At 41.0% G+C, this 72,089-nt stretch overlaps 1 protein-coding gene, 1 pseudogene and 6 gene segments (V, D, J or C); 3 read left to right on the plus strand and 5 right to left on the minus strand.

Annotated features, from left to right (window-relative positions):
• The first annotated feature begins 6,650 nt into the window (after positions 1 to 6,650).
• LOC116336012 lies at positions 6,651 to 9,123 on the plus strand. The segment is given in 3 exon segments: positions 6,651 to 6,700; positions 7,900 to 8,045; positions 8,670 to 9,123. Coding segments are annotated over 3 exon segments (522 nt in total).
• On the plus strand, positions 7,630 to 40,974 carry LOC120435641. The segment is given in 2 exon segments: positions 7,630 to 7,682; positions 40,604 to 40,974. A coding segment is annotated over 1 exon segment (285 nt).
• Positions 11,127 to 11,620, minus strand: LOC116336013. The segment is given in 2 exon segments: positions 11,127 to 11,458; positions 11,566 to 11,620. Coding segments are annotated over 2 exon segments (369 nt in total).
• LOC116336014 lies at positions 14,007 to 14,810 on the minus strand. The segment is given in 2 exon segments: positions 14,007 to 14,651; positions 14,759 to 14,810. Coding segments are annotated over 2 exon segments (375 nt in total).
• On the minus strand, positions 20,938 to 22,215 carry LOC120435635. The segment is given in 3 exon segments: positions 20,938 to 21,151; positions 21,753 to 22,056; positions 22,164 to 22,215. Coding segments are annotated over 3 exon segments (417 nt in total).
• A 2,250-nt stretch (positions 40,975 to 43,224) lies between the features above and the next one.
• On the minus strand, positions 43,225 to 43,801 carry LOC116336016 (annotated as a pseudogene).
• Positions 43,802 to 55,691: 11,890 nt separating this feature from the next.
• On the plus strand, positions 55,692 to 66,394 carry LOC120435561. Its single transcript, XM_039605342.1, has 6 exons — positions 55,692 to 55,799; positions 61,121 to 61,285; positions 64,107 to 64,442; positions 64,551 to 64,620; positions 65,157 to 65,331; positions 65,696 to 66,394. The coding sequence occupies exons 1-6, from the start codon at positions 55,692 to 55,694 to the stop codon at positions 65,697 to 65,699; spliced, it is 858 nt and encodes a 285-aa protein (XP_039461276.1). The 3' UTR covers positions 65,700 to 66,394.
• A 56-nt stretch (positions 66,395 to 66,450) lies between these two features.
• LOC120435728 lies at positions 66,451 to 66,982 on the minus strand. The segment is given in 2 exon segments: positions 66,451 to 66,823; positions 66,931 to 66,982. Coding segments are annotated over 2 exon segments (375 nt in total).
• Positions 66,983 to 72,089: the final 5,107 nt, after the last annotated feature.

Below are 72,089 nucleotides of genomic sequence, written 5' to 3' on the forward strand. Positions count from 1 at the left end.
GGACTAGAAAGAGAGAGCAGATTTCTCCTGTTTTGGCTTCCCTTCATTGGCTTCCTGTTAAATCCAGAATTGAATTCAAAATCCTGCTCCTCACATACAAGGTCTTAAATAATCAGGCCCCATCTTATCTTAATGACCTTGTAGTACCACCCATTAGAGCACTTCGCTCTCACTCTGCAGGCCTACTTGTTGTTCCTAGAGTATTTAAAAGTAGAATGGGAGGGAGAGCCTTCAGTTTTCAGGCCCCTCTTCTGTGGAACCAGCTTCCAGTTTGGATTCGGGAGACAGACACTATCTCTACTTTCAAGATTAGGCTTCAAACTTTCCTTTTTGCTAAAGCATATAGTTAGGGCTGGACCAGGTGACCCTGAATCCTCCCTTAGTTATGCTGCAATAGACGTAGGCTGCCGGGATTCCCATGATGCATTGAGTTTTCCTTTCCAGTCACCTTTCTCACTCACTATGTGCTAATAGACCCTCTGCATCGAATCATATCTGTTATTAATCTCTGTCTCTCTTCCACAGCATGTCTTTATCCTGTTTTCCTTCTTTCACCCCAACCGGTCGCAGCAGATGGCCCCGCCCCTCCCTGAGCCTGGTTCTGCCGGAGGTTTCTTCCTGTTAAAAGGGAGTTTTTCCTTCCCACTGTCGCCAAAGTGCTTGCTCATAGGGGGTCATATGATTGTTGGGTTTTTCTCTGTATTTATTATTGTGCTATCTACTGTACAATATAAAGCGCCTTGAGGCGACTTTTGTTGTGATTTGGCGCTATATAAATAAAATTGAATTGAATTGAATTGAATTGAAATTGAAAAAAAAAAAAAAAAAAAAAAAAAAAAAAGCACTCGGATAACACCAGCTATGGTTCGTACCTGCTGTGCGGTCGGTTGTAATGTTAGATCGCACGACCGGCAAGGAAATAAGCTTGAAAATGGTTTATCTTTTCATTCTTTCCCCACCTGGAAGCAACATGAGGCAGCTCATGTATCAGATGTTAGCAAAAGAAAGCGTCTAGTCTGGATAGCAGCTGTGAGACGAGCTGATATTCAGTTCTCTTCCATCTCCAAATAAACGTTGGTGTGCTCCAGACATTTTTCATTCTGGTAAGTTCTAAATATGTTCATATTGTTTTTCTTGTGACATTACCAATAAGTTTGATGTGTCACATGGCCCTCTTCCTATTGAAAAAACAAAAGATGGCCAACTTCTAAATGGCCACCATGGTCACCACCCATCTTGAGGAGTTTGCCCCCTCACATATACTAATGTGCCACAAACAGGACTTTAATATCACCAACCATTCCCATGTTATTACGGTGTATCCATATAAATGGCCCACCCTCTACTTTATCATAAATGTAACAAAGTGTTTAGAAAGTTAGCACATATATGTAATTTTTCATTTTCTTTTATGTATCCATCTATAGAACGCTGCATGTTATATTCTAAATCTGCCTGTTCTCTTTCAGAAACCCGCCTGCAGAAAATGAACCTAAAGTATGTGATGCAAGGATGTAATCACTTTCAAGATGGAGAAAGCATAAAGTTTGACTTTAAGTGACAATTATGGACACCTAATATGATAAGGAGATTCTGCAGGTCATTAATCAATGTATAAAACTAAAATAAAATGCATTTTTAGTGACACAGGACTCAAACACGGAAGCATGATGTATAATTAGAATTATTTATAATAAATATGAATAAATCATTGGAATTTCTTTAACCATAAAGAATAACTAAATCCTTCAGGACAATGTCACATCAGTGCACTGAACTCACTATGTTATCAATCTAATAGAGCTTCCACATGTTCTCACTTTAATTTCCCCCGCATGAATGAATTTATGCAGCACTAATTCGAATGTTTGGGGGAAAACCAAACGCATTTTACTCGCAGTACTCGAGCTGACTTACCTTTGTTTGAATGACGACATACTCACAAATCTTGTACCCAGTCTTTGGTGAATTAGATGTGTCCTTCCAGAGATTTATAATTGCAAAACTGGTTCACCTTGTACGCGCTGACTCCACAGACAAGGTACAAAAATATATCAAGCTACGTCAACAGCGGTAGGTCTTCAGGGTTTCTACTCCATGGCAGTATTTCATACGGGTCCACATTTCCAATGCACGCTATTTTCTGCAAGTACCGTCTCTTTGCATCCAGGTGCAATATGGCTCTGTACCATCCTTTTTCTTTTAAACTGCTTTTAAGCATGTTTCTAGCAACCGTCCTTCCAACACAGTGTGTTTGTTGTGATTCGTGTCCCAGAAAGATGGCCCCGCCATCCCACAATACATTGCGGCGTGACGTTAACTCCAAAGCCTTATAACTGTAGCTGTTGTGTGAAACTCTTCAGATCAAATTTAGAATAGGACTGCACAGGATGTGTTGATCTCTGGGATTGGTAAAGGTAATTTTGGAATAAAGTGATACTTGGATACTTGGAAACATCTCAGCTTGATCTCTACCAGGACTAAAAGAATTGCAGAGACCAGCGTTGTGTCAACAGAGCACTTATCCACAGACTGAAAACAAATTTCAGTTGGTCTGTGAGATTACTTTAATCTCACAGCTCCTACTACATCAGCAGCTCTTTTTGGTGGCGCTGTCACTTGGTGTTCGCTCTCTCTGCGGTAGAGCTGTTCCCCGGCAGACCCCAAGCAGCTGGGGAAAGAGGGCGGCTGGGTGACGGTGAGGAGGAAGCATAGTCCTAAACAGAAGCCCCAGGTACACCACCAACCTGTTCATGTGTCTAACTGTTTTTTCCCCACTCGGCGACACACCGCCGGGGTCAAACTCTGGTAATTGGTGATTCTGTTCTCAGACATGTGAAGCTAGAGACACCGGCAACCATAGTCAATTGTCTTCCAGGGGCCAGAGCAGGCGACATTGAAGGAAATTTAAAACTGCTGGCTAAGGGTAAACGTAAATACAGTAAGATCATAATTCACGTCGGCAGTAATGACACCCGGTTACGCCAATCGGAGGTCACTAAAATCAATATTGAATCGATGTGTAACTTTGCCAAAACAATGTCGGACTCTGTAGTTTTCTCTGGTCCCTCCCAATCAGACCAGGAGTGACATGTTTAGCCGCATGTTCTCCTTAAATTGCTGGCTGTCTGAGTGGTGTCCCAGAAACGATGTGGGCTTCATAGATAGTTGGCAAACCTTCTGGAGGAAACCTGGTCTTGTTAGGAGAGACGGCATCCATCCCACTTTGGATGGAGCAGCTCTCATTTCTAGAAATATGGACAAATTTATTAAACCCCCAAAATATGACTATCCAGAGTTGGGACCAGGAAGCAGAGTTGCAGTCTTACACGCCTCTCTGCAGCTTCTCTCCTCCTGCTACCCCCAAAACCCATCTCCATTGAGACTGTGTCAGCTCCCAAAAGACAAAAAAACAAACCAAAAACCAGCAACAGACAACTTAAACATAAAAATCACAAAGAAAAAAAACAATACAGTATCCACATCTGAACCAAAGAGTAAAACAGTGAAATGTGGATTATTAAATATTAGGTCTCTCTCCTCCAAGTCTCTGTTAGTACATGACTTAATAATTGATCAACAAATCGATTTACTCTGCCTTACAGAAACCTGGTTACAGCAGGACGATTATGTTAGTTTAAATGAATCAACACCCCCGAGTCATACTAACTACTAGAAACCTCCAAGCACAGGCCGAGGGGGCGGTGTGGCAGCAATTTTTCACACTAGCCTACCTGAACGCTACTCCAACAGAGGTCGATTATCTTGTTAATAACTTTGTCTCCTCACTACGTATGACTCTGGATACTGTAGCTCCTGTCATGGTCTGGGTGTGTGGCTTTAAAATTCCGCTGAAGGTCTGGACCTCCCTGGTATCCACCCATGGGCAGGGCCTCCCTCACCTGGAGCTGATTGAGGCAATTAGATTGGAGATTTAAGCTGTTTGCTGACAGTGCTTCCTTTCCAGTTTGTCAACAACCCTATGTTGGTAACCAGGCCTCATGCGTCATGTCTGTGATTCTCAAGTACAGCTGACACACACCACCAAACCCACCCGGACCGCACCACCTCTCCTTCAATGCTTCCATCTCCCACCTGCACAGTAAGATGAAGATTTTCATAGCTTCCACCCTCTCCAGAACTCCTCATTGGCTACCGCTTTAACACTGCTCTCCTCTCTTCCAGTGCGTACCTAATCACCAGCCAGCTGCTGTTGCTTTCTTGGACCTATCCCCTGCTTTATCCCTCTCTCCTGGCCAAGACCCCCATGCCCCATGTGTCAAGCCTGAAGTCAAGTGCCATTGTAGACATCATCCTTGTGATAGTTAATAAAACTTTGTTAAACCCTTTCCTCAGCCTCCGCTTTGGGTTCTCTGGACGTGGGTTTGATTTTGGTACTCAGCCTCCGGCCGTTCTGTAACAGCTCCTGTGAAATATAAGGCCTCAAATCAGAAGTACTTGACTCTGGTATAATTCTCAAACACGTAGCCTAAAGCAGATAACTCGTAAGCTGGAGAGGAAATGGCGTGTCACAAATTTGGAAGATCATGATTTAGCCTGGAGAAATAGTTTGTTGCTTTATAAGAAAGCCCTCCGCAAAGCCAGAGCATCTTACTATTCATCACTGATTGAAGAAAATAAGAACAACCCCAGGTTTCTCTTCAGCACTGTAGCCAGGCTGACAAACAGTCAGAGCTCTACTGAGCCAACAATCCCTTTAACGTTAACTAGTAATGACTTCATGAACTTCTTCACAAATAAAAATTTTAACCATTAGAGAAAAAATTACTCAGAATCATCTCACAGATGTAATATTATCTACAGCTACTTTCAGTACCATAGATATTCATTTAGAGCCTTTTTTTTTCGCAATTGATCTGAGTTAACTTCAATAATTACTTCCTCCAAACCATCAACGTGTCTTTTAGACCCCATTCCTACAAAACTGCTCAAAGAAGTCCTGCCATTAATTAATTCTTCAATCTTAAATATGATCAACCTATCTCTAATAATCGGCTATGTACCACAGGCCTTCAAGCTGGCTGTAGTTAAACCTTTACTTAAAAAAAAAAAAAACATCTTTAGACCAACAGTCTTAGCTATTTATAGGCCAATCTCTAACCTTCCTTTCATATAAAATATATATTGATATTTGATTATTTTTGCTTATATAAGTTCTTCTTCTATCCTGGAGTTTCTGCATTGCTGTCACAGTTATGAGTGCAGGACTCACTCTGAATGAAAAATCAAAAGGTGGTTTATTTACACAGGTGTCACCAGGTGAGATATATACATATATACAGTGCCGGGGAGAGAAAACGGGGTCATGGGCAGCCAGGGGAAGGTCCGAGGGAGGGAAGGTCCAAACTCACACTTATCCACTCAGGGTCCATAGGGAAAGAAAAAGGCCCAAAGTCCAGGGAATCTATACACAAATAGAGAATGATGTTAGTGAGGAGCACTAGGAGAACACAAGGAAATCACAAGGCGAGCTGGATTACAATGACGGAAGTAGCACAATGATCCAGCGCGGAATCAGACCTTAAGTAGTGTGGGAGCAGTCAATGATGATGGATGGCAAGTGAGTAATTATCCGTGACAGGTGAGAAGGCTGCACAGGTGAACATTGAGTTGGGGACAAGAGTCTGTCTCGCCCTAGCAGCACCTGTCCCTCTCCTCCTTTTCAGTTCACCTCAACATAAGCTCCTCATATTCTGTGATATGATTTACTCTGAGGTGTTTGAAAGGTTAGTAGTGTTGCCACATCACCTCACTGTCTTGCCACATGTATCGCAAACCACGTCTTGGCTGTTTGTGGAGGTAAAATACGTCCACACATGACTCTGTTTACGCTGAGCAATCATTGTGAGTGCGCACGCACTGCGACACATGACTATGAAAGTCGGAAGAGGAAGTAGTTTCTTGCAAGTTAGACATCCAAATGATATAGTTTCTTTTTCCTGTTAATGATAAACTATCAATTTTCCCCAAATTACTAAAATATCAATATTTTAATATGTGAATCTATTCGAGAACATAAATAACTGGTATCAGAGGAATGGATATTTCAATATTGATCCGCACACCACTAGTGAAAATTGCACAGTCTGACCTTTCTTTCAGAACGTTTCTGGGAGGTCTGCTCCTGGAAAGTCTTGAATGTTTTCCACTCAGAAACACAACTTCTGATATTTTACTTGTTAGATTATGTTAACAAACACCGCAATGGTCCAGATCATCAGACAACCCAAACTTCTGTGTTTATTGAGCTGCTCACACTTGCTGGTGATACAAAATGCATTTGAATAAAAGCATTTGGCAGCTACTTACTTTCTCAATTCCTTTAGAAGCAGTAATTGTATACATAATGTTCAACAAACTGATGCATTTTGGTTTAATTTGTGTTAAGAAATAATGACAAAATGTCACTGTTTGCTTACAGTATTTTTCAGGCTATAAGGCGCACTTAAAATCCTTTAATTTTCTCAAAAATCGACAGTGCGCCTTATAATCCGGTGCACCTTATGTATGAATTCTGGTTGTGCTTATTTACACGGCGCTCAAAAATGTTTTACTACGACTTTGTTAAGCTATGAAGCCGCATTGCTTGATGGATTGTCGGAGCAATATGGCTACTGTAGTTAGGAGCCATGTGGAGTAATCTGGTTCCAAACTCCGTCAAACGAACACTGCGGCATCAGTGAGAGTTTAAACTGTCTAGATTCTTTCATCTTCAATAAAATGGTCAAAATTGCTGCTTTACCCGGTGTAAGAATTAATTTTAACATCCAGGCCTCCATGAAAACAAGATTTATCAAATTTAACGGAGTTAGAAGTTAGCAGGAAGTTAGCAGGAAGTTAGCTCACCAGTTTCCACCTAAACATGATATAGCATGTTCTGACTGAGAGATGTCTGAAAAATTCAAACGTACAGCTCTGCTATCACTTCCAACATAAATGAAGACAGAAAACTAAACAGCAGTGACGTTTGTAGGGTTACTGAAGTTGGGCTAGCTGGTATATAATGATGTGCTATGTGATCACTAGCAACACAGCTATGTTAGCATAACATAAACACAGTGAAGCTGGAGGATGAATGCTAACTTTTTTCCACTCGATAAAAGTTAACACGAGGATTCCTGAAGGTTAGGGACAAATACAATTGCATGGCAGGATGCTGTAAATGGACCAAACTTCAGAACAACTGAGATAATCCATCCACAATATGAGGTTAGTCATTAATATACTGCAACAACATGGGAATAGAGCAGCTGTGAGAGAATTCAACATTAATGAGTCAATGGTACAGAAGTGGAGGAAGCAAGAAGAATGAGGTGAGTAAAGTTTGACTTATCTGACTGTTTTGTTTCGCTTAATGCGCCTTATAATCCGGTGCACCTTATGGTCCAAAAAATAGGGTAATTCAATATCTAATTTAAGACCAGTTTATTTTTTATGTACTGATACATGAAAATTTGCAACTACAAGACATAATACTTTTTTTGTTGTGACTGTCTGTGCATGAAGTGTGTTGGACAAACAGTGAATTATTTTGTTGAGTTTGTTTGTTTCAGAGTCAGAGAGCCGTGTCTCTCTACAGTCAGAGGTTTTTGTACGGCGCCTCAATGAGTTTGTATCACAGTGGTACACGTTTGGTGGAGGAACCAGACTGGATGTTGGAAGTAAGTTAAAAATAAAGCTGATTTATTCATTTTTTTCTTTTAATTTTTATTCCTTAATTGAAAATGTTCAATGTTAATGTTTAGCTTTCTTATTAATACTTTTGCTCCTAAACACAAAGTCATATTTGGAAATGTATATGTGAAAGGTTATTACAGTGAATAATTGAGAGTGGGGTAGTTCACAGTATGAATGATTATTTCTAGTTTCCATGTAAAGTTTTATTTTGAGGGCTTGTAGGTTTAGTTCAGTCACACAGTCAGAGAGCCGTGTCTCTCTACAGTCAGAGGTTTTTGTACGGCGGCTCAATGAGTTTGTATCACTGTGGTGGACTTTTGGTGGAGGAACCAGACTGGAATTTGGAAGTAAGTTAATTAAACTGCTTTTATTATGAAATTTGATAAAGATGGATCTGAAAATTAGTCTTAGAGAGCTTGAAAGATTAATTTTAAATTTTTTATGACAATTTTAATATTTGTTATTCTGCTGTTATATGATGGAAGATCACTCAGAGCAGATGGTTTTTTTGTCTACATTTCTGTCACAGAGAAAGGAAATTTTTATCTGGAACCAATATTAAACTTAATTATCCATCGATTAGTTTCTAAACTTTCCAAATAATAACTCTTATTTGAAAAGGGGATTAGAACATGTGTAAAATCCAAAGTGTTCTTGTGTCTGATGAGCTTTTGAATCCAAAACGCTTAATGATTGATATCTAATCGTCTATGATTCAGACTTTACATGATTTTAAAGAAAAACTTGTTTCCACATCTGCTTCTTTTATTTCCAGTGTAGTTTGAACATATTTCAGGTCAAACTGTGTGATGATTCTCTCTGTGCTGATATGCATGAGAGGTTTCTTAAAGGGAAGTGAAACAATGTGTGAGTTACTGACTGGTGGAGCAGAAAAAACACCTGACAGAAACTTCTTAAAGGAGACAAACAACTTGTGGTTCCTGTCCTCTAATCTGATTGGTGTTTCCTAGATGACACCCGTCCCACCCTGACAGTGTTGTCCCCCTCCGTTAAGGAGCTGGAGAATGGGAAGGCCACATTAACATGTCTGGCCAACAAGGGCTTCCCCTCAGACTGGACTCTGTCCTGGAAGGTGGATGGAAGAAGCAGCAGTGACGGGGAGGAGAGCAGGAGCCCTGGTGTGCTGCAGAGTGACGGCCTGTATAGTTGGAGCAGCACCCTGAAGCTCTCTACATACCAGTGGATGAAGGTGGGCTCTGTGACCTGTGAGGCCACCCAGGGCTCCCAGACTCTGGTCTCAGAGATACTGAGCAGAGATCAGTGTTCACATTTGTGACCTGACTCACTGAGACTCTGCTGCTGCCCTCAGTCTGTTCTCTCTCTGTCTCTGTTTCACTCTGATTTCAAATGTCATGTTTTACTGCTTGTAGTATTGCTAATGATTTAAAAAAATAACAATAAAAAAAAATCTTCAAATGGTGATTTTCATATGTTTCAATTTAACTGTTGTTCTGTCTGATAACCATCCTGAGGTTTCAGTAAGGATGTTTCCACAGATCAGCACATCTGTCTCTGACACACATTTATGACACTCACATGTGCTGCATCACTTCACATTAAATTCTTGTTAATTCAGTTACTTATAAAAAGTGACAAATAACAGAAAACAATGAATTGCATCCACCAGCTTTACCCAGGTATGGGTAGTTTCTTTGTTGTAGTTTCCATCATGTATGACTGTGATGGTTTCCTCTGTTGGGTTTAACAGAAACAGTAAACGATCATGACGCGTTTCTGTAACCTGTATTTGACTAATGATGACACACTTCTCAGTTTTCTTCAGTCAAATCAAGACTTTAGAAAAGATGAAACTAAACAGGAGACCTAAACAGACTCTCACTAACTCACAGAGTCACCAGTGAGTGGCTCTGAAAGGCCTGGACAGCCACTGATCAACACTGGCCTCTTAACAGCTGTGAGCAGAGAGGCAGGACACATATGCAAACACACAGAGTCAGTCAGCTGCAGCTGTTTACAGCTCAGTGCTGAGAGCATTAAAATATATATTTACATTATTTACAATTTGATGTTTTGATTAGAATAACCAATGAGCTCAAGGATTTAGATAAGAGATAAAGATAAAGTGGACTAATTCATCTAATTGTATTTTTATGTGATTGACCTTTGACCTTTGAGTTTATACATTTATTTTAAACAATGTCAAACCTGAAGTCAGTGTTTGTGTTTTTATCTTTAGTACTGAAACCTTCTGTTGCCATGGTTCAGCAGTGATGCCTGTCTGTTGCCATAGTTACTGAGCTCAGAGTGGAAATGAAAGATCAGCAGAGTTGAAACTTCTTCTACTGAAATCCACAGCTGGCAGTCCTTCTCTGAGCAGTGGTTGGAGCTGCAGCAGGTGAAGGTCATGCTCGTGTCTGACCAACAAGGTCTTCTCCTCAGACTGGAGTCTGTCCTGGAAGATCATCGTAGCATCAATGCTAACTTCTAAAGTGTTTCTGTTTGAGTGCAGCTGTTGGTCAGTTCACTCTGACCATCTACTGATGGTGAGAGTGAAGTCAGTCTCACACTGATTCCCACTGAAATGATCAGAAACTCCAGACTGTTGGTTTGATACATGAGGAGATTAATATATTAATAATAAAAAAACTACTTCCACTGTAACCTCGTGTGGTCTAAGTCATCACTAAAGACTAAAGCTAACCCTAACTCTTTATCTTAACTCTAACACTTTATCAGAATCTGTGATTTTTAGCAGTCAGTGAACAAAAAGAATAAACACAAATGACAAACATCAAAATATAATCCTGAGACCACCAAACATCAGCTCACATCTATAAATCATTTATATAAAAGTTATGAACAGAATTGGTGAAAAGCTTCAGCCTATCAGGAATGAGTCTGCAGTAATGTGAGGAAAACTCTGAACAGCCCATCAACAGCCCTGATAGTTCATACTTCCAGCTTCTTCCCCACAGGACACTCCAGGAGACACAGTCAAATATCTGCAAGTCCACTGAACTGAACTGCTGGGCAAACTCTCCATTCACCCTCGAGTGTCTTCAACAGTGTAAAGAGCTGATCCTGTGATCCACAAACAGGACAAAGCACCTGTTCTTCCTCATGGATCCAAACTTTGACTAACAGGCAGTCTCTTGTTGTGAGAACCCTGCTGTAGATGTTTCTGGAGAGACTGAAGAGTGTGACCACCTTAAAAGATCCTGTGTCTGTATTTATTTGTCTTTATATTTTATTTAAGGAGAAATATGACTGATTCTAAGAAATTCTGTCATTGAAGTCAAACTTACTAATGAACAGATGTTAGTAGTTTAATTTTAATGTGTGTGTGTGTGTGTGTGTGTGTCCTCAGTGAACTGTATCAGTCTCTGCAGTATCTTCCAGCTGCAGCAGTCACTTCAGTTTCTATTCAGTCTGACTGAGGGAGGTTTTTGTACGACTGTTTTTCACTGTGTCAACACAAGCTGACTGTTGATAACATGATAACTCTGACAGTAATAAACTGCTGCATCTTCAGCCTGGACTCCACTGATGGTCAAAATGAAATCAGAGTCTGATCCACTGCCCGCAAAACGATCTGGAATCCCTGATTCTAGAGTGTCAGCAGCATAAATGAGCAGTTTAGGGGGATCTCCATCTTTCTGTTGGTACCAGGCTAACAAGCCATAAACATCCTCACTGACTTTACACTCGATGTTCACAGTTCCTCCCACAGCAGAGCTCACTGCTCCAGGCTGAGTCACTGTGATCTGTCCTCTGGACTCTGAGGATACAGAGACAAAAACATAAAGCAGCTTCATGGTTTTGTGGGCTTCATTTCAGAGGGACAGATGTTGATAGAGGAGAGGAGTTTGATTCTCTGGACTTTACCTGTGAAGCAGCAGCAGAGGAGAGTCCAGATGAGGACGCAGATCAAAGTCATGTTTTTGATGAGGAGGATTTCTGTGGCTTCTGTTGTGATGAAGGACAGCTGTCAGTCATCCAGTGTTCAACTCTCAGGACTATAAACTCTCCCAGAGCACTGGAGCATGGTGCTGCTGATGCAAAGTGACTCTCTATGGAAATGAACTGACTGACTCTGGACTACTGGAGTTCGTTATTATCAGGATATCCTAAAAACTGCCTGAAAAGTTGATTCAAAATTAAAGATGCGAACTGATAAGAATTTAGTGATTCAAATTCCATTATTGACAAATAATTGACTGATCATTACTCCTTAGATATTTCCTTCAATTGAGAAAAATATGTTAAAGTGCATTATTATTATTATTGTACAGCACTTTAGATTTTCTCCACTTTGCAAGTTCAGATTGTGTTACACTCTTACATGTTTATCTAATAGTGTGTGTGTGTGTGTGTGTGTGTGTGTGTGTGTGTGTGTGTGTGTGTGTGTCCTCAGTGAACTGCATCAGTCTCTGCAGCTCAGACTCTAGAGCAGTGTAGACGTGATGAGTCTTCTGCTCTGGATAACTGTGTTTGTCATGTAATTGATTGCACTTTTAGATTTCCCCCCTGAGGAATTGCCACCTTAACGTCATCAGGGGGTTTGTGTGCCCTAAAAACAGAAAATTAAAACAACAAAAAGTAAAATAAAATATTGCTAATCAGATTCTAACTACTAAAAACATGATATTTACCTGAGTTGGATGGCCAATTTTAAAAATATTCAAACCCAACAATAGCACTTCTCACTACTGCCAATATTACCAAAACTAAAAAGGGTAGGCCAAGTTATTAAAAAAAACAATTCACCATGTCTTTTCCTACAATTCTCAAATTAATTTGTAGAACTCAACAGATTTCGTCTTGTTTTAAGCTTATTTGTTTTGTAAGGAACTCAACTCTGTTTGCAGCTGTACAGCTCAACTCTCCTTTCTCCTCAATTCACTCTACAACATCAGTCTCCTGTTTCCCTTTCCAAAAACTCTTACAGATTTATCCATATCCAAGTTATTTGTTATGGATTTTTTTCACGTGGGCCAAGATCAGCAAATTCCTCTTTCTATTATGTAACAAAAGTAAATAATCTTTACTAAAATCACTGTGATTACATCATTGTATGAAACGAGGAAACTGTTGAGTGCAGAGATGAAAACTGGGCGGGGCTTTGTCTTGGGTCTTACTGACACAGATCCTCGAGTCGGCTCTGTGCAGCACACAGGCTCACAGTGGTGCTTGTGGGATTGAGAAAGAAACACTCTACCAGACTGAAACTGTAAGAAGAACAATGGCCTAGTCCCCCACTGACTGTACAAATATAGATGTATTTTTCAGTTGTTAATAATCTCACAAGTCAGTGTTACTCCCATCAGCCACCACGTGGACAAGTTGTTTGTTCAGATGATTTATTCCAAGTTTCCCAACAGGATTGCTCAGCATCGTCATCGTGAGAACTAATTTAAATGAAGGCAATTACATGTAGAAACATCACAGCAAAACCCGCGGTGCACCTGTGCTTTACTTGCTTTGTGTCGCTAAAAAACAAGTCTATTCTCAACATTACTTCTGCTCCACCAAGTTTCACAAAAAAGTCCTTCAATTAAAGGGAAATTAAATATATATATATATATATATATTTCTAACAAATACAATGAAGAACATTAAAATAATTCACTATCAGTTACAGTCATTATAATTTTGACAACAGAAATTAGCTGGTTACATTTGCTCTGCCCTGCCTACTGAAAAACCTGACACGGGTTATTTACATACTAACAGTGATTAGATGTTTAGCTGGGGGGAGGGTGAGTGGGTGTTCTCTGCCGAGTGCTGTGTGAGCCTGCGCACGGAAACAGGACACAGAGTTAAAGAGCGAACGAGATGTGAAACCTATCATCTCATTTGTGCCTTTTTCAGGGAAATTTACTGTAGTAACTCTTGTCGATATTCAATTTGCGGGCAATCTATTATTTTCTTTCTCAACTTCTAAAAGCTTGGCTTAAAGGGGTGTGGCCCCCTCTTGCCCCAGCGTACAGCCGGCCCTGCTCCTAAACCTGGTGGCAAGGCTTCCCAGGAGAGTTGAAGCTGTTATAGTTGCAGAGGGTGGGCTGACATCATAGTAAACCCTCTGGATTAAGAAGGGGATTTCACTCAAGGTCATATATGTGTGAAGGCAGATGAGCAATGATCACTGACAAGCCTGACAAAACACAGACACACTTTTTCATCTCCTGTAAAATAACAAGAGTCATAATATAGTCAAGTCACCATGAAGTGAAGAGTCTGTAAAACAAAGTCTGTAATCTTATTCATTCTTACACTAAATATATATTTATTTTTTGGCCAGGTACACAAACTCAGTCTTATCACTTAACTACTAAAGCAACTTTAGACATGAATATCAGCTTAAAGTTAGTGACTTATTAAAATGACAGTTTCTTTCCACATTTCAAACAATACTGTCTAGTTTTAGATGTTATTAAGCTCTTGTTTGCAATAGTTAGAGAACCTGCTGCTAATGGGACAATCCAGTAATTATGTTGGAAATACTGTTTCACTATAGCTTGTGTGTGTGTGTGTGTGTGTCTGTGTGTCCTCAGTGAACTGTATCAGTCTCTGCAGTATCTTCCAGCTGCAGCAGTCAGTTCAGTTTCTGTTCAGTCTGACTGAGGGAGGTTTTTGTACGACTGTTTTTCACTGTGTGAACACATGCTGACTGTTGATGACATGATAACTCTGACAGTAATAAACTGCTGCATCTTCAGCCTGGACTCCAGTGATGGTCAGAGTGAAGTCAGAGTTTGATCCACTGCCTGTAAAACGAGCTGGAATCCCTGATTGTCGATTGCTAGCACGATAAATGAGCAGTTTAGTAACTCCTCCATCTTTCTGTTGGTACCAGTGTAAATAGCTGGAGCCATAAACATCCTGACTGGTCCTACACTTGATGCTCACAGTTCCTCCCACAGCAGAGCTCACTGCTCCAGGCTGAGTCACTGTGATCTGTCCTCTGGACTCTGAGGATACAGAGACAAAAACATAAAGCAGCTTCATGGTTTTGTGGGCTTCATTTCAGAGGGACAGATGTTGATAGAGGAGAGGAGTTTGATTCTCTGGACTTTACCTGTGAAGCAGCAGCAGAGGAGAGTCCAGATGAGGACGCAGATCAAAGTCATGTTTTTGATGAGGAGGATTTCTGTGGCTTCTGTTGTGATGAAGGACAGCTGTCAGTCATCCAGTGTTCAACTCTCAGGACTATAAACTCTCCCAGAGCACTGGAGCATGGTGCTGCTGATGCAAAGTGCCTCTCTATGGAAATGATCTGAATGTATGAGAGAGTTGATTGATCTGATGAACCATTTGTTATCAGTTTATCACAGTTATGTTTGGGAATATTTCAAGCTTTTTCTTTTCTTTTTTTTTTTGGTTTCATTTTTTTTGGTAGGGGTATCTTAACCCAAATAATCACCTTTCTACCATAAGAAAGAACTTGAAGAAGCAGCTGCAATTATAAATGTAATTAAATTAAATTTAAAATGTGCTTTTATATTCTTTGGACAACTACAGGGAGACTTCACTTCCATGTCATAAATACTGTGTTTTTCCAGTTTGTGTTGTATCGAGTATTATGCTAACCCACAGTGAGGTAGTTTATTTTATTTAAGACATGACAGTAAAGCTTAGGAAAAATCATTGTGTGATTCTCATTATAGCTTTAACACTTATTGCTTTAACAGCAGGATGGTCTAGGGTTCATCCAGGCTGGGGACTTTCTTTGTGGAGGTTGCAGGTTCCTCCGGTGTTTCTGTGGGCTCTCTCCGGCTTCCTTCCACATCCAAAGACATGCAGATACTGTGGTTAGGTTAACTGGTGACTCTAATTTGATCAAACGTGTAAATGTGAGTATGAATGGTTGTCCATCTCGTTATCTTTCCTGGGTGTATCCTGTCTCTTTTCCAACACGTTCTCACTCCCTAAGCGTAACATTTTACGCTAGGTGACAAATCGTCAACATATTACGTTTTCAGGCACCCAACGCGTTCCTACGTGACGACATCGGAAAACTGCGGACACATGACAACCGTTTGGACTCAATCTACACATCTTCGCTTGTTCTCTTAAAATCGCTTGGGAAAACACTATTTCACGTCATTAAAGTGTTGGTTAAGGTTAGGGATAAGGTTATGGTTAGGCTTCGGGATAAGGTTAGGTTTAGGGCTGCAATACAGGGCTGGAACCCGCCGCGTACCATAACAACGTGGAAGGTCACCTTTCGCGTTCCTGAGGAACGCCGCGGGACGTGACAAAACGTCGGGATGTTACGCCTCGGGAGTGAGAACTGGCTCCTCTTTTCCCAATCAGGGCTGAGAGAGGCTCCAGTGTCCTCTTCACTTAGTCCTGAATCTGCATGGACCCACATTCTCCTGGTCCTAAATAATTCTGATATTTTAATGGAACAGAGCAGAACTTAACTAAACTTGGTGCAACAGGGAGAATGTCAGGATAAGACACATTACTTGACTCATGAAGTCAACTTTTGCATGAACTGAAACGTGAGAAAACTGATAATTAAAAGTCAAAGGCATTTTGAAGCAGCTCAAACTATAAACATTAATGTGATTCAGAGCACTGATAGAAATCTCTATATCATAATTGTGTCATAATCCATCAATATTTCAAAGTGTATGCTCTCCTGCTCCCTTTAGGTCACTGCAATCCACTTTTTCAAAAAACTCATTAGTTGCTGGGTGTTTTCAAATTAAAAGCCTTCTAGCATCTCACTGGTCAGAAACACTTTATTTCTAGAGGTTTTCCTTGTGAAACAGTTGTAGGAACTAAAAAATATTCAGTTCAGTCCAATTCAATCTTATTTATGTAACATCAACTCACAACAGTCAGTACTTTAAAGTTAATTAATTTTTTTTTTTTTTTTTTTTTTTTTTTACATGAATACAGAACAATGCCAAAAATCAGAGAGCCCCCTATGACCAAGTATTTTTCAGGATGATTTTTGATGATGATACTAATAGCATGAGAAGTGAAATCATTTAAAATTCAAAATATTTCCTGCATTTCCAACGTCAGCTGTAAAAGTAATTCTGTGAATATGTTCATCCTTATCAATCATAACTATTCAAACACAGTAAAGTCCTCAGTTTTAAATCACTACATTATTTTTCACAAGCAATGGTGATTGCAGAGTTCACACTAAATATTTGAACATATTATTCTAAATGAAGAATGAAAGCCTCAATGTGCTCATTTTAGTGACATTTTTTATGACTTGTTATTTATTCCATTCCTAAATGTGACACTGCAGATACTAAAGGTATGGATGGAAGTTTTTATGCTACTTTATTCTTAAAGCAGAAATATTTCAGCAATATAATTTTGTTTGTGTGTGTGTGTGTGTGTGTGTGTGTGTGTGTGTGTGTCCTCAGTGAACTGTATCAGTCTCTGCAGTATCTTCCAGCTGCAGCAGTCAGTTCAGTTTCTGTTCAGTCTGACTGAGGGAGGTTTTTGTACGACTGTTTTTCATTGTGTGAACGAATACTGACTGTTAGCATAGAATTCACCCAGACAGTAATAAACTGCTGCATCTTCAGCCTGGACTCCACTGATGGTCAGAGTGAAGTCAGAGTTTGATCCACTGCCTGTAAAACGAGCTGGAATCCCTGATGCTCGAGTGCTAGCATACTTAATGAGTAGTTTAGGAACTCCTCCATCTTTTTGTTGGTACCAGGCTAAATAGTTTCCACCATTTACCCTCTGACTGGTCCTACACTTGATGCTCACAGATCCTCCCACAGCAGAGCTCACTGCTCCAGGCTGAGTCACTGTGATCTGTCCTCTGGACTCTGAGGATACAGAGACAAAAACATAAAGCAGCTTCATGGTTTTGTGGGCTTCATTTCAGAGGGACAGATGTTGATAGAGGAGAGGAGTTTGATTCTCTGGACTTTACCTGTGAAGCAGCAGCAGAGGAGAGTCCAGATGAGGACGCAGATCAAAGTCATGTTTTTGATGAGGAGGATTTCTGTGGCTTCTGTTGTGATGAAGGACAGCTGTCAGTCATCCAGTGTTCAACTCTCAGGACTATAAACTCTCCCAGAGCACTGGAGCATGGTGCTGCTGATGCAAAGTGCCTCTCTATGGAAATCATCTGACTCACTGTCACATTTTATGATGATGTTTTTCTTTGTATTTCATGTTTATGATTTTGTGCATGAGAAACACAAATATTAAGTTCATGCCAAATTGTTGATCTCTAAGATTTCTGATGTTGATTATCTCTTCATCTGTATATTAGTTTATTTTATATTAGGTGGAGGTAATTATGGTGAAAAAAGCTGAGGTACAAACTTAATGTCCAACCATTTTCTCGTATTCTGTAACAACTCTCAATCTTGATATTGTTGGTCAGATAAAAATGTTAGGGACATAATAGCATATAGATCTGTCTCTCCTGTTGCTGTTTTCCATTTTTTTCTGTTATGTTATTTTTGCAAATTTGTTAATTTTATTCTTATCAGACAGTAAACATTCATTCTATAAATAGATTCTGATTCCATTGGTCAGCTCTCTGACAGCACTTCCATTCTGCACATCTCTCGATCCTTCCTCAGGTTTGTTTGTACAGCAGGATGCTCTTCCTTAATGTAGCAATAATATGAAGGACAGCTGTCTTCAGCATAACATACTGTTTCCCTCTCAGTGATTCCTGATTGATTAAATATTTCATGGCATCTTGTAGAAGAACATAAATTTGATTTCCACCAGTGAAAAAGGTGAAACGCTATAAACAGAGAAAACATTTTAGACACATTTCTAACAAAGATGATTTTAATTGCATGTCTTTTAGAACTGAAGAAGCTTCTTAGATGAGAGGTGAAACATATTCAAGAAACTCAAAGCAGTCCAGTTTCTTTCTTTTCAAGCTCCTTACACTACCATGATCTGGATGACTGAAGATCTGCAGATGAATGATCTGACTCACACAGAGACTTGGATCAATGTGATGATTTCTATCATTGGATCAATCACTTCATGATAATATTGACTAACAGTGTCCAATTAGACGTATTTGGTTTGAAATTCTCCCTTTCTGAATGTCTGTTTTTTAAACTTTTTAAATTTCCTACAACATTATTGTTGCAATACCGTTTTAAAGCTCTTTAAAGACGTTTTCCACAACAAGAACATTTTCCACTTTATAGTTTTATAAAATGACAGAGAAAACAGAAGAAAATTATTTTCAACAAACTGGATAAAATCAATATTGTATCATTATTAAATCACCACTTTGCAATTTGCTTGACAGCCAAGTAAAAGTTTATATTATATTTAATATTATATTTATATTAAACACGGTCATTATTAAGCACCTCGAAAAACCCAACGCTTTTCTTTCCAAGCTCCTTAGACTACGATGACCCATGGGGCTAGGTTGCACAATGAGCTCACCCGAAACTCTGGCTGATTGTGACCCACACCCAGTTTCACACCTTGGCTCATGTGATTAGGTAGAGGATCGTCAGGGGGTCCTTTTGTCCCTCTTTGGGGGGATACTCCCACGGGGTTTTTAATCTGGGACTCTCCACCTTTTGACCCTAGAACTGAAGAAGCTTCTCGGATGAGAGGTGAAACGTCTTCAAGCAACCTAAAGAAGTCCAGAGGCTTTTCTTTCCAAGCTCCTTAGACTTGTGAGACGTCATCAAAAGTGTAAATATTACAGCAGATGTTACTGTATCAAAGTTACTGAGGCTGAAAAAGTACGTAGATTTTTTCCTCGCCCAATTTATTTTGGGATTTTATTGCATATACCCATATTCAAAATATGCTTCACTAGACAATAAACTCCAGAAAACCAGTGATTAACATTTGAACATCATCTGTGCAAAGACTGATGCTGCTGAAGTGAAACAAGGAAATGTTAAAGTGGGTTTTATAAATTCATAGTCAGGCATTTTGCGACATGGCGCATTTTGGTACCATGTGTGAGTTGAAATTTCTTAATTATTGAACAGCAGAAATGATCTAACTTTATTTAGATGCCTAAAGACGCTTGTTTCGAGAATATTTTCAAGTGAGCTACAGAGAAATGGCATGCATTTCCTATTGATTATCAAGCGTGGGAGATATTTGTGACCTTCTTTTGCAGCTGGTTCAGTGAATTTTGATCAGAGCGTGACAAATCTGTGAGAAATGGTTTATATGAGCTTTTAGCTGAGATTCAGAGGTTTCAGTGGATACCACACATGCTGGTATGTACATAGCCGCCCTCGTGTTACATCTAATGAAACAGAATCACCCCCCTTTGCCCCCAGTACCAGTGGCGTTGGGGCTCAAGAGGTAAATGCACCCTCATACGCTGATGGAGAGACTTGCCTCTCATTTTAAACTTCCAGACCAAAGCTTAAACTGAAACTGAAACTACTTACTGAAAGCGTCAACAGGGTTTCGTTAAAGGACAAATGTAGGATGGTGTTGAGCTCTGCTTCACCTCAGGGCTGTGTTCTGTTACCACTTATTTCATTATTATGGTGGAGGTGTGGTCTTTGGCTCTGCTGCAAGGGAGGGGTGGTGCAGCAAGCTCGAAAGCAGTGCCAGGGAGGTTGGCAAGGCAGCTGCATTCCATCTGGTAATCACACTCTCACCTTTTTTCAGTGATACCGGGACCTGAGGTGAACGGTGGAGACAACTGCAAAGCTGTCTGGCCAGAGTCAGAACAGAAAAAAAAACTGTGTGTGGTGTAATGATAGCTGTTTAAACCTAACTGATTTAAGGCAGCTGTAACACTGAGAATGAAGTCAGTGTTATTTATGGATTGGATGTCCACATTGTGCAGTGTTACAAATATTTTGGCACAATCTTTGAACGTCAGCTCAAGTTCAATGTGAACAGAGTCCATCGTTAAACAGGGTCAACAGAGAATAAATAATTGTCAAGGCTGAAGTCCTTTAGTGTTAAGCACATGGATGTGGACCCAAACGCAGATTCAAACACAGGAAATTGGGATTAAGTTCCCTCACAAGCTTTATTATGCAACACAATAGTAAACAATGGAACTGAAGAAGAATGCTTAACGTGAAGGTTTTGGCAGGTGGAGTGGAGGTTGCTCTGGTGGGAGCGATGTTGGGTGAGTCGGATGGATGAGTGTAGTGAGCACAACAGGATTAACCCAGTGATCCAGAACAGCTAAAGGCAGGAGAGCAGACAGGTGATGAAACGTGAGCCTGAGAACATGAAGCAGCATGAGCATGACCAGCGTAAAGGTAGGTATGCAAACTGCTGATAATGTGACTGATGGATCTGAGATGCTACTGAGAGCACAAGGAGAACAAGGAAAGTTAAACACAGCACAAGACATAAAGGCGGCCTGTTGCTAACATGTGGTTAGCAGATGGACCAGCAAAGAAGCGATGTCGACACTGGTCTTAAATACTGCCGGATGTCCTAGATCACAATCAGGTGAGCATGGCAGGTGTGCTGACGAGGGCTCCGCCCCATGATGTCTCTGAAAGCACAGAGAAATTACAGTCAACTCATCCTCTATGGAAATGATCTGACTTTAGCTGTTTATCAATAGATCAAATGGTATCATTGGAATTTATCGTCATCAAGACGTCTTTGATTTTACATCCATCAGGTCCGAATAAGCCCAAATAGCAAAGAATTAAAATTAAAAATTCATTCAATGAAAGAGTATGGGTCTTAGGTTAGAAGGGCAAAATTAGTTGCCGCTAACTCTGATTGTGTGATGATGACTTTTTTTAAAATTGTACTGGAGGTATTTGAAATGTGTGTGAAGCAGAGTAGGTGAGGTGAAAGGGCATGAAGTGGATTACTTGTCAGACTTTCTCTAAGCTTGTTTTTAGTAAATTGGACAAGAATACAAACTCATAATGAGATCTAAAGGTGAAGTTTTTTGTAGTGTGTGTGTGTGTGTGTGTGTGTGTGTGTGTGTGTGTGTGTGTGTGTGTGTGTGTGTGTGTGTGTCCTCAGTGAACTGTATCAGTCTCTGCAGTATCTTCCAGCTGCAGCAGTCAGTTCAGTTTCTGTTCAGTCTGACTGAGGGAGGTTTTTGTACGACTGTTTTTCACTGTGTGAACACCCACTGACTGTTGATGACATGAAAACTCTGACAGTAATAAACTGCTGCATCTTCAGCCTGGACTCCACTGATGGTCAGAGTGAAGTCAGAGTTTGATCCACTGCCTGTAAAACGAGCTGGAATCCCTGATTGTCGATAGCTAGCAAGGTAAATGAGCAATTTCGGAACTCCTCCATCTTTCTGTTGGTACCAGGCTAAACGGTTAGAGCTATAAACATCCTGACTGGTCCTACACTTGATGTTCACAGATCCTCCCACAGCAGAGCTCACTGCTCCAGGCTGAGTCACTGTGATCTGTCCTCTGGACTCTGAGGATACAGAGACAAAAACATAAAGCAGCTTCATGGTTTTGTGGGCTTCATTTCAGAGGGACAGATGTTGATAGAGGAGAGGAGTTTGATTCTCTGGACTTTACCTGTGAAGCAGCAGCAGAGGAGAGTCCAGATGAGGACGCAGATCAAAGTCATGTTTTTGATGAGGAGGATTTCTGTGGCTTCTGTTGTGATGAAGGACAGCTGTCAGTCATCCAGTGTTCAACTCTCAGGACTATAAACTCTCCCAGAGCACTGGAGCATGGTGCTGCTGATGCAAAGTGCCTCTCTATGGAAATGATCTGACTGACACACACATTGAATGACTTTGTGTGTTTGTTTGTTTTATGATGTTGTTTTTCTTTGTATTTCATGTTTATGATTGTGTGCATGAGAAACACAAATCAGCAGTTAATGTCAAATTGCTGATCACTGAGCATTCTGATGCTGATCAGTCTCTTCATCTGTATATTAGTTTATATTATATTAGGTGGAGGTAATTATGGTGAACAAAGCTGAGGTACAATCTTAATGTCCAATGATTTTCTCATTTTCTTTAACAACTCTCGATCTTGATATTTTTGGTCAAATAAAAATGTGAGGAACATAATAGCATATAGAGTTGTCTCTCTCATTATTGTTTTCTTTTATTATTTTCATATGGTAAACCTTCATTCTATAAATAGATTCTGAATCCATCGGTCAGCTCTCTGACAGCACTTCCATTCAGCACATCTCTAGATCGTTCCTCAGGTTCATTTGTACAGCGGGATGCTCTTCCTTACTGCAGCGAAATCATGAAGGACAGCTGTCTTCAACATAACATCATATTTTCCCCTCAGTGATTCCTGATTAAATAAATAATTCATGGCATCTTCATAAAGAACACATGTTTGATTTCCACCAGTGAAAAAAGTGAAACAGTTTAAGCAGAAAAAAACATTTTAGACACATTTTTAACAAAGACGATTTTAATTGTGTGTCTTTTAGAACTGAAGAAGCATCTCGGATGAGAGGTGAAACATCTTCAAGAAACTTAAAGAAGTCCAGTTTGTTTATTTCTAAGCTCCTTACACGACCATGATCTGGATGACTGAGGACCTGCACACTGTTTGTCTGAGTTTCTCCATCATTGTGGTGAACCTGGCTGCAAGCTGAAGCAACGTTTCCACAGAGTCTCACCCTGAACAAGGAGCCCCAGGGTGGCCAGCAGTAGAGTCAGTGACTCTTCACTTTTACTAAGTGAAGATATTTTAAAACACACCAGAAGATTTATTTTGAATTCATGTTTGTGAAACTCCATCTGCTGAAGAAAATCATAAGTTTTGACTGAAGTCTTCACACCTCCACAATGTTCTGTCAACTTCTGTTTACAAGGTCAAACTGAAACAATTATTCTTGTTGCATTTGTTCAATGATTTTATTTACTGTTCAGAGAGTGTGTGATCTCTGATGATTTAGTAGTTTACAATAATAACAGTATTCCTATAATAACATAATAATTATGTGAATATGTAAGGTTTAATATAGATCCAAATGTGTGTCATCTTTTTATTATTATTATTTTTATTATTTTCCCTATTTCCACCGTAAACTCAGGGACCACAACTGCTACACCAGTTTGTCCGGCTGTGTTCTTTGAGGCATCTGTATATATTTGAACAGGGTTATAATATTGGTCAATGTACACCTGTACTGTATGAGAGTTTAAAATAAATGCCTTATCCTCATTCTTCTTGTCTAACAACTTTAAGTCTACTGTGGCATCAGGACTTATCCATGGAGGTATTGCTGGTAACGGTACTCTTTGACTAATGTTTAACTGATCCAGTTTAAATTCTGTTGCTCTTCTTCCCACAATCCATCCAAAGCTCTTCGTTTCCCTCCTTTCTTTCTCCCAGCAAGGTTTGAGTACTTCATGTGTTGGGTGATCCTGTCCGTGTGTCATGTTTAGGCTGTGTGCAGGCAGGATGAGGACCCAAACGCAAACTCACGGGAAAACAGGACTGAAATCAAAATACAGCTTTATTGCTGACGGAAGTTAAGGCGATACAAAATAATATGAAACTAAACTGGGAAGTCATAAAGGAACTAACTCATGAGGAAACACATGGAGGGGGCACACAGTCATGAGGGAGAACGCGACACAGAACTGAGGGAGACGCGGACATAAATACACAGAGGTTTAACGAGGGAAGTGGGAGCACATGAGGAACACAGCTGACACATATAATCGTAACGAGACAGGGCAGGAGCGAACACAATATGACGCATACTGACGAGAGACTGTCAAAGTAAAACAGGAAATACACAGAGGTTCAGACAGGAGGAGAAAGAGCACGGGGAGAGCACAGACATAACGGGCTGGGGAAAACATGGAATAAAACACAAGGAGGGGAAACAAGGGCTCACAGATACACAGAGGGGCACACAGGGGGTAACCAAAAAAGGAACATCTTAACAGAACAACCTAGGAACCAAGGCATGAATAAAGAACAAAGTACAAAACACACAAAAACTAAGAATGCTGGGCCAACATGGCCCAGGATCATGACACCGTGGCCCCGATTTGCCCAATAATTCAGTTTGAGCTGTTCTCTTCTCATTCCTAATGGCATCTCTCCCATCTCGACCTGTAAAGCTGCTGTTGGAGTTGTTTTAAATGCACATGTGCAAAGTCTTAATGTCTGATACTGGTCTAACTTTACCAGAGTTGTGTCTGCTGCTGAGTTATATGCTACACATCCATAATCCAATATCTGACCAACCCAGTGTATATGGCCCTCAAAGACGTCCTATCTACTCCCCAGTCACTCTCAACTAAACACCTCATTATATTCAATACTTTTTTACCTTTATCCACCACTTTCTGAATGTGTGCAGCCCATGTTACCCTTTCATCAAACCACAATCCAAGAAACTTAAATTTACTCACCCTTTCTAATTCTTGACCGTACAACTTAAGCTTGACATGCTTACCAACTCTTTTCCTTGTAAAGAACATTATCTTGGTCTTATCAACTGAAAATTTAAAACCCCACTTATATCAGAATCAGAATCAGAATCAGAATCAGAATGGTGTTTATTGGCCAAGTATATGTGCAGACAAATACAAGGAATTTGGTTCCGGTAGATGGTGGCTCTCAAGCACAGCAATGTAAATCTCACACACACACACACACACACACACACACGTCTATATATACATTACACATGCATACACATACATACACAAAGCTGTGTAAACCAACTATAAATAACTAAACTTATGTACATAAAATACAGAAATGAAATGAGGTGGAATGAATACTACAGAATGTACATAAGGGGCAGTTGCAGTCTGGCAGTGGGGAGCAGTGTGACAGGTCAATAGGAGGGAGATGGCGAGGGGAAAGAAACTGTTCCTGTGTCGGGTGGTCTTGGTCTGCAGGCTCCTGTACCGTCTGCCAGAGGGCAGCAGGTCAAAAAGTCTGTGTCCAGGGTGTGAGGGGTCTGTGATGATTTTCCCTGCCCGTTTCCTGGTTCTTGAGAGGTACAGATCCTGGATGGAGGGCAGGGGGGCACCGATGATCCTTTCTGCTGCCCGTACAGTCCGCTGCAGTCTGCTCCTGTCCTGTTTAGTGGCTGCACCATACCAGACTGTGATGGAGGAGCACAGGACAGACCCAATGACTGCAGTGTAGAACTGGATCAGCAGCTCCTGTGGAAGACTGTACTTCCCCAGTTGTCTCAGGAAGTACATCCTCTGCTGGGTCTTTTTGAGGATGGAGTTGATGTTGGTCACCCACTTCAGGTCCTGGGAGATGGTGGTACCCAGGAACTTGAAGATCTTCACAGTCGACACAGGGCTGTCTGACATGATGAGGGGGGCAGAGTTGGGGATGTCTCCTGAAGTCCACTGTCATCTCTACAGTTTTAAGAGTGTTCAGCTCCAGATTGTACTGACTGCACCAGAGTACCAGCCGCTCAACTTCCTGCCGGTATGCAGACTCATCACCATCCTGGATGAGGCCAATGATGGTGGTGTCATCTGCAAACTTTAGGAGTTTAACAGCCGAGTTCTTGGAGGTTCAGTCATTAGTGTAGAGGGAGAACAGTAGTGGTGAGAGGACACATCCTTGAGGGGCACCAGTACTGAGGGACCGAGTTTCAGAGGTGATCTCCCCCAGCCTCACTTGTTGCTTTCTGTCTGTCAGGAAGCTGGTGATCCACTGACAGGTAGCTGGAGACACGCTGAGCTGGGAGAGTTTGGAAGAGAGAAGTTCAGGCACGATGGTGTTAAAAGCCGAACTAAAGTCCACAAACAGGATCCTGGCATAAGTTCCCGGGCGGTCGAGGTGTTGCAGGATGTAATGCAGCCCCATATTCACTGCATCATCCACCGACCTGTTTGCCCGGTAGGCAAACTGCAGAGGGTCCAGCTGGTGGCCTGTAATGTCCTTCAGATGGGCTAACACCAGTCGTTCGAAGGATTTCATGACCACAGACGTCAAGGCGATAGGTCTGTAGTCATTCAGTCCTGTGATGGTGGGTTTCTTGGGAACAGGGATGATGGTGGAGCGTTTGAAGCAGGAGGGAACTTCACACAGCTCCAGGGATCTGTTGAAGATGCGAGTGAAGATGGGAGCCAGCTGTTCAGCACAGGTCTTGAGGCAGGAGGGTGAAACACCGTCTGGTCCGGGGGCTTTCCTGGGCTTCTGTTTCTGAAATAGTCGGCTCACATCCTCAGTGTGTATTCTGAGTTTCAGGGAGGAGGAAAGGGGGGTGGGAGGTGTGATGGAGGTCGTTGAGTCTGGATTGGAGAGGGTGAGGGTGGTCGTTGAGTCTGAAATGGGAAGGGTGGTGGTGGTCATTGAGTCTGGATTGGGGAGGGTGGGGGTGGTCGTTGAGACTGGATTGGAGAGGGTGAGGGTGAAGGGGGGAGAGGTGGAAGGTGTGTTGGGGGTCAGTGTCTGAAGCGGTGTCTCTGGGGAGGGGAGGGTGAGGCGTGGGAGTCTGTCCGTCTCAAACCTGCAGTAGAATGTATTTAGCTCGTTGGCCAGGTCTTTGTTTGCTTCAACAGTGGGTGGGGGGCGTCTGTAGCTGGTGATTATGACCACTCTTCAACTCTTCCAATTGTTCCCTGCAGTTTCTTTACAATATGCTCTATATTTTTCCCTCTCTTCCATATTGCTCCATCATCAGCAAAAAGCAAACATCCCACCCCTCCCTCTATATCATTAAACACAACATTTATCATCAAAGAAAATAACAAAAGCTCACTATGCTCCCTTGAGGTGTACCGTTTTCTCCTGAGAGCTTCTCAGAGTAAACCTTCCCAATCCTCACGTGTATTTGTCTTCCATTTAAGAAATCCATTATCCATCTGTACATCCGCCCCCTGATGCCCAATGTACTGATTTTAATTAGTAGGCCTTCTCTCCACATCATATCGTAAGCTTTTTCTATGTCAAAAAACACTGCAACTACACTGTCTTTATTTATTTGTGCTTTCCTGAGTTCATGTTCCAAACACAATACTGGATCCATTGTATTTCTCCCTCTTCTGAACCTACTTTGATGTTTAGATAAATAATCTTTACTTTCTACATGGTATGTTAATCTTTTATTTATCATTCGTTCCATTACTTTGCAGATATTCGATGTTAAAGCTATAGGCCTATAATTTCCTGGGTTTGTGTCATCCCTCCCTGGTTTACGTATGGGCACCACCACAGCCTCCTTCCAGCTTTGCGGCAGTTTCCCACCCTCCCAAACTCTGTTATACATTGTTAGGGTTCAATGTTGAGAGAAGAATCCATAAATAACCACAGATCCAGTCCGGTGTGCAATAAGACAGTATTTTAATAAACACATGTGTGAGTCCGACCGCTGTGCAGATTTCAGCGTCGAACTGAACTTACAATCATGAGACAAGGTTTTATATGGGTACAATAACAAAGCCCCCCTCTTTTACAAAAATAGACAATAGTACAGCTTACGTCAATCCAAACCACAAACTGTTCCATGAACTTTAGCATAGTCTAAAACAGAACATCTTCTTCGGGTCAACGCCAGGTGCTTCCCCTCAGCTCGTCTTCGCTGTCGCTTCCCTCTGGTGCACTTCCTCTAAGTACGTCGGCACACTTCTGCATTTCTGCCCTACCAAAATAGATCTACCATGGTGTGTATGTGTGTGTGCGTACACGTGCGAGGGCGCGTGCATGCTGTGTACTGCGTACGTGTCTGGATGTGTATGTCTCGCCCTTAAATGCTCTCACATCAGCCCGTTACACTTCTGACCTTTCACCAGAACAGAGGCTCATCCCTCCCTATAATAACCTTACTGGAACTATATATTTAATCTACTGAATAAACACCCTACTCTTTGGGTTGCGCCGCTCTGCTTTCGGTTTCACTTCTGCAAAACATGCTCTGCAGACGCATTTCCTATCAGCCTGCAGTCAGCTTCTCCCCCACTGAAGACTATGTGTAAGAATATAAAAACATTCGAAAACCTTTAAATTTTAGAACAACCTGTAATAAACATGTTAATATTTGATTATGATAACCCCTGTAATACAAATTATAACCTAATGCCAGCACTTCAATAAATGCTTGGATGAAATGATAATTAATGCAATGATAAAGATGATGGTTATGAACAGTAACCCTAAAATAATTCCTATAATTCTACACTTCCCTCTCTTGACCTCTTGACCACAAGAGGTCACCATACTGTGCGTGGTGTCACTCCTCGACCCACTCGGTCACCTCTAGATCCATTAATGGCATCATGGGCCCCCGAAACCACCATTCCCAGGTCTACTGCCTTCGCTCTGACCCTCTCTAGCCGTCCCCTGACTCAGCAAACCAGACAACAACCTCCCGTCATCTAGGTGGTCCAGTAATAAAACGCCAGCTCCCACTTGAGAACACTCATGCTTGAGGTTAATCACACCAAAGTATCAGTGAGCCTAAAGTTGATCAGGGGCAGGAGAGAATAAGAGTGCGAGCAGAGCTCAATCAGCACTCCTCCCTCACCCCTGAACCCAATCATACCCGGTGAGAGACCCCTTACACGTGTGAATCTCTAGTGGTCTGTCCCTTTTCTGGGTCCTTCTCTTGTGGAAATCTTCTCCTGTAAAGGATAGAAAACACTTTCTCCCTACTACGGCTCTCCTACCTTATGTCCCTCAATTGTTCTCTTTATTCAAACCTGATTCAAGCTAATATTACTCAAAACATGAACCTAATTTTGTATTTGGTTTTTGACTTTTATTTTTATATCTCATTCAACCGTACTCAGCATTTGTAAAACTCTCCAAGCACTGCCTTTAAGAGAATCGAAGGAAGCACGTCTCTGCATGTGCTTCCTCTTTGCTCCTTATCTGATCATCAACATCCTGTACACAAACTGTCACTGCTGCAAAGGCCTACCTCTCATCTAAAGTCACCTTTCACAAGAAAAATCCTAAACACTTATTCTACTAAAGGATCAAAGAAAAAACAACCACTTTCATCATTACGTGTAAACACATAGTTAATTGCTCCTAACTAAATTTTAGTTGTATTTTAGAACTCCCATTTCCTGTGTGATAACCTGTTTGAATCTATCATTTTATTTCATTTTGCTACTCTTAATGTAATGACTCCTTCTAACTTAAACTTTATCAGACTTAACCAACATATATAAGCTTTCTCCCTTTGCTTCTGTTTTGCTTCAACAAGTATTTGTTATCCTGTAACTGCTTTTTATATAAGAGGACTAAGTTAGAGCTGCATGTGTTATCTCAATATTTTATATGTCACTCAGTTTAGTTACAAGCAAAACTCCTATTCAGTTCCTCTTTCTGTCATTTGTTATTGGGCCAACTCAAATTCAGTTAAAAGCTAAAGGAATTTCAGGCCCTAGGCCTCACCTATGTTTAAACCATATGTGTTTGTAAGCGTGAATGCTGTTTATCCTTCTGTTGCTCCAAGTCCCCTACAATATATCGACTGAGACATAACGCTCATCGAAGCTTATGACCTTTAAATGGACCGAACATCAACTCTGTTAATGAGCACGATTGCAATGTGTAAGAAAAAATCATTTCTACATATATAATCTCCAATATTATTCATTTGAGTCAGCGAGACTTTTAACATCCTCATAAAAAGCTCTCCTCTACCCTAGAAATAAATCTATTTACTCTCTGTTTCTAAAGCCTACATTCTAACAACATTCTAACATTATGTCACTGTGACATCTTATCCTAAAAATCAAAAAGAAATCCCACATTTTCTACTCATCAAATGTTCACTATTTTCCCCAAAGCATATCCTTTATTCCCACAGTTTCCCCTTTAAGTTTGGTGTACCACTTCTTATGAACACCGCAATTTATCCTCTAAAAAGAATTCAGTTCATTTTACTCCTTTCTTTAGATTTAACAATCTCTGCCCCAGTTTTACCATATCTAAATTATCAAACAACCCCAATCATTATAAAATCCTAGTAAAACCCCTTTCAAATTAAACAAATTAAATCTTAAATCTTAAACCCCTCTCTTTTTTGACACATCTCATGTGGCAAAAAACTCAACATGCTTCACCCAAGCTTAACAAATCAAAAGGAAAAAAGGTTAGTCATTTCATTTCTCAGAACAGCTCAGCCATCCTCCTCTCCGGTATTTTGCTCCAGCCCTGAAAACCTGTGTTTAAGGAACAAAATCAATTAAATTATTATGTCAAATCTCCTCAAAATCGTTGCTCCATGGAAAGTCTGGATCCTTGGAACTTCCTGGAAACAAAACCTGTACTTTACATTTCATACTCTCCCTTTATGATCCAGTCTGTGTCATGACAAAAACAAACTTAAACCAAACAGTTATTAATCATGAGTTACCTCAGTTAATGGTAACTTGAATCTCATCAAACAATGTTTCCCTTTTAGCATTTGGCATTCTATAATGTAATAACATGGTCTAACCCAAATCAACAAAGCAGAAATTCACTCAAAGGAACATCAGCATCCCCAGATTTAAGTCTCCCACTTGTCCTTTCATTTATTTCCCCCCTTGGTCCCATCACTCGCATTCACTCACATGCATTCACACATGATATTTTTTGCTGATACTGCAGCCTTCTGCGCACGTCATCAGATGCTCCACATCAGCAAAATGAGCTCAATCATTTGTTTTATTTCGTTTTCCTTTTTAGGAAAATAGTTCACTATACTTTTGACTGGATTGACTCGCTGCAATCATTTTTAGACAGAGACTTGCCGCCACTCAGTCTCTGATTGTAATCAATTATAATTCTGTAAAGCCCACCTGATTTTCGTACTTGGTAATTTTGTCAGCGCCGTCCGTTCACTCTCTTCCAGGCCTGCTTAGAACAAAAATGAAAAAAGAGAGCTGATTATTAGCTCATCAAAGTACCAAACAAAATCACCTGACAGGTTTTTTCCCGAGTGCACTTACTACTACAAAAGATTTTTTTTGGGGCCCCTCTCAGACATATCCATGTCTTAATCAAACACCCTCTCTGGAAATAAAACAACAGCCTCAAAAATCTGAAACAATCTTAAATTTCACCCATTCAACACACCGAAAACCTCGTCAAAAGATCAAGGACCGTTTGCACAATGTCTCCCTTCCTCACTTTACCATGTGTTCATTCAGCACAAGATAAAAACCAATTTCAACAACGTATCCTCCATAAATTATAAATTTCCCGTCCAAATCTGCCCCTCTGAACAGACCTGACCACCGTAATCAAATATCCTGATACTTTACCATTATGTTTCTCCAAATACTCTTCAACAGCCACTGCTCTCTCTTGAACTGAACTGAAAGCCTCCGACACACACGCACACAGGAAGTGTCTCTGCTCCAGCTAATTTGCATAAACCCACAGCTCAACAGCCAACTTAACAAGAGGAATACATGTTTAAACCTTATCACATTATTGAGTTATTTTCATTTTCTTTCTATACTAATCACTTACTTTGATCAATCAGTGCAAGAGCACTCCTAAGTAATCACTTCTCTTTTGTTTTGTTTTTTTTTCCATAACTCACTCCCTTGTCTTACAGCTTCGTTTGAGTTATTCCACAACAACTCTATTTTATCCAAGTGTGTTTTAAGTGTATTTTCTTCAACATTCACACCATTTTAACCCTCATGCAATTAGCAGGCTGATTTAATTACATATGTTTGTGTTCTTAGCCAAGTTTTAATCACTATCTATGCATTAATCTTCATGAGCTTATCTCTGTAAGGTTAGTGCATTTTCTGTTTGTATGTGTGATTTTTATAAATGTTTCTTTTGCAGTGTTTCAAACTCCTTTGACAGGGTGTGTATTTTCTCTCTGGTTCATCACTGGTCATTGTTAATGACATTTCCCCTGCGTCTGTGCCCAGTGGCCTTACCTGTTAAATCCGTCTCCTCCAGTGACTCCAAGGTCACTCCGGGACTTAGGTTCAAGCAATCGTGACTGCGCCTTGCCTTAGGTTGTCCCAGGGTTTCGAGGTGGGATCTTACCCGTCATGGGCTGTCCAGCCTTCCATGCCCGCCTACTACAGTGGCCAACTGGGCAAGGGTGTTATCAGGCCTAGGGAACACACTGGTTCTGGAAATTAAAGGAGTGTAAACTGCTTTCTTTATTAAACTTTCAACAATAATTTCACATGTAACAGTTTGTGTACGTGCGTTTTCAATTCATTAATGTAATTGTTAGTTCATGTATTTATTTCTCTCGGTCTGTCTCTTTTCTAAAACCTGTAATTAATATAATTTTATTACTTTATTACTTTTTCTTAAAACATGCATTCGCTTCATCTTCTTAGAATTTAACTCTGTCTATTTCTCTGGGTGCTCCCCTGACATCATCAGTCACACACACACACCTTCCTCTCACACACACTTTTAAATAGAGCTCTTCCAAACATCAGGACAACTAACACTTCTCCACGCACAGGACCATTCTTTAGGTCAGTTTTATAGCATCAGTCACCCAATAATCTCTTAACTGGGTTTCCCAAGTATATATACTTATGTATTTTCAATCGGAAAAAATAAACTCAACCTGTCATAACATCTCTCATGGATTTCTTGAATTAAAAGCACTTTCAAACTTTAGCACATCCTACTTTTCATCACACAAGAAATATATTTCACACTCCTTTATTCCATACACACGTTTAAAGGTTCTAACCTCTTTAGTCATTCAGTAATCGTCTCACACACTGCCTTTTCTTTCAAACTCCCCCTTTTCACTTACTCAGACAAATCACCCAGTCACTCAAATCAAATACTGACAGCATTCACACAGTTAAAATCACACAAAATACGCTTTCATACGAGTATTTTGGACATGCCTTCCATGATCAGAAAGAGCAAGTCAAAAAAAAAAAAAGAAAAAGAAAACTGAAACCTCTCATCGTCTCACAGCTTCTCCCCACACACACATAACTGAAAATAAAACACACCAACATTTATGGCTCACGAAATATACATCTATCCATATTCAGTCATTTACTATACATCCACACTAATATATTCAAACTGTATTTACACTCTCATAATAAGCAAAACCAACCTCTTATATACAGGCATTTAGCAAAAAGCTCTCAGTCCTCTCGAAATTGAAACCACCCTCTCTGCGGCGTCACTGCTGCTCATTTGCATTTACACACCATCATTGCACATCCGGCTGTGCATCACTGACACAGAGACTGATCCTACTCATAGATCTCATATTTTATATTACAGACGTCTTTAATTACAACTGCACAGATTTTAGGCCTCTTAAATCCTATAAATTTCGACAAATTTATCCATAACGGTCCGACCGATAAAGTCCCTGACTTTTTTGCGACCAATTTTAGCCAGTATTCCGTCCCTGACGGTGGCCCGATTGCTAATACCCTAACCAAATTTATCGTAGCCAAAAAAGCGCAAATAGGGGATTCGATCGATCCCCTAGCAATTTCGGAGTTTCCCAACCTCTCCCCCGTTGTCGACGGTACTATCCCTACTGTCCTAGTAGGTCTAAGGTCAGCGTCCTGCCTTAGCGCAAGCGTTACCAAGGAGAAAAATGCGCTTCTTAAGGGTCCCAGACTCCTCGTCCTCAAGTAATTTTAGAATAATTTGAAACAACAATCTACACCCAAAACAGGATTAAGATTAAGGACAACCCTCAACAGTTTTGGAGATTCCCGAGTCCTCCTCGAATGTTGCCCGAAACTATCCCTAGTCATCGCTAGGTGAAGGATAGATTTCTCTATCCAGCAGGGAGCGTCACCTCCGAGAAAGTTCTTAAGGATTGCATAACCAATGGGACTTGAACCCACACACTGACCAAATTCCCTATCATTCTAAGAGTTCACTTAGCAGCTCCAACTGCTTTAATTCTCTTTTCATTCCTTTATTCTCATTACTCAGTACTGTCACTTATACTTCATTATCATTACTTCAACCGGTAAACTTCATCAAAATTTCGCCAAAATTAAAAAACAGACATTTACCAGTAATTCCAGTGACCAGGCTTTTAATTTGACATGCCCAATGTGACACCTTTTGGAAATATATTTCAACAGGCAGTGTCTTACCTTTAAATGCCCCGGGGAATGCCTGCTCACTTTCACCACTGATTACCGTCTGCCCGTCCAATTACCACGGACCCCGGATCTCTCCATCTACCCCTCTACCTCTCTCTCACCGGAACGAGCCCCCAAATGTTAGGGTTCAATGTTGAGAGAAGAATCCATAAATAACCACAGATCCAGTCCGGTGTGCAATCAGACAGTATTTTAATAAACACATGTGTGAGTCCGACCGCTGTGCAGATTTCAGCGTCGAACTGAACTTACAATCATGAGACAAGGTTTTATATGGGTACAATAACAAAGCCCCCCTCTTTTACAAAAATAGACAATAGTACAGCTTACGTCAATCCAAACCACAAACTGTTCCATGAACTTTAGCATAGTCTAAAACAGAACATCTTCTTCGGGTCAACGCCAGGTGCTTCCCCTCAGCTCGTCTTCGCTGTCGCTTCCCTCTGGTGCACTTCCTCTAAGTACGTCGGCACACTTCTGCATTTCTGCCCTACCAAAATAGATCTACCATGGTGTGTGTGTGTGTGTGCGTGCGTGCGAAGGGCGTGCATGCTGTGTACTGCGTGACGTGTCTGGATGTGTATGTCTCGCCCTTAAATGCTCTCACATCAGCCCGTTACACTTCTGACCTTTCACCAGAACAGAGGCTCATCCCTCCCTATAATAACCTTACTGGAACTATATATTTAATCTACTGAATAAACACCCTACTCTTTGGGTTGCGCTCGCTCTGCTTTCAGTTTCACTTCTGCAAAAACATGCTCTGCAGACGCATTTCCTATCAGCCTGCAGTCAGCTTCTCCCCCACTGAAGACTATGTGTAAGAATATAAAAACATTCGAAAACCTTTAAATTTTAGAACAACCTGTAATAAACATGTTAATATTTGATTATGATAACCCCTGTAATACAAATTATAACCTAATGCCAGCACTTCAATAAATGCTTGGATGAAATGATAATTAATGCAATGATAAAGATGATGGTTATGAACAGTAACCCTAAAATAATTCCTATAATTCTACAACATCTCTAACAAAAGATCTTTGGCTGACTCACTGAGCTGGTTCAACATGATATAGTATACCTGATCTTTTCCTGATGCTGATAATTTAGATTTCCGGAGTACTCAATGTAGTTCTGTCTTTGTAAAAGAAATATTTAATGAATCATCTGTATCCTCTACCAGTTCCAATAAGTCTCTGTTCTCTGTAATTGTCTGTCACAGTCTGAGGAGGCAGACCGTGCGGTGGTGTGTGTGTGGACCCAGGTGCGAACACACGAGAGTAGGCTGGAGAAAACTTAACTGAAAGCGAGCCTTTATTGTGGCTGGTGACAAGAAGTGCGAACAAGGCAGAAACGCAGTGATAAACTAAACTATAACTGAACTGGGAAAATGATACTAGGAAAAGCTATGAAGACACGGGAAACCATAACTACAGATACAGAGACTGGCTGTGACAACATGGAGGGTGGAAACACAGACGACGCGACACAGACTGCATGAAACACAGAGACTAAATACACAAGAGGGATGATCAGGGGAAGTGGCCACACATGGGAGCACAGCTGACACACATGAACCCAACGACAAGACAGGAGAAGTGAAACTAAATACACTGACATTGAATATAGACTTTCAAAGTAAAAACAGGAAACATGGAGATTAGACATGACATGAACTTAACATAACTGCATAGACAAGAAACGTAGACGCAGAAACCAGGGAGACTGAGTGCAGGGGGAGATGACATAAGGGAACAAAACTAAATTGCAATCTAGAAATAAACAAGGTAAACTAAGCTAAGACACAAAAGATACATAAACTCAAACACTGGGTCGCTCGACCCAGGACCATGACATTGTCATTTCTCTTCCTCGTCGCCCTTCCTCACTAACATTGCCTGAACTGGATTCTAACAAAAGTTTTTGCCAACACATTTGCCTTTTCCTCATCTTTTACTGCGGTTACCTCTCCATCCCTCAAGATTGGATAACCATACTCCCTTTTCATACCATTCATCTTTCTAATCATTGACCAGATGTTCTGTATGTTTGTCTCCCTCCCCACTGAATTACAAAAACCCCTCCAGAAGTCCCTCTTTGCGTTCTTTTTACCTGAGCTTGCAATCTTTTATTTTATATTCAATGAAATTCTGAAAACTGTGATTCTTCTTTAATGTCTTAAAAGACTTATTTCGATGTTTAATCACTTTATCACACTCCTTCGTCCACCAAGGTACAATCTTCTTTTCCCCTCTACCTTCTTTCCTCTTTATCACCCTGCTTGCTGCCTCTAAAACTGCCTTACAAATAGAATAATTTAACTAATCCACCCCCACATTCATATCAATCCTTTGCATTTCTTGATCACTAACTATTCTAAATGTATCCCAATCAGCATCACTAAAACACCACTTCTTCACCCCTCTTATTTCCTGTTTCTCTATACTCAACTCAATCTCTGTTATTATAGGATAATGGTCACTGCCTGCAGTTGTCTCTTTCAGTACCTGCCATGAACAAATACCTGCCAATGAGTCTGACACTAATGTGAGGTCAACTGCTGATTCTGGCCCTGTTCTAACATTCACTCTTGTGCCACTTCCATCATTTAAACACACATAATTCTTTATCTCCATCAATTCCTCAATCACTGCTCCATTCTGATCATTACCATTACCCCATAATGTGCTGTGTGCATTAAAGTCCCAACACCAAATTACATTTCCCCTTAAATATCTATCAAGTTCATCCACTGATATCAGTTTATTATCTGGATCACTCTGATGCTGCCATTTCCTCCCCAGACTTCAAGTATAATATATTCTAACTGTGTTCCTAAAGTTACAACTCTAGAGTGGATCCCTTGTTTCACAAATGTTGCACATCCTCCTCCATTACCCTCCTTTCTATCTCTGCGGACACTAATATAACCTTTAATAACAAAATCTAAAGTAGGTTTGAGCCAGGTCTCCTGAATACAGATGATGTCTGGTTTCTTTTTGCATTGTTTGATGAATCCTTTAAATTCTTGTCCATTTGCAATCAAACTTCTGGCGTTCCACTGTAAAATAATCGGATTATACTCTCCCCTGGTCCTCCTGCTTTCCCCTCCTCTCCAAGTCTTTTATTGATATGTTCCCAAGATATATCTTTAATGCCAAAGAACCTCTCTGCTCCTTTCACAATTATTTTAATTTTCTCTGTTTTGTGTTACACTTGATCTGTGCAATTTATGACATAGGCAATAAACTAAATCATCTTCTCTGCTGTCAGTCCTGTATGAGCTTCTTGTGTTTGTACTAATTCTGACGCTGATGGTTGAACCTTTCCTGTCTCGTCCTTTGCCTTCTCTACCCTTTTGACAGCCTCAGCGTAACTTATGTTGTGAGCTACTTTGACTTGCTCGACCTCCATAGCCTTCTTCCTTACTTCACACCCCCCATAACTCACCCTGTCCTGCCCCCCACAGCTGCATTTATCTTGTACACTATCCCCACATTTGTCATATCGGTGGTTCCCTCCACACTTGGGGTACCTCTGTTTCCCTTTGCAAACTGCAGCAATGTGTCCGTATCTTTGGCATTTATAGCACCTGAGGGGCAGTGGCACGTATGGTCTAACAGGAAAGCTCATGCAACCTATTTTAACTCTCTCTGGCAGGACTGCCTCCTGAAATTCCAATAATACTGACAAACTATTCACCCTCTCCCCATTAATTGTTTTTAACAGTCTTTTTACTTTGCTGACCTCACCACCATTAATACATCACTTGAGATTCTCCGGGTCCTCTTCTACAGGGATACCTGTAATCACTCCCCGTGTCACTTTATTTTCTCCTAAGATCTTTTTGCATCCTACAGTCTTCTTACAAATGCTTTCAGCATTGAACACTTTATTTTTTTGTTCTTCTGTCTTAACCCCTATTAGTAAGTTTCCATCTCTGAGAATTTTAGCCAGCTGAACTTCTCCAAACTTCTTTTCAGTTCTCTAGACAACGCTATCGGGCTTAGCTGCACATCCTCATCTTCCTTCCTGAACTTTAGAATTATTTTGAATTCCTCCCTCACCGTTTTCCTCCAGACAACCCTGGATCCCTCTTCCGAACTGTTCTCCTCCAAGCTCCGTTTAGTAGTCTGTGTCCCAAACAAACTTGCCTCCTCTCTCCTGCTTCTCCCTCTTCCTGATCTTCCCTCGCCAGCAACCAGGGTCCATTCACCAAAATCCATATCATCATCCTCATCCAACTGAGACGCCATTCCAGCCAGTCACATACCAGTTTATGCCAACCGCCAAAGTTCGTGATCCAAATCAGTAGCCAAAGTAAAAAAAAAACAACTCACTTAAACCGTATGGTGTGTCTGCCCTCAAATTTCCCGCCGTCCTTCCTCGTTCCTCCTGCCAAAATGCTGGGTGGCATGTGAAAGGGCATTTATTCTTCCAGGACCTGAAGCTCAGTAAAGCACCCTTCGTCTCCAGTTTTCCCCGCCATGCTTTCTCGTTTGTCTAGTCCAGCGCTGATAATTGGCTTCTGTCTTGTGTCAATGACGTAAAAGACGGATTTAATGCGACATGACCATTCAAACAGCAGTCGCTTTCTCAAACATCAGATATGTATCGGATTCAGTACCACATACGAAAGTAAACTAGGTCGGATATGAAAATATCGGATTTGTGCCGTTCACACTGTCATACCATGATCGGATACGGGTCGGATAGGGTCAAAAAAGTCGGATTTGATGCACTTTCACCTGCAGTGTGAATGTAGCCTTAGTCTTGCTGTTCAGTGCTGGCTCAATACCATTGTATGTTTATGTCCTTTGTCAATATATATGCATCTTTGTATGGAGTGGATCAGCCAGTTTATCAGAGGATCAAACACAAATATATCTGATTTTTCTATATTTAGGAAATCAACAAAGTCTTAATTTACACTGATGCATTTTAATTAACATTTAAATTTCTGTAAATTGGATCCACTGTGTTATTCTGAGGTTTTAATATCAGGAAAAGTCCCAACAATTTAAAGTCAAAAGTTTTACATTCCACATAAATTATTTAATTATTTAAATGTGATGCACTGTAGTATTTTCAGTTTTCACATCAGCTGAAAAAATGATACAAACAGTGAATTATTTTGTTGAGTTTGTTTGTTTCAGAGTCAGAGAGCCGTGTCTCTCTACAGTCAGAGGTTTTTGTACGGCGGCTCAATGAGTTTGTATCACTGTGGTGGACTTTTGGTGGATGAACCAGACTGGATGTTGGAAGTAAGTTAATTAAACTGTGTTTGCCATTAAATATTTTATGATTTTATTTCAGACCTACTTGTTAAGCTGCTTAGATGAAAGAAAAGTATTTTTTTATTTAAAATAATTTTATTTTTGATATGTGTCTTGTTTACTGGACTAATTCAGATGAGCTCTTCAAGAGTCTCTTGTTTAATCCACATTTCTGTCATAGTAAAATATATGTAGACAAGAGTAAACTTCATCTTATGATTAGTTTGTAAATTTCCACCACATCAGCTGCTGTTTGGATGAGTTAAAGTTTGCTTTCTGATGTTTTTATCGTGTCAGATGTTTCAGATTTAGTTTGAAATCATGTGAGCTGTTCAATAACATTTCAAATCTATATGAATGAGTAGCTGCTCTGTGCTTGTGTCCACTCATTTCTTCAGTCATCCATGATTTAGACTTCTAATCATTTTAAAGCCAAACTTCTGCTGTAAATGTTTCCACATCTGCTTCTTTTATTTCCAGTGTAGTTTGAACATATTTCAGGTCAAACTGTGTGATGATTCTCTCTGTGCTGATATGCATGAGAGGTTTCTTAAAGGGAAGTGAAACAATGTGTGAGTGAATGACTGGTGGAGCAGAAAAAACACCTGACAGAAACTTCTTAACGGAGAAATTCAAATTGTGGTTCCTGTCCTCTAAGCTGATTGGTGTTTCCTAGGTGATACCCGCCCCGCCCTGAAGGTGCTGGGTCCCTCCAACAAGGAGCTGGAGAATGGGAAGGCCACGCTCATGTGTGTGGCCAACAAGGGCTTCCCCTCAGACTGGAGTCTGTCCTGGAAGACGAGCGACAGCAGTGGCAGCAGCAGCATCAGAGGGGAGGAGAGCAGGACTCCTGGAGTGCTGCAGAATGACGGCCTCTACAGCTGGAGCAGCACCCTGACGCTCACTGCAGACCAGTGGGGGAAGGTGGGCTCTGTGACCTGTGAGGCCACCCAGGGCTCCCAGACTCTGGTCTCAGAGATACTGAGGAGAGACCAGTGTTCCCAGTCCTGCTGTCAATCACTGAGTCTTTGATGCTGTTTTTCTTTTGTCTCTGTTTCTTTTTGTTTGCAGATTAAAAAAAATATGAAAACATCAAGTAGTCACATTTTCCATCTCATAATGACAACAATCATAGCAACAATCTCCTCTAGTTTCATCCTTTTGTATCTGTTGTAAAGATGATATTTCAACCTTTTAAAACAATAAAATGTAACGAGGAAACATGTTCTTTGACTCTGTGAGTTTAAGAAATGCACATTAAATGGTTAAATATATTCTTATACACACATTTAATATTTTCTATAAGATGTTGAGGTCCAACCATAGATTGTCTGTGTGCTCTTCATAATTTCCAGTCACAAAGCTGTTTTTTGACCTGCATTTTATTCTGACAATATATATAAAAAAATATCCACATAATTGCAATTAAAGAGCAGGGTGTCATGTGTATAATTAAAAAAGTTTATTTAAATTAAGATTTACTGAAGTTTGATTAATGAAGTATTTGGCAGTGAATCTCTGATGAAGCAACAAAGCAGAGAAGAGTCTAGAAGCTGGTGGTGGCAGAGATGAAGCAGGTGGAGACTTAGTTGAGGATCTCTAATTGTCCAGGATGAGGTGGAGATAAGGAGTCTGAGATTTAAAGCACACAAAACAGAGGCTGAGTAACTCACAGAAGGCAGCGAGACAATAACTGGACTCAAATAATGACGACAGAATTGAGCTTGAAGTGGACATGATGTTAAGAACAGACTAACAGAACAAACACACAGGAATGCAGGCAGGTGAGAGACTACATGGCAACAGCACCGCTTACAACTGCAAACCTCTCCAGAGAGTGGTACTGTGTGCTGAAAGGATAATTGGACGTGAGCTTCCCTCAATCCAGGACATCTACAAGAAGCTGTGCCTGAAGAAATCAGGGAGGATCATCAAAGACTCCATTCACCACAGCCATAAACTGTTCAAACTACTTCTGTCAGGCAGGAGGTACTGCAGTATCTGGTCCTAAACCAGCAGACTGAGGGACAGCTTTGTTCATCAGGCCACCAGACTGAACAGTCACACTTCATAGGCACCTCACTCTCACCGATCGGAACTTCAACGCTATGCACTCCATATTGTACATATATGCCATTTCTTTTGCACAAGATTCAAACTGCTGACCTCTGTATATTTTACATATATGTATATACACGCACATCCACATATATATGCACATATATATATATTTGGCATACATCCTTAAAATTGTACATATATAATTCTTACATTTCTGCTCTTATATTTGGCTTGTTTTTCACATTTCTTGTATTTTTGCACACCAGTGTAAAGCTTGCACACAAGAATCTCACTCACTTGTGCTGTACCAGTGTACCAGTAATGTGACGTGACAATAAAGGTGATTTGACTTGATTTGATTTAAACTTTGTTCTGTGGATTGTTTGATTCTGTTTTCCATTTTTTGTCTTTACTATATGATGCAGCTATGGCATATATGACATAATATTTGAGGCTGAGGAACTAGAAGAACTTTCTCAACAAATTACAACCATACAGAATGAATGTGTGCTCTGCCAGAAAAAAAAAGAAATTATTTTCAGTTAGAGTTCAAAATATTTCTTTGTCATAAGTCCAGGTCAGCTGTAAAATTAGGTTTTGTGAAGAAGTTCACACGTGTGCGTACAAACAGTTTAAACACAATAACCATTTAGTATCTGATCCTCAGGTTTGTATTTTATGATAGGGTAGGGTAGCTCCTTTAATCACATGTTCCCTCTGAACAGCAAAATCTTCCAAATGCAGACCACACCTCAAATGAACTCCAGGCCTCTTATCTGCCTAAAATAATAAAGAAATAACAAAGAAATCTCCACACCTGCCCATTAATTAGCACCACACTGCATATTTACATTATTACATGTAGAAGATATGCAGAGATTTCCACATAAGCAGAAAGGAAAGTCATTATCAGTTACATATATAAACATATTTTGCTGTACTTAGTGTTTGATTACATGGCCTTTGTCAGTATATAATAGATAGGAAAACAGAAGAATCATTTTTTTATTTTTAAAAAACCTGTTTTTTCCTTAAAGAAAAAAAGTACTAAATAATTTAGGTAATTTTTTTTACTACGTTTAGGATAAGACAGTAATAAAGGAAAGAAAAGAAAAAATATGGAAATGTTATCGTTGCTTAATTGTCAAAAATAGCATTATTCTAAGTAGATTCAGATACGCTTTTCTTTTTTCTCAGTTCCTCTCCAGCTGAGGGAGGTTTTTGTACAGCCTTGTATCACTGTGTGAACGGCCAGCTGTTACCCTGCTGACAGTAATAAACTCCTGCATCTTCAGCCTGAACTCTGCTGATAGTCAGAGTGAAGTCAGTCCCAGATCCACTTCCACTAAAACGATCAGAAACTCCAGACTGACGGCTGGAAGCAGAATAAATTAAGAGTTTAGGAGATTTCTGTCCTTTTGAAGGTACCAGTTGAGGTTTAAGCCAACACTTGAACTGGCTTTACATCTGACAGAGACAGTCTGTCCAAGAACAACAGACTGAGCTTTAGGAGTCTGAGTCAGGACTTGTTCTCCTGATGAACCTGAAAACATGAAAAAGAGGAGAAGAGTTATTGAGATGATGAACATCCAAACATTAGAGGATAATTTCTCTAACATGGAGAACAGATGGAAGAAGGTCAGTGGTGCTTGTTTCAGAGTTTCTCCATCAGAGCAGAACATCATTGTGGTGAACCTGGCTGCATGCTGAAGCAAAGTTTTCACAGAGAGTCTCACCCTGAACAAGGAGCCCCAGGGTGGCCAGCAGTAGAGTCAGTGACATCATCATTGTGCTGCTGGTGTGTGAGTGGCTCTGAAAGACCTGGACAGCCACTGATCAACACTGGCCTCTTAACAGCTGTGAGCAGAGAGGCAGGACACATATGCTTCCGGCGCCCCCCGTGTGCGGCAGCCTGTTACAGCAGCTCTGCTCATTCTGAGTTTCTTTCTTTCTCATCTTTTTAACAAATTTCCCACATGTGGGACTAATAAAGGTTATCTTATCTTATATGCAAACACACAGTCAGTCAGCTGCAGCTGTCCTGAGCTTACAAAGCTTCCCACAGTGAGACTGAATAATGAAAGAATTCATGACATGTAGTGGAGAGAAATAGTTTTGATTTCTGCTCCTGAGAAAAGCTGATAATTATTCAGAAACATAATGAACAACAGAACAGAAGACACAGTTCTAACATCAATGAATTTGTAACACTTTATAATGTTGACAGTGATGCAGCTGCTCAGGACGCTCTCGATAGTCCCTCTGTAGAAGGTGGTGAGATTGAATGGTGGGAGATGGGCTTTTCTCAACTTCTGCAGGAAGTAGAGAAGCTGTTGGGCTTTGTTAGTTATGGAGGTGGTGTTGAGGGACCAGGAGAGGTTCTCCACCAGTTGAACACCAAGGAATTTGGTGCTCTTGACGACCTCCACAGAGGATCCATCGATATTAAGTAGACAGTGATCTCTCCATGCTCTCCTGAAGTCAACAATCATCTTGTTTTATTTCGGCCATGTTCAGAGACAGGCTGTAGACTCTACACCAGTCGGTTACCTGTTGCACCTCCTCTCTGTTGCTGATAAGACCCACCACAATGGTGTCATAGGTGAACTTGTTGATGTGGTTTGAACTGTGGATTGCTGCACAGTCATAAGTCAGCAGAGTGAACAGCAGTGGGCTGAGCACACAGCCCTGAGGAGCTCCAGTGCTCAGTGTGGTGGTGTTGGAGATGCTGTTACTTGGCTGGGTGGTGCTTGGCTTGAAATGCTACTGATTTAGCATCAGTGTGTGAGTTAATGATAGTGAAGCTGTTTATGAAATGTGTGCCTGAGTTCTTCTGTGGCTGATCTAAATGAACAGAAGGTGTCCTCTTTGCAGAAGGCAGATGAGTTCTGACAGGGGGATTTCTTTAAATCACCCTGCTGTTCTTTCTTTAGCCAAGACTCCTGAGTTAGAAAACACAAACACTGCAGATTTCTTTAACTCGCGAGGGCAGCCATGGAACGCAGGATCTGCGTCTCATCACTGCCTGCGTGCTTTATTTATACTTTCCTGTGTGTGTGTGTGTGTGTGTGTGTGTGTGTGTGTGTGTGTACAAAGATAACGTCACTCAGAACGATGGGTTTTTTCCCCTTTTCTGCTCGTAAAAGAGCTGAGGTTTCACTTCTCTATATCTAAATGTTCTCTGAAGACAGGAAGCGGTTAGTAGCTGCACACAAGTTACTAGGTGAAAAGTCACGTAGACATGTGCTTAATGATAAATTAAGGAATACATTTCATGGAGCTGATCACATATATGTTCAATAATCTTTTGACAAGTTCACACTAATGCACTAAGGGACTTTATTCATCCTGAACTCTGCTCTGATTGGCTGACATGCAGGCTAAAGGCCTCACTTTCAAATGTTTGTTGTCTGAACATGAAGATGAGAAAAAACATAAAAACTCTGGTTCATGAGAGCTGAATGTAAAATATATAAAATGTATAAATTTTACTTTAAATTGATTCAATTTCTGAATTAAATAATTTCCTGGTCCATTAAAAATAGATTTATTAAAAGGACACCTGGAGAACCACGCTGACACTGAACTGACTGAGATCAGTGTTTGTTTTCTTAAAACTGATCCTTTTAATAATCTTTAGAAATCGTTGAGCTTCAGGGTGACTGAGTGTTGAGATTTGTTTCTTTTATTTAAAGACAGTGTGTTCTGTGATCCATTATGAAGCTGAGGTCAAAGTTCATGATCAAGCATCTTCTAACTACTCAAAGATTCACAGCAACAAATGTGTCAGTTTGAGATTTCCTGAGTTTTGAGTGGGTAGAAAGCAGTTTCCACCATAATAATCATTTAACACTGAACTTTTGATTTTAAAGTTTTATGATGACAAATTCAGTCCCTTCATGAAATTGTGTTTGTGCTCATTGAACTGTGTCAGTCTCTGCTGCAGCTGGAAGTTACTGCAGTTTCTGTTCAGTCTGACTGAGGGAGGTTTTTGTACGACGGTTTTTCACTGTGTGAAGAGCTCCCAAGAGCTGACATTAAATTCCCCTTTACAGTAATAAACTGCTGCATCTTCAGCCTGGACTCCACTGATGGTCAGAGTGAAGTCAGAGTTTGATCCACTGCCTGTAAAACGAGCTGAAGTCCCTGATGCTCGAGTGCTAGACTGATAAATGAGCAGTTTAGGAACTCCTCCATCTTTTTGTTTGTACCAGTACATATTTTTGTTACTATAGACATTCTGTCCGGTCATACATCTGATGGTGACAGTTCCTCCCACAGCAGAGCTCACTGCTCCAGGCTGAGTCACTGTGATCTGTCCTCTGGACTCTGAGGATACAGAGACAAAAACATAAAGCAGCTTCATGGTTTTGTGGGCTTCATTTCAGAGGGACAGATGTTGATAGAGGAGAGGAGTTTGATTCTCTGGACTTTACCTGTGAAGCAGCAGCAGAGGAGAGTCCAGATGAGGACGCAGATCAAAGTCATGTTTTTGATGAGGAGGATTTCTGTGGCTTCTGTTGTGATGAAGGACAGCTGTCAGTCATCCAGTGTTCAACTCTCAGGACTATAAACTCTCCCAGAGCACTGGAGCATGGTGCTGCTGATGCAAAGTGCCTCTCTATGGAAATGATCTGACTGACTCACACAGGGACTTGGATCAATCAGCTCACATGTCATTGAAAATATGTATTTTAAAGAATCATTTGGGGTTCAACTTAATGATGATAAAACTGAAGTCCTTGTCTGAATCCTGGACCGATTTGTGCCCGGTGAAATGAAAGCCCTTTTAATCACATATAAATCCTCTGCCTGGACTCTTGGGGTAACTTTCGACTCTGCATACATTCAGGATTCTCAAGTCAGATCTCTGGTTGTCTCTTGTATTGTCCTTAGAAACATTGCTAAGTTAATCACCATTGTGTCATCCTCTGAACTGGAAATTATTATTCATTTATTTTGTTAATTATTCACTTCTGCAAGCATAAAACTCCCTCCTATGTCTACAGCATTGTTCATCCAACTACACATTAAATAGCAGTTTTAATCTGGTTCCAAACAAATAAGTTGATTCATCGAAATAAATAAACCAGTTAAAGAAAAAAGAAAATAGAAAAAACATGGACATGACCTCCAAAAAATGACCTAGTCCAAAGTTTAAATGTTGAACATCATATTGACGTCCAGGTTGGGTCAGGTTTGGGCGTCCAAATGTCCGGAATTGATCATGTTCTGAGGGACCCAATATAAGAAGATCTGCACGTCCATCTGACGTCCACTGCTCCCTTTATGGGTCACCACAGTGTCATCTTCTTCTTTCCCACCAACCCTCTGCATGTCCTCCTACATCCATGAACAAACTCTGAGATCTTCCTCTTTTCCTCCTGCCTGGCAGCTTCATATCACCTGAGCTCTCTTAGGTGAAATCATTCTAATCTTTGATGTACTCATGTGTAATCTTATCCATCCTCGCCACTCCTAATGGAAATCTCAACCACAGCCTCCCATCTTTGAAATTTGGATCCAAATTTTGATCATTTTAGACATTTCTGCTTCTTTTAAAATATATAATATAATAATATATTTTTAATTAACCGTTTAAACACGAATATGTGAAATTAATGAAATGTCTCCTTACAAGTTTGACGGGGATTGGCAATGATGCCTATCTGTTGCCATGGTTAATGAGCTTTGAGGGGAAGTGAAACACTAAACAGTTTCTCTCTCTCTTTCTCTGCAATGGCTGTTGACCCCTTTACAGTCAGGATAAGGCCACAGTTCTGTGTCCTGTCCCATCCAAATCAACAGACAGTGCAGTAGCAGTTTTTGATACGGGCGACACGGGCGGTTGCCCAGGGCGGCATCGTGGTGGGGGGCGGCATCATGGGTATCGGCAAAAAAAAAAAAAAAATGCTCATACTCATGCCAGCGCATAATGGGAATGGCACAGGCACCGATCGGTTTTCTATCGCCCATTTGCTGGGAGTAAGGGCGCCCTCCGTTTGCGAGGTGCGCCTGCTGCTGCGGCACAGGAGAGGAGAGGGCGGGCGGCGGGGATTCTCTGGCTGGCTAGAGCGGCATCTAATAACCAACTCGCAAAATAAAACAAAATAAAAACAAACCAACAAACACGAAAACACCAGACATTATGATACAGACTTATAATTTGCACCGATGTTTTTTCGAAATTCTATATAGTGAGCGCGAGAGCCCTCGGTGCGCCTGCTTGCTGCTGAAGTCAAAGTAAACTTTATTGTCATCTCCGCTACATACAGTCCAGTATATAGAGAGACGAGACGACGAGGCTCCAGTTACAGCAGTGCAAGTAAACAAACAATAAATATAGTAGAGTAAGAAAATAAATATACACTTTAGGACTCGGGGTAAAGGGATCAATAACAATTTAAAATTTATAATTTACAGTTTGATGATTTAAAGTCTCATACATAACCCGTCGAAAGGGGAGGGAGACCTGCTGCTTCCAAATAGAGCACATTTCATTCATAATGTTGTAAATCCAAGCCCATTATGTATTTATGATTTGAATCCTGGGTTGTGTGAAATCCCAGAAATAAACCTTAGACAAAGTGAATCTGTGAACTAAGGTGTAGGTTTATTAGGTTATGTTGTGGTGATCTTCGAGTTGGTGGATGTTTGTTCATACTGGAGTGCAAAAATAAAACCAATGGAAGATGGACAAGAAAAGTTTGAAGCCATCAGGTGCTCAGTTTAGAAAAAAGAGAAAAGAAGAGGAGGAGAAATGAGCAAAAGATACAGGTAAGCAGATGTGTCATTGGATAATGGCAGGTCATCCTGAAACAATCAGAATCAGAATACTTTATTAATCCCTAAGGAAATTATGTGGGTTACAGTTGCTCCAAGAAGAAATGGTAAAAATAGTAACAGTAACAGACTAAACTCCAAACAATACATCATGTTACAGATTTTAATATTAATTAGTCAGTGTCAGTTGTTGATTTGTCCTGTTCTCATTGTATGACGAATTATGATGGCTGTCGCTCTTCATATGTGTGTGTGTGTGTATGTGTGCCTCTCTGGTGAATTTCGACAACAGTTTTATGTTAATGTACAATCCTTAATATGTTTTGACCAGCCAAACAGGCTAGGACCGCCACTGCTCATGTGTTTGTTTTATCTCTTTATTCATTTCTATTGGTGTTATTTCAGTTCTAAAATGATATCTGTTCCATGACAATTTCTGAGCTAACAGGCCAGAGAAGAAAAAAAAGGAAGGGGAGGGGGGAGGATGTAACTACTGCAACTTGTAGAAAAAACAAAACATAGAGCACATGGAACACAAAAATATGAAAATGCACAGATACATAAATCAACAAGCTTGTTGTGGTGTGTTTGTGAGAAAGTGATTGTCTGTGTTTGTGGGAATCCACAGTAACACCCCCAGAAGCCAGAGGCAGACAGTGATAGAGCCAGGAGATCAGTTTGTCCACATAAAGACCACTTTGTTTATCCAGTGTGGCACCAACCAAACAGGCCAGCTCTACTCTGGAGTGGCTCACGAGTTGGGAGTTCGCCTTGTAATCGCAAGGTTGCCGGTTCGAGCCCCGGCTCGGACAGTCTTGGTCGTTGTGTCCTTGGGCAAGATACTTCACCCGCTGCCTACTGGTGGTGGTCAGAGGGCCCGGTGGCGCCAGTGTCCGGCAGCCTCGCCTCTGTCAGTGCGCCCCAGGGTGGCTGTGGCTACAACGTAGCTTGCCATCACCAGTGTGTTAATGTGTGCGTGAATGGGTGAATGACTGGATATGTAAAGCGCTTTGGGGTCCTTAGGGACCAGAAAAGCGCTATATAAATACAGGCCACAGGCCATTTCGAAGGTAATGTAGTGAAAGAGAGGCCAGTAAATCTGTCTTCTCCCAGTTTTGAGTTGTTCTAGGATAAAGCTTCATTTAGGGAAGGAAGGGCAAGAGCAGGTTTCATCTCAGGAGAGACTCTGAAGTGAAGAAAATTAATGTAGATACAACCACAGCCAGGACTGAGAGAAAGGTTAAAAATAAAAAGGTAGAAGCAGAGATTGCCATTAAATTGTTTTGCAGCTTTTTTTCAGTATTTCTGATTGTTTTATAAATTTCCATATTTAGTAATAAATATTATGTTGTGCATAATTTCAGATTTAATTTAAAAAAATATCAATTTTAGGTATTTCTTGTAAATTATGTCCACCGGCCACACTTTGCTGATCACTGTTCTGTGGTGCTCACCTTGCTAGGCTAATGATTTAGCATCAGTGACTGAGATAATATCAGTGCATAAATTCAAGAGTTCGTTATAATTTATCACAATTAACACATGAGTTTCTCACTGAAGCTTCCAAGCTGACAGATGACGTTGTCTTAATGCAAAAACACAGTTTCATCCACTGGATCTTGGGCCAATATAGTCCCAAGAAGCATTAGTAGTATACTTACTAGGTAACGTATACTTAGACTGATTTCCTTTCTATATGTTACATTTAGACTAATGTTTAAAAGTTACTTCATTGAGCAGGGTGTAGCTTTTTCTCTTCTTATTCTTTCTTATACTGGAACTTCATTTTTCTGTATAAGGTGGTACTTTTAAGACACCTCTGCCTAACTACAGTGAACTAACCAGAAGTCTCGGAATATGCTCTGGTGGTCATTTTACACAAGTTCAGGTGTCACATCCATGAAACCTACACCACTAACCAGCATCAGTCCTACAGCTTCACTCTCAAATTTAATAAATTCTGGGACAAGCAGAAACTGTATTTTTAGCGGTGCATTTTGTGGCAGGCCAGACTGCTATTAAATGCACTCTCCTATAGAAATAATTTCTTTGTAGCAGAAGAGACGTCCTGGATATACATGATAATGTAACACGGGTGTTTTTGTTTGTTCATGTTTAGCGCGTTGGGTTGTGTTTTTAAAGCGACTGTTACATTTTTAAACCGTTTTATGCGACAGGTGTGTGTAGCACTTGTTACACATCTCATTGGGAGAGCGATAGCCGACACCACACCTTCACCTGACGTACAACGTGACGTATGGCGCACACGTCGGGTATTCACTTTCAAAACAACAATGGCGGATAGAAGATATTGATTGAGGTGGTTAATGCTCCTTTCGCTGGTTGCCAACCACCATTAAATAACAAGAAGAAAATATTGATCTGCTTTTCTTAGTTGTGCACATTTAAGACGCGATTCAGACTCAAACAAAGCTGCAAAGCAGAAGAACAACATGACCATCAACTATTCTGTGCCACAGTCCCAGTTTGCTGCAGCACAGAGTGATGATGAGATGGTGGAAGAACAACAGAGACAATTTACGGACCATTAAGATGTGCAACTTAGAAGTAGTCAGAGGTAACTGGGTGGAGTTCAATCAGGTTAAATGCACAGTTGATTGGATTATATCTGAAGATCGTATGCTATTCGTGACAACTCTACTAGACTCCAAATTTCTCATCCAATTAATGCGGGAGTATCTCAAAAGTAAATGAAACATCTAAGCTTAACACTTTTTCCCTAATACTGACTGACATGGGACACACCAAAGTTGAACTTGAACCAGCTAATCAGTCTGAAGGTAAGTGTTTTTTCACTTATTTGAGAGAATGGTAAATGGCCGGTACAAGGACAGGACACAGTTAATCTATTAGAAGACAGGGATTCACAGCACAATACTACTGATGAAGATTTATTTCTATATCGATTGGCTTTGTTTTATTTAAAAATGAAGGCTAAAATGCTCTGCCAACCAGCACTATACAGTGCACCATAGAGGAATTTCAGGATCTTCACAGCTGTGCAATGCACGATGTTCTGGCAAAACTGTCTGACAAACTGTGCATTTAATATTCCACAAGCAGAAGTGGATAACATCATTCAAGAACTTTCACAGAATGATCTCTTAACACTGTACAATAAAGGTGTTTTGAGATCTGACAAAACAAGGAAGACATTTTTCAAAGAAAATTTCAGTTATGTGGAACCCACTCAAATTTTTTTAGGCTCTGACAGTACAGGCAAACAGCGTTATTTTCAGTATGTGCCAATTAAAGAAACACTGAAGTCTCTCTTGAGACAACCCACAATACGGGAACAGTACAAACAGTCAAAACTGCGCCGATCACCAGACATGGTTTTAGAGGATGTGTCAGACGGTCAAAATGTCAAGGATAATGCACTTTTACAGCACTATCCATCATCTCTTTCACTCATTCTCTACCAAGATCCATTTGAAGTGGTTAATCCATTAGGGTCTGGCAAAAAGAAACATAAAATCCTGGCAGTGTACATGACTCTAGATGAGATCTTACCACACAACCGGTCCTCTGTTGATGCAATGCAACTTGTTCTGCTTTGCAGGGACACTGACTTCAAAACTTTTGGCCATAACAAAGTTCTTTCCACTCTTATTGCAGACCTTAAAGACATGGGAGAGACAGGGGTTCTGGTAGAGGATGGAACCATAATGAAGGCAGCTTTGATAGCCATCTTAGGAGACAATCTGGGCTCCCACTGTGTAGGTGGTTTCACTGGGAATTTCAGCTGCAGCAAACATTTTTGCAGATACTGCTTAATTGACAGGGAAAGCTTTATCAATGATCCACTATCACTTGGACAAAAAAGAACAGCTGATAACTATAAAGACAGTGTTCAGGTCCTCTCTACAAGTGACCACTCGGTTGTGAATGGCATTAAATTTGACTCTGTGTTTAATTCACTGAAGTATTTCCATGTGTGCTCTGGGTTACCTCCATGTTTGGGCCATGATTTATTTGAAGGAGTGGTTTCCAGTGACTTGTCGCTATATATTGATACCCTTGTGCAAGTGGAAGGGCATTTCACATACAACCAGTTAAACAGAGCAATTGTCCAGTTCAAACAGGTAGGAAGTGATGCTTTAAGTAAGCCATGTGAGGTGAAAACAGAGCAGAGGCTGGGGGGTTCAGCAGCTTCTGTACATTGGTGAAAAGATAAAACATCCTGTGGATAGTGAGGTTTGGCACTTATGCCTTAAACTTAGAGACATTGTTGATCTTGTATGTGCCCCTAAAATAAGTCACAATGACATTGCCTACCTAAAGATACTGATAGAGGACTATATACATCTGAGACACAGTAGGTTTCCGGACAAAGCTTTAAAAGCTAAACATCACTATTTGTTACATTATGCAGAGCAAGCACTCGTATTTCAAAGCACGTACAAGAACAGTATGGGCTCAAAATGTGGTCATAAATATTTTGTACTTGTAAATCAGGATTTGTATGTGTAAAAAGAATTTCTGTGTGTGTAAAAAAGATTTGAATGTGTGAAAAGAATTTGTGTGTGTGTAAAAAAGATTTGAATATGTGAAAAGAATTTGTGTGTGTGTAAAAAAGATTTGTGTGTGGACTTAGCCAAAAAAACCCATGTGAATCTGTGCAAGTTACAAGTACGAATTTTGAACCGATTTTTCTTCCTTTCATCTGATTGGTCAATGTCATGTCAATCACAAATGTAACAATCCAATCAGAGAACAGATGGGTTTGGCTGTCGGAGGGGCGCTTTTTTGAACTGCAGGTCCTTGAAGGGAATAAATGCCCTTTTACATGCCAACCCAGCGTTTTCCTTCATCACCACGAAGGTAAACAGTCTGTGGTCGTCCGAGTTTGGTGATTTTTGTGTCACAGGTTTACGTGCTTAATACAGGGACTTCCACAGCCTTTTCAACAGCGCTGCGGACCGCGGGGGGGGGGGGCAGTGTTTTGGAAATGACAGTCTTCACTACAAAGCTTTCTTCGTTATGAATTAGCATACATGATTTTATTGTTCTTATTTTATATATTTATTTTATTTACATTTGAAGAACTAGCAACAAAACAGAAACTCTTGTAGAGGACATCAATAGAAACGACAAGGAGCAGGTGCATCTAGTACAGGTAGAGCTGCTGCAAAAACCCACAGAGCTCAGCAGCCAGCGCAACAAATTCTGGATCCTTTGCTTTTAGTTAGCATTAGTAGCACATCCTGCGTCCGATGTGAAAGGACTTTTATGCTGCACACTGTGACTCACAGCAATGGTCCCAGGTCAGCCCTGACTTTGTGTTAAACCAATCCTAAAGTAATAATGGTATTTCTAACCACTGACATACCACAACTTTATCCTTTCAACAGCTGCTGAAAGTTAGGGGACCTAGCTGCTATCGGATATTTATATAGAGATCCTCCAGCTTCAAACTGTATTACCCTTCAAGGACCTGCAGTTCAAAAAAGCGCCCCTCCGACAGCCAAACCCATCTGTTCTCTGATTGGATTGTTACATTTGTGATTGACATGACATTGACCAATCAGATGAAAGGAAGAAAAATAGGGTCAAAATTCGTACTTGTGACTTGCAGGTGTTTTTTTGGCTAAGTCCACACACAAATCTTTTTTACGCACACACAAATTCTTTTCACACATACAAATCTTTTTTACACACACACAAATTCTTTTTACAGATACAAATCTTTTTTACACACACACAAATTCTTTTTACACATACAAATCCTGATTTACAAGTACAAAATATTTATGACCACATTTTGAGCCCATAGAACAGTGCACAACTTTGTCAACTTATGCAAGACTCTGACAGAACGGCATCAGTTACTGCAGTCCTACCTCTCAGTGGGCCAACTGTTTCCACCTACAGTTCAAATCACTGGAGAAGCAAGTAATTATAATCATCATCTTTACAACGCTGTCATTCAAGAAGCTGCGGCAAAAGCAGGCTGCACTAATCAGACCACTTTGGATATGTCAGCAGTTGTCTACAAAGGTACCAAGTATGTCAAAGGCTATGTTTCCTTTGTAGATGACACTGATGATGGCTTGGTTTTTGGGAAGATAGTTGTTATACTTGTTAACGATTCTGAATTGTACTTTGTGCTCGAGTTGCATCACTCACTACTTCTCATTGACCTTGGACTTCACTGCTTGCGTTGCCCTACAGAAAGAAGTGTGTGTGTAAATGCTGACAGTTTGATGGATTATTACCCACTACCACTTCATAACATGGCAGGCTGTTAAGTCTAATTGTTGAATGTTGTCATTGTGTTTCTTAAATTTGTAAAGTCTTAGTTCAATCTATAGGATCAAGACATTCCTTTGTCTCTGACCACCTCTCCAGCCACTCTGTGCTGGGGGAGGTTTTATTGCAGATACATGCTATCTGGAAGATCTGTTTCTTGCGTTGTAAGCTTCCTGCTTTTATGATCCTTTTGGTGAGCAGGAGGTCACACAAACGCACCCCCAGGACACACACACACACACATTCTCACATGCATACACCCACACACACACACACGTTCTTGCACATGCATACAGGCGCTTACACATACACACACATAGTGCCTTGTCTTAGAACCATTGGGGAGTTTTACGGTGGGAGGTGCTTTTGCTGTGATGTGTATTGTGTGAACTGTTTTTCCCAATAAAAGGCAGCGGGCGGAGGCTGGAGTCGGGGTCATTTTGTGATAGGATTCGAAGTGCATTCCTGAGACACCAACTGGGGCCTCCCTTGTGCAAGTAAAATCGATCGATCGCTGACTGTCTTGATTTCGTACTTCATGAGGAATAAGTCTCTAAACCAGCGGGGCTTGTGGAAACACAGACCCAAGGTTTATTTGGTCCTTCCGAGCCGGAGCCCAACACATCACATCCACCGAGGAGAGGGAGATGACGCTGCTGCAGTCTGCCAGCAGCCAGCGTCTGGGACGCCTGTTGAAAGCCCTGGTGCTTAACTTTGTCACCAGGCTGGAGAGTTTGAGTCTGAACTCCCCTCGGGTTGGATGGTGATTGACGGGATCCAGAGACTTTCCCGTGAACGAAAACAACACGAACAGTGAGTACAGAAGGCCTTAGAGAGCGGCTACGTGACCGTGCGGTTAAACGCAGGTACGGGAGTGTGCAAGCTGTGTGTGACGAAGCAAGCTACCTGGTTGTTCCACCAGTTTTTTGTTATTTAAATTTTTTTAAGGAGGTCTGGCTTCTTCGCCAGTGTTTTTTATTTTATTTTAATTTTTTTTAAGGAGGGTTAAGCAGGTTTCTCCACCGAAAGAGGTTTAAGCAGGTTTCCCCACCGAAGGAGGTTTAAGCAGGTTTCTCCACCGAATAGAAGGAGGGTTAAAAACGTTTTTCTCCGCCGCTGAGGGCGTTGAGTGTTGGTTTCTTCACCGAAAGGAGGTCAGAGCTCTTGTATGTGTCTGTGTGGCTGATTGTTGTCTTGTAATGGAGAATAAACTGAGTAAGTCTGCCTTGAAAGGGGATGAAATATTTATTGGGCAGCACATGGTGTGTAGATCGTTGAAGAATGAAGTGAAATTGTGCGCAAAGCAGAAGTCAGAGGGATTGTGTCTGACGTCATGGTGTCTGTGAGTTACAGTGAGGTGTGAAAGTATGTGAGTGAAAAGGTATCCAGCTGGGGCAGACATGATTCTGCAGGTCACCTGCCCAGTGGACAAAAGAAATAAAATATGTATATAATGCATATACACATACAATGATACTCATGAAGACCAGACAGCGTCTAAGCATGAGACTCTGTTTGTCATCTTGTCCAAGTCACTAGTAAGATGAAAGTGATACATAGACTAGTGGACTGAATATTATAGTAGGACAGATGATTGCATCATAGAGGAGAAAACAGAATGCTGATGAGGGGTTTTGCATGAGTGAGCTGATTGTTGAGTTTCTGGTGTGTGAAGAAGTTTTAACATGGCACACATTTGGTTACATGAGAAGAAACTTATTATGTGATGAGACAACAGGGTTATGCTGTATGTTGTGTGTGGCTGATTGGATGAATGTTTGAGATTAATTTGGCTGATGATTTGTCTTTTGTTACAAAGTTGAGCCTACCAATTAGGTTTGGTATGATTTACCCCCTGAAATGAAGAACATGTGTCATGATTTAACAAGGCCTTTCCTTTCTTTCCTTTTCTTTTGTTACTTTCACAGTGCACTGGAAGTTTTATTTGATAATCTCTATCGTTTGAGCAGATCTGCACGATTAGAACAAAAGTGCTACACAACACGTCGGGAAAACCGTTGCAAGTGAGCTTCTCCAAAATTAAAGTGGGCTCGGGAGAAAGCTACTTATTTGGGACAATTAGAAAGCGAGTCCCTTTTTCTATAAGGATTCAGCGAGGTAATCCAGTCTAAATTCTTCTTTTTCTTTTTGAAATGTCGTCTTTTTGCTGAGGGTGGAAACGAAATATGACGATAAATTCCACTATCAGCAAAAGAAAGAATCGCTGAGTGAATGAATGAGTGAAAAAAAAATGGGGAACTGACTGACTGATAAAAGCTGACAAGACTGACTGACTTAACACCACTATGCGAAGTTAACCCCCACGTCGATGCAACAAAAGTGTAGATGTATATCTGTGTGCGTCTCTGTTGCAGGAGCAGGAGGAGACCACAGGAGGAAACTTGGGTCACATGGACTATGTGAACTCTGCAAATTTAACCTTAACCTGGTCACAGAGGTCACTGTGAGAAAGAGTGTATACACCTGCGCAGCGCTAACATTTACATTTCTTTTCTACAGCAGAGGGTTAATTATGTGATTTGATCATGTGATTTACAGCAGAACACAACTTAATGTTTTTCTACAACAGGATTACTGAGTTTTTGTGTGAAGAAAACTGTGGTTACAGGCTACATGTTGGTGATGAAGGTACACTGTGTTGTTGAGAAAATGTTGGAGAAAATGTTGAAAATTACAGGGGAAGAAGTGAATACAGTGTGAGACATACTGTATTAAAACCAGTGTTGCTTCTTTTACAGCAGAGTGTTAACTTCATGACCTTTTACAGCATCTCTGGAATTTGGATGACCTACGCCTGGCCACCAGGATGAACCGTGTGTTTGGCTAATGTTTGTTTCTCTCTAAGAGTGCTTGTAAAGGATTCAGCACAGACAGACAAATGACAATTGAACAGATGTGCAGTGGTTACAGAATAGTTACATGGGGCTCATTATCTGACCACTATTGGATTACAATGTGGATTGAAGTTGAGATGTTCAATGATTTGAAGCAAATTATGAAAAAAGTAGGAGTTTAATGAGTTTAAAATAAACCTGCAATGATACTTGTCTCTGTGATGCTGAATACTTTATTACACTTATGAGTTGCAGTTGGCTGCAAATGTGAAGTTGTTTTAACTTAAAGACTTTATCTTCTAGGATACAGGCTCCAGGTGGAGCTGGGAGTTAAACAAATATTAACATTTAACTGCTGACTAATGTTTTTACACAGGGTTACAGGTTGGAGTATGGCTGCTCCAAGTGGGAAACCCTGGAGATTGTTTTAGAGAGAATGTGCAACATTCTTGTGTATGTCTCATTGAGGAGTTGACACATGGCGTGAGCCGTGTGGCACAAGAGGAGTGCCATTTTTTAATTTGCAGGTGTCGTGAGGTGCCATGATGAGAAGGAGTGACTGAGGGGATCATCCACAAGATGGGAGCTGAGGCCAGGAGAGAGGCTTCAGGAGGATCAGAGAGGATCAGAGATCACCTTCAGCACAGCAGACATCTCACAGAGAGCTGTGCTACTGGGCTTCCAGGAGATTGTCATGAGGAGATTTTGCACAGCAAAATCTTAAATAACATGAAAGAGATTCGACGTTGACATTGAGGAAGACAACTAAGGTGTACGACGTGCTCTGCCTTAAATCGTCCAGGGAGTTGGAACATGAGGACCTGAGGGATGAAGGAGAGTGCCAAGCTCCATCCGACAGGCAGGAGGAGGTCCAGCGATGGACTTGTGGTTCTGTGAACAGGACAAATGCCAGGTGACTGTGAAATAACTAACAGCACTTTTCCCAAAAATGAAGCCAGTAACTTACTATCCTAAAAGATTAGCTCTAGTTGCTTGTGCTTTACCTCCATGTGTGAGATCAGTATGTGCAGCAGCTCAAGCTGTACAATGTTCCGGAAAATAGTTTTATTCCACCCTTTGACACTGTTAGTTCCACACGAGGTAGATGTTTACTACTGCAGACTAAAATTACATTTCTGTCAGCTGCAAGACACTTGTCTCTAATGTCACTATTACTCTCATAACCACACATAACCATAAAGCGGTGCACAATTCTGAATTCGTCAACCCTTTTGCCAACGAAAGAAGAGGACACTTCTCATGAGTGTAGTGAGCACGTGGAGAAGGAGTGTAAGCCAAGGGATGACTTAATAGATGTGCCACTCGTTGAGGGAATGTTTTGGTTTGTTGATGGTTTGAGGTTTACAACAGCAGAGGGACAGGCTAAAACAGGTTTTGCTGTAGTAGATAGGGAGAAAGTTATCTGTGCAGGACAACTAGCATGTTTCATATCTACTTAAGCAGCAGAGATGCTAGCTTTAACGGAAGCGTGTAAAGCTGCAGAGAGACAAAATGTGACAATATACACTGATGGTCAATATGCATTTGTTACATTACATTTCTTTGCAGTGCAGTGGGCAAGACGAGGTATGACAACCTCTACAAGGGAAACCTGTAGAACATGCCAAACTCCTGCAAAATCTGCTGGAGGCAGTATTATTGCCCAGTAGAATTGCCGTTTGGAAATGTGCAGCACACACGTGTTCAGCAGTGCAACACCAACAGACATTGCCTATTATACGAGATGCACTGGCAGACATGCAGGCTCACTCACCTTTTTTTTTTTTTTTTTTGCCTGTCCCGTTTGGTTCTTTTGCCATCAGAATTATCGTCTAAAGGCGAAGAAAGATGCCCAACGGATTTACTTTACCAAATGGACCATCCCAGCCATGCCGCAATGGTCTATTTGATTCACCTTTTATTGTTTATTTTATTTTAATTTCACTTGTTAAATACGGGACAGACTTGACTGGGGAAAAGAAAGGGGAGAAGGAAAGGGAAAGAAAAACAGCGGGGAAGAGGGACAGGGATAATGGGCAAAAAACAAAAACCAACAAAATAAGCAGACAAAAAATACATATATCAATCACCTGAATCACCTGTTGAGAAAGAAAAAAGAGAAAACAAGCAGAAGAAAAAAAAAGAGCAATATAATAAACAACATCACGATGATCTATGGGAATATAACAGTAAATACTAAATATTAAACATTATTGTGCAGCACGTAAGATCAACAGCACACAGTGTGCTTTGAGGTAGGAGCCAAAAAGGGTGTAGTTTCTGTGTGTGATCACCCGTGTGTACACCTGTGAGCACAGGCTCACTCACCTACTGCAGGAAAACAGTTGTGGCTCACAAAAGGAGCGAGCTTGCAGGATGGTGTTTATTGTCTATGTGATAAACCAATACTGCCTGAGAATTTGTATAAGACTGCTGCTGTTTTGAGCTATGGGCCGTGCCATGTCTCAACAGGAGGGATGATGACAGCAGTAGAGCAACATTTTCATACTCTCGGATTTAATCCTTTTAAAAAAAAATTTTGCAGGTCATGTATGATATGTTGCAAGCACAATTCTCAGGGTAATTTGAGACCTAAGAGAGGGAAATTCCCCAGACCCAGTCACCCATTTCAAGTTATACACATGGACTTTATAGAGCTGTCCAACTGTAATAACTATAAGTACTGTCTAGTGATAGTGTGCCCTTTTTCAAAGTGGGTAGAAATCGTCCCAACTAGGGAAGCAGATGCCATTTCGGTTGCCAAAGCAATATGTGAGAATATCATCCCGGAACATGGGATTCCAGAGACCATTTATAGTGATAATGGCCCACACTTTGTAAATGAAGTGCTTGGATTAATGGCACAGCATCTAGGGATAACATTAAAACATCATTGTTCATATCACCCACAAAGTGCAGGGTTGGTAGAGAGAACTAATGGGACAGTAAAGCTAAGACTTAGGGAAACAATGGAAGAGACAGGCAGGACATGGTTAGACTGTATATAATTAGTTAAGATGTACATGAGGATTTCTCCAACAGAGAACGGTCTGACACGCTTTGAGATTATATGTGGTAGACTATTTAGAGTTTTAGTTTTCTGTAGTGATGATAGAAAAGCAGAAGAGGAGAACACATTAGCAGATTGGATGCTTAAAATGTTTAAAAGTAAAGAAGTCTTGAGAACAAATGATCTGCCAGATGATTCTTTTTCTCCGCAGGAGCAGAGTCTGAAGTCTGGAGATTGGATGCTGATGAAGGGCATAAAAAGGAAGTGCTGGTCCAGTCCACGGTGGGAAGGTCCCTATCAGGTGCTGCTGACGAAGGCCACAGCAGTGAAGATTGCTGAGAGACACTCTTGGATACATCAAGCGCACTGCAAGAAGGTAACACACTTCCTGGCCGACTCTGTGTAATGGTGAAAAGTTCAGGGTACAAAGGGGGGAGTATATCTCTAGGACCTCTTGTCTCAATCCTGGTGAAGAAACCAACGGATCCAAAACCCAATTTAGAATGGCTAAGGAATGTGCTGTGCACCTTCTTGAGCCTGTTAACCCTGAGTGGGTTGACAGGAGTGCACTGGGACAGAGAAAACCACACCCAGTACCCGCATGGGTTTTCAACCAACTACTGGTGGCAGTTTATGAACACAACCGCTCACATAAACAACGAGACCAATTGTTATGCTTGTGATGCCACTGTCTACACATTCTTCTGGGCTGTGGCCATATAGCATCACTGAGAGCGAGACAGTTTGTTTGGTTGCCTGAGCAACACACCCAGGAGTAAACGTACTTGGAACACTGCCAACTTTTCAACTCCCCTGAACCTGAATGGAAGGTTGATTCATCAGTAGCTGGGAAGGTGAACTGCTCTGGTAAGACAGACCTGCTAGCCTGACTCCAAGTATCTGACTCGCTGCAGGACATTGAACAGCTAAACAAACTGGAAGCAGGCCAGTTACCCATGTGTATGAAGGGCAATGGATTAGTCCAAGTTGGAGATTTACCATGGAATTTGTGCAACGTCACCTATTCTTTTTGTCCTCTGCAAGTAGGGATGTAAACAGAGAAGCCTTTTGTCTACATTTACATCATGAACACTTCTCTAAGCTGGTTGAGGTTTTGAGCCAAGAAGATCATAAACAGCTTGATCCAATTTCCTTTACAAAGCTTTTTCTGCAGAGACAACAGGAAGGGAGGAGAGTAGTAAATGTAGATGATTCACCAGTTGACTGATCCCCACAGGATGCCTGCAGTGAGAAGATTTGAGGGGTTGATAGGAGTCATAAAGAGGAGTGTTGACCAGGCTACAGCTTTGAAGTTAGCTGAGAGCCACATGGACAAACAATAAAATCAACTGATGTGTTTGAATGCCTATGTCTGTATTCAGTTGGATTGTAGTGACATATTCTTTTGAGAATGTTGATTCTTCTTGTTTGACTGCTACATTCAGTTGTTTACTTGCAGGATGTAGTTTACTGTGTATGAGATCAATGAGAAGCAGGTTAACTGCTTACATGAATTAAGTGTGAACTTTTGCTGCAATAGGAGGTGAATGACGTGAGGACCTGTGTATGGATGGAATCTTCACTGATACTGTCAAAAACAAGGGTGCATAAGTTGAAATTTAAGTATACAATGACAAAAAGGGGGGAATTATTAAGTCTAATTGTTGAATGTTGTCATTGTGTTTCTTAAATTTGTAAAGTCTTAGTTCAATCTATGGATCACGACATTCCTTTGTCTCTGACCACCTCTCCAGCCGCTCTGTGCTGGGGGAGGTTTTATTGCCGATACATTCCATCTGGAAGGTCTGTTTCTTGTGTTGTAAGCTTCCTGCTTTTATGATCCTTTTGGTGAGCAGGAGGTCACACAAACGCACTCCCATGACACACACACACACACACACACACACATACACACATTCTCATATGCATACACACACACACACACACACACACACACGTTCTTTCACATGCATACAGGTGCTTACACATACACAAACATAGTGCCTTGTCTTAGAACCATTGGGGGGTTTTACGGTGGGAGGTGCTTTTGCTGTGATGTGTATTGTGTGAACTATTTTTCCCAATAAAAGGCAGCGAGTGGAGGCCGGAGTCGGGGTCATTTTGTGATAGGATTCGAAGTGCGTTCCTGACACACCGACTGGGGCCTCCGATGTGCAAGTAAAATCGATCGATTGCTGACTGTCTTGATTTCGTTCTTCATGAGGAATAAGTCTCTAAACCAGCGGGGCTTGTGGAAACACAGACCCAACACAGGCCTTTTCGTTGTCTCCCTACACCATTCAGTTTCCTCTTAATTCTTTTTCAGGGATGGAAACTAGACAGAGAGAAAATAACCTGCATTGTCGAACATCTGTACAACAGATGGTGGTGTACAACAAAAAAGTTGTGTAAAAAAGTCTTTTGTTTGTGGAGGCGGAAGATCTCAAACCCTGTCTCACACCAATTCAAATACGTAAACTACTTCTTGCATTTAAAGGAGGTTTGTGTAGCTTCTGTACAACTCACAGACTTGAGTCTATGATTTGAAGGTCACTCATAGACTCATATGTCACTGATTAGCTTGATTAGCTTTTTTTTTCTCTTCACCATACTACACATGTACTTTGACAGTATAATATTGAAGAGCATTTTGGGGCTCACATTGTCTGGTAGATAATTAACACGGAAAACAAACAAAAGTAGACACTAAATCTAACACCATTAACCTTTCATTGGTAGTGGTACAACTAAGGGTGGAAATTGTGACATACTGTAAAATATATTGTATTACAACTTTTCAATGCAAGACCTTGAGTTTGTAGTTCCTTTGCAGTCCTGGGACACAGCTCATCCAGAGGACAGGAGAAGTATGGAGAAGTATAGAATTGTTGTTGAGGCCATGCAAGTTCACTGCAGAAATGCTAAATGTGCATCTTGTGAAGAAGTTGCTAAAATCATTGTAAACAGATGCTCTCAAACATTTGCAGATTTTACTGAAAAGGGAGAAAGACTGGGTTGTGGACATTATTCACTACTGTTGTATTAATTGGCAGCCAGTTGAACTTCCTGAGGGGGAAACACCAGCTTCTTTAGAGGAAAAGAAACACATTCTGTTAACAATTTTTAATTCACAAGGAGCTGGAGCTGTGGAGAGACCTGATATGGATGACTACATGTGACTCACATATATTTCTCAGCGGCAGCTTATCAACAGTTGTCCCTCACTTTCAGTAGCTGAAATTCAGGAGCAGTGGCCATTCTTGTTTACTCGGAAAGGTCTTTCGAACCACTTTTACAAACTCACACGCATCGATATCAGTGAGCGCTTAGGTCAGGCCCTCATAACCAAAGGCAGATGGATTATTAACTATTTCTCCAGCCACAAGCTCAAATGGAACCTTGGTATAAGGACACTCATCCAGCAGATAGAAAGTGAGGAAGTTTTGACCAACAACAAGGTTGGCACAGCAGCCATACTTCTGATGATGAAGTATTACAAGGAAGACGAAGACTCACTCTTTGTCTTAGCAGATGTAAGCTTTTTTCATACAGCTCTAGGTTTAATGCTGTTGCTTGCTGTCCTGTTTTTTTGATTTTTTGTTTTTTTGTTACATAAAATGTCTTGGTCCTTTTTCTGGCAGGAAACATCTACCAGGATGTCCCTTGAAGCAGAGAGCAACCTGCCAATCACCCCGAGGCTGATTATGCTTGGTAAGAAGTCATTTATGAAATAGAGCTGATTAGACCATATTACAATTTCTGTTTGGCACAGGAGCTTTTCGTGGACACAGGTATCCAGTCTCTGTTTTGTTACCTCAAATTTCTGTAATTTCCTTTATAAACCAAGGTTGTTGGACATGTGTCTCAGTGAATCCAGCAAAGTAACAATATCAAATTTCACATTACATATTACTGATCAACATGGTAGTCTAGCTACACCAACAGCAGAAATACTGAAGTCAATACTGTAAAGCTTAACAGCAGCACAAACTATAAACTCCAAAATAACCATACAGTTGATTCATCTCCAGTAATTTAATTGGGCTGACTCTTTGTTAGGTGTGTTTAATGTGCAGAATAATTCCCAATTATGTACAATTCTAATATGTTAAAACGGACTTATGTACATAAGGCCATTAATGATTAAAAAGCTATTTGCTTTTTGATTATCTAGACAGTGTGAAGAAGTGAAGTATTGAAATTATTTTGTGTTGCATAATGACAACATGTTGCCCCTATACATACAGGACAAAGTTTAATGACCGCCACCAGCTGGATGGTGAGTGCAGAGGGGCGTGTAATTGTTGAGCTGGACAAAGAGAACACCTTTCCTAATGCGATGTCAGTCTTCTTTGGTTCATTCTATGTATTGAACCTGGAATACCAGGAGTCAGCGTGTGCAACATTGGAACTGATTCAGAGGTATGTTTGAACAGTTAGCTAATAGTGATAGATGATAAATAAATTATCCCTAAGTAACTCATTATTTCACATCACAACTCAATGTTACTGTATGTTACTATTTATTGTGGCATGCTTTAAGGTTTTTTGTAAGGATAAACCCTGAAGAGGGAACAAAATGTACCTCCAAGGTTGGGACAAGCAGAAAGACTGGGACCACTGTGAAGCGAAAGGTTGTTCACATTAACCCTCATGTCACAACTTTCCTCCAGCGGCTTACTGAATTTGAGTGGAAAACTTCAAATTAGGTAACTGTTGTTGCCATTTATAGTGAATTTCTTGTATAATTTAAGTGACCAATGTGTTGTTATCTGTGTCTCCACAGATGATCCATGGCCCATGCTTTCTGCACATTTACACAAGACGAACAACAATGAAGACAAGCTCTCTCACCATCTTGCAAGAAGCTTTCTCTGTCCAATAGGTTTTTTGAGTGCAACAGTTTTGATTTTTTTTTCCTTCTTTTACCTGTTTGTTAAAAATTATTTCAGCTACTTACACTTTAATTGTCACATGTATTGGCTCACCCTACAAATCAATGAACTCAGTCCACAAAGCAAGGTCAGGGTTCAGCGCAGGTCAGTCAAGTTCCGTCACACTACACACGCTCATCCATGTCCTTGTGGACCCTGCTTTGTGCATTGATTTGGTGGTGTGAGCCAGTATTTTGGACAAAGTGTATATAAAGGACGAAGTGTAGGGCTTGATATTCTATTCATTACAATTCAGTTTATTTGTATGGTGCCAGCAAAATAAATGCCAAGGCACTTCACATTGTAGGTTTAAGACCCTACAAAATATAACTAAGAAAACCCAACACTTGAGCATATGTTGTCTGCCATGATATGGATATGACATAATATCGTTATTGTTTGTACAACCATCTGAGAAAATACATGGATTACATGGTTTAGTAAAAAGAAGTGCTTCCTCAATGAAAATATGTTTTCAGTTCTTTTCGGTTCTTGATTTTGGAAATGTGTATTTCAGCAGGGAAAAATCAGAACAGAAATAAAAAGTGGTGTGAAGCACATGAATTATATTTTGTGTGTGTGTGTCCTCAGTGAACTGTATCAGTCTCTACAGTTTCTGTTCAGTCTGACTGAGGGAGGTTTTTGTACGACTGTTTTTCACTGTGTGAACACAGCTTGACTGTTCAGCCAGTGATAACTCTGACAGTAATAAACTGCTGCATCTTCAGCCTGGACTCCACTGATGGTCAGAGTGAAGTCAGAGTTTGATCCACTGCCTGTAAAACGAGCTGGAATCCCTGATTGTCGAGTGCTAGACTGATAAATGAGCAGTTTAGGAACTCCTCCATCTTTCTGTTGGTACCAGTTTAAATAACTGTTGTTATAAACATCCTGACTGGTCCTACACTTGATGCTCACAGTTCCTCCCACAGCAGAGCTCACTGCTCCAGGCTGAGTCACTGTGATCTGTCCTCTGGACTCTGAGGATACAGAGACAAAAACATAAAGCAGCTTCATGGTTTTGTGGGCTTCATTTCAGAGGGACAGATGTTGATAGAGGAGAGGAGTTTGATTCTCTGGACTTTACCTGTGAAGCAGCAGCAGAGGAGAGTCCAGATGAGGACGCAGATCAAAGTCATGTTTTTGATGAGGAGGATTTCTGTGGCTTCTGTTGTGATGAAGGACAGCTGTCAGTCATCCAGTGTTCAACTCTCAGGACTATAAACTCTCCCAGAGCACTGGAGCATGGTGCTGCTGATGCAAAGTGCCTCTCTATGGAAATGATCACACTGACTCCAGCAGAGACTTGGATCACATTGAAATGTGTTTGCTTTACACAGGTTAATATGTGATGTACAATTAAAGTTAAAACATCATCAAATATAAAAATGTATAACAAGGCTTCTCTAGTCTGGTATAACAGCTGTCATTATAAAAAGAACATGCTGTGATCATGAAAATAATTCACCATCTATATATTCTAAGGTTTTACATATAACAATCAAACATCTGCTGATCCTTACCATGTTAGAATATTGTGTAAAATAATCTCAGATGAACATCAACACAACATATAAAACTGTCACACATTGTGTAAACATGTGTAACAATCAAAGGTTTGTAGAACCATGTAAAACTTGAAGTAATCACTTCCTGTATGACTTTATCATTCCTCATATCGTTGTAGAGGAATTTTGGCCCCCTGCTCTTTACAGCATTGCCTCAGTTCATTGATCTTTGCAGTTTCAGTTTCAGTTTTATTTCTATAGCACATTTAAAAGACCCAGGTACATCAAAGTGCTTCACAGACAAGCCGCATTTGCAAGGTTACAGCAGTAAAGGAGCAGGAAAATACAATTATCAGCAAAAGAAAATACATTTATAAGATTGTGACGTGGCAACAAGCATGAACCGGGGAAAAGTTAAAAAGTAGTTTGGAAGGCAAGCTTAAACAGGTGGGTTTTTAATTGTGATTTAAAGGATTGGATGGATTTCGACGCACGGACATCAATCGGCAAGCTGTTCCAAAGTTTTGGTGCGGCAAAAGCAAAAGCACGATCCCCCCTACTCTTCCGTCGAGACATTGTTGCATTAAGAGCCCCTGGTTAGAGGATCTGAGTGCTCTCGTGGGGATGTATAGGTCAAGGAGGTCAATTAAGTAGCTGGGTGCCAGGTTATTTAAAATTGTAAAAGTGTATAAAAGGACTTCAAAAACAATACGATATTTGACGGGGAGCCAGTGAAGGTTGGCGAAGGTGGGTGTGATATGATCATGTTTTCTGGTGCCGCTTAAAAGGCGTGCTGCGGCATTCTGGATTAGTTGCAGGCGTTGGATGAGGGAAAGTTGGAGGCCTAAATAAAGAGAATTACAGTAGTCCAATCTTTGCAGACATTCATTTATGCACAGCTCTCATCACAGCATTTCAGCTGGACTGAGATCTGGTCTTTGACTGGGCCATTGCAACACCTTCATATTTGTTCTTCTGATGTCATTCTCTTCTAGATTTGCTGCTGTGTTTGGGATCATTGTCCTGTTTTGGGACTGGATTTCAGACAAACTTCAAACAGATGTGCTCCCAGACTCGACTCTCAGGACAGTGTTGCTGCTCTTGAACTGGGACGCTGGGACTCTGTTACTAATACAAAGTAACCTGTTATGGTAATCACATTACATTTTTCACTAATGCAGTAATATAACACATTGATGTACTAAATTTAATGATTATATTACAGTTACTATAATGGTGTTATTACCTTTACAAAGTGTCTTCAGTTATCTGTGTGGCAGGTGGATAGAAAGAAAAAACAAAGATCAAACAGACATGTTTTTTTTCATATTCTTGTACACTTGCACTACAATCAGCTGATTTCAGTTTGTGTGCAGCAGCACAGACATGATTAGGTCCCACACCCGCTTTCACAGCTTGGCGCATGTGATTAGAGGATCACCAGGGGGTCCTTTGTCCCTCCTTGGGTGGATACTCCCACTGGGTTTAAATCTGGGACTCTCGGCCATTTGACCTTAGAACTGAAGAAGCTTCTCGGATGAGAGGTGAAACGTCTTCAAGCAACTCAAAGAAGTCCAGACGCTTTTCTTTGCAAACTCCTTTGACTCCATAAAAAAGGCCAGAAAGGACTACAGGGACAAAATGGAGTCCAGCTACCACAGCTTTGACACCAGGCGACTGTGGAATGGACTACGCTGCATCACTGACTACAAGAAGGTCAACACAGTCAGTGTTCAGCCCACTGCATCTCTCGCAGGCGAGCTTAACAACTTCTATGCTCGTTTTGACGCAGACAGCAGAGAGCAGATCCTCTACCCTCAGGAGGACAGTGAGGCTGTAACTTTAACTCTGAAAACAGAAGCTGTGAGATGGTCTTTCAAAAAGGTCAATCCTCACAAAGCTCCGGGACCGGACGGCATCCCAGGCCGGCTACTCAGAGTGTGTGCAGATGAGCTGGCAGAGGTGTTCACCAACATCTTCAACCTCTCCCTGAGGCAGTCAGTGGTCCCCACGTCCCTCAAAGCATCCATCATCATTCCCTTTCCCAAAAAATCAGTGGTCTCCTGCAGTGTTGGGTAAGTTACTTTAAATTAGTAACTTAGTTACATTACTAGTTACTTCTCTAAAAAAGTAACTCAGTTACTTCAAGTTACTCGTTACTTTCAAAGTAACTAGTTACTAGGGAAAGTAACTTTGGTTTTACTCAGAATTCTCTTGTTAATGTGTTGCTTCCGTAACTGGATACCCAGCCAGACTGCCAGTCTTCTAGCTTGCTTACTTGCCACAAGTGCACTGTGCCACCTACCAATAGAAAGGAAAAAATAATGTGCACATTTCCACGAGAGAAATCCCACGCCTGGACCGTCGTTGACCGCCGCCATGATTCTAGCCTGCTTTTTACATCCAACACAAAAACTGCAGTCGTGGTGCTTTTGATTGTACTCAGAACTTGGAAATTCTGCCTTCTGAATAGGAAGATGTAGGCAACACCAGACTGCAGATGAGCTGCATACAGAGCTGGGCTGGGACAAAAAAATCGTCCCAGGCATTTTGACTAGAGACCGGCCCACCATTATAGGAAAAATCATAAAGCCTTTGAATGAAAATAAACACTGTTGTGACAGTGATGTACACTGTTCTGATGGTATATATGTATCAATCTATCAATTGTTTGTTGTAAGACTCAGATAATTATTTTTTTAAAAGCGAGACATTTTAAATGAGAATAATAAAGAAAACTATTTCCTTGTGCCCCCCTTTCCCTGTTAATGCCCTACATGGACCCCTGGCAAAACTTTGCTAGACCCGCCCCTGCACAGTTACCAGCTGTCAGCTACGTAGAAAAGGATCCTGGTGTTATTTGTCTCTCAGAAACAGCTCATAACTTCCCTTCAACTCATTCATGTCACCTAAAAGGTAAACCTGTTTCTCCATCACCTGTTCAGCTCTGATGATTCAGTAAGGACATCTCCTGGTTTCATCTGCATGTTTCCCTCTCACCAGATAACCAAACCGACATCATGACCAGCAGCTTTACAGCTGTGGCTCCAGCAAACATCAGCTGATACTAGAAATTAATATTAAATAAATTCTAACAACAGCTGATCAAGCTTAAACGTGCTGCTGTTGTTTAACGCGACATCCGCTGGTTTCCTCTTTCTGGCGCAAAGTGGGCGATAAATAAACAAGAGAGAAAAGCTGATCAGCTGATCATTGATCAGTTTCGTGATTGAAGTAGAAACAGGAGAGGAGAGAATGAGGGAAGAAGAGGCAGCTGTGCAGCTTCAGCTTTGTGTCTTTTTCATTGTAGCTGAAGTCCGGGACAAACTGTGTTCCTTTTCACCTCAGTACGAAACGCGTAATATTTTCTCTGAATACCAGACGATTCTGTTTTTTACGGGACGGTTGGCAACTCTAATAATTAACCGTATGAACAAAATAAAGTTCAACATCAGTAACATAGCACCCACCCAGCTGTATAGAAACTCCGTCATGCTAGCTAGCACGCAGTACGAAAATGTCAGCATACCGAAAATAAACTCCACCTAAACTTGGTTTATATCTGACTCCGATAGACTGCAGGTCATAACTTCTTACCTGAAGTTCAGTTCACCTGACACGCGGACCGACGGCCGCTTCGGGTCTCTCCTCTTGCCTCCCTTTTCCTTCATCCACCTGCTGGCTTCCACCACTTGCTAATGTTATTGAATCTGTGGAAGCTCCGCGATATCCATCCACCACGCAGTAACGAGTAACGAGCCTATCTAAATCCCAGTAACGAGTAACGCGTTCCTGGTTTTGGCATAATAACTAGTTACCGTGCTCGTTACCACAATAATAACGTAGTTACTGTAACGCGTTACTTAATAACGCGTTAGTCCCAACACTGGTCTCCTGTCTGAATGACTACCGTCCTGTTGCACTGACATCCGTCATCATGAAGTGCCTGGAGCGGCTGGTCAAAGGTCACATCTGCTCCTCCCTCCCTGACACACTGGACCCTCTTCAGTTTGCCTATTGGACAAACAGAGCCACAGAGGATGCCATCGCCCTGGCAACGCACACCACCCTCACTCACCTGGAGAAAGGGAATACATATGCAAGGATGCTCTTCATTGACTACAGCTCGGCATTTAACACCATCATCCCCTCAAAACTTGCCTCGAATCTCATTGACCTTGGGCTGGGAACACCAATCTGCAGATGGATTCTAAACTTCCTCACAAACAGGCCCCAGGTGGTGAGAGTTGGTAAGCACACCTCCTCATCACTCATCCTAAACACAGGTACGCCACAGGGTTGTGTGCTTAGCCCCCTCCTATATTCCCTGTTCACACACGACTGTGTTGCTAAACATGAGTCCAACATCATCATCAAGTTTGCGGATGACACAACCATCATAGGCCTCATCACAGACAATGATGAGACGGCCTATAGAGAGGAGGTGATGGCACTGTACGAGTGGTGCCTGGAAAATAACCTGACTCTCAACATCAGCAAAACTAGAGAAATGATAGTGGACTACAGGAAACGACCAGTCAGAGAACACCAGCCCATCCACATCAACGGTGTCAAGGTCAAAAGGGTCAGCAGCTTCAAGTTCCTTGGAGTCAACATCACTGAGGACTTCTCCTGGACCCTTCACACAGACACTGCTATCAGGAAAGCTCGCCAGCGACTCTACTTCCTGAGGAGGCTGAGGAAGTTTAGCATGAACGCCAACATCACCTCAAATTTT

The sequence above is a fragment of the Oreochromis aureus genome, linkage group 22 (assembly GCF_013358895.1).
Source record: "Oreochromis aureus strain Israel breed Guangdong linkage group 22, ZZ_aureus, whole genome shotgun sequence".
In the NCBI taxonomy this organism is placed as follows: domain Eukaryota; kingdom Metazoa; phylum Chordata; class Actinopteri; order Cichliformes; family Cichlidae; genus Oreochromis; species Oreochromis aureus.

Bases quoted from the DNA above. Each gene is read 5' to 3' on its own strand.
- LOC120435561 (XM_039605342.1), top strand. From the start codon at position 55,692: ATGACGCTGCTGCAGTCTGCCAGCAGCCAGCGTCTGGGACGCCTGTTG. The intron at 55,800-61,120 runs GTTGGATGGTGA...TTTTCTCCGCAG, and splicing joins TGAGTCTGAACTCCCCTCGG to GAGCAGAGTCTGAAGTCTGG. The intron at 61,286-64,106 runs GTAACACACTTC...TATATTTCTCAG, and splicing joins ATCAAGCGCACTGCAAGAAG to CGGCAGCTTATCAACAGTTG.